The following is a 61,446-nucleotide window of genomic DNA, read 5'->3' as shown; positions in this document are numbered from 1 at the left end:
TTGTCTCTTGGTCACTTCTGCTTGTGCTCTTGGGGCTTCAGGGATTGGTTTAGATAATTGTTTGGCCTTTGTGATAACTCTCACCCCTCTTCACCTCAAATTTCCCCACCACTTGCAACTTTAGATCTCTGTCATCTGGCTGGTGAGCAGAGAGTGTTCATATGGGGCCAGAGTCTCTCTTAAATTATGACCGCCACTGGGGATTTGGGGACCTGTTTGGCCTGCCTGGAAGGAAAGCTGTCCCATCTCCATGGGGTCAAGTGATCCCACCTGCTAAGAGCCTTTGGTGTCTCTGCTGACTGGGGCCTTGCCCTCCAAGTTCCTGGTTGAAAATCTTCCAGAAAAGCACAAATCCCTGGCCTGGGGAGGGAGGTTGCGGGCTGACTTGCCATCTCATCAGTCTGAAATCTTTGGATAAACTCCATCATCTTCGGGGAGTTGAGGTGTCCCAAACCTGCCCTGGAGGCAGAGTTGTCAACACCAACAGCACTGGCTAATCTGGGGGCCCATGAGTTCACAGGTTTGGGAAACAGTGTTCCTAGCAATACGGTAATTGCTACAATACAGAAATTCTGCTGAGAGCCAATTTTATAGATGGGGAAACTGCAGAGCAGAGGGAGTTGAATCAGGAAGGGGTTAGCCCCAGGGCTCTGGAGTCCATTCTTGGTTTCCTCAGCCCTCTCTCATCCCATGGGTCTAAAGGGGAACTTAGTGTTGCCCCTCAGTAGGGACAAGCTACAGTCTCTGGCACTGGCTCCTTCCCAGAGCCCAGGGGTTAGTTGGGCTAATGTCATTCCAGATCTACCTGCCCCATACCTTCACACATCCTTTGGGTTTGTCTCTAGAGGAAGGAAAACTCTTTAACTCCTTGTCAGTGAACCAACCCCTGGTCATCCTTCACGGCCCAGCTCAAGGGTGCCCTCTCCTGATAAGCCCTCCTTGATTTCCCCGGCCCCTCTCCCCACCTATCCCAGCTGGGGACCTGTTCCTTCCACTGCTGTCCCTGGGCCTGCATTTTTCACAGCAGTAGATCCTAATGGTCCAGAGCTGTAGTTTTGGAGTCAGGTGGCTGGGAATTCAAATCTTGGTTCTTTTACCTGGAATATGACTTCAGCCAAATTCCTTCACTGAGCTAGGTAGGCTTCAGAACCTTCCTCCACAAAATGGGCTAACTATGGTAACTTCAGGTTGTTACCAAACTAAATGAAGTAAGGTACATATAAGACCTGGCACAAAGTTAGTGTTTAAATTATGGCGGCTGCTATTGTCATCAGTAGAAGCTAAAGAACTAAGATGGGCATTGAGGATCTCAGGTGCTCACTGTGAAGGTAATTGGCCCTTAATAACCTTCCTAATCCAACCCAGGTGGCAGGGAAATGCTGGGGGCATTCCCTTACACCATGCTCCCCCCACCCCACTGTGCTTTTTGTTCTGCCTTCCTGGCAGCTGAAGCTATGATTGCCCTTTAGAATGATGCCCCCTTGTGGCTGAATAGGAACCTGCTTTCGGAGGCAGTTGATGGGGAGGTCATATTTCCATTTCACATGTTCATCCAACCAGTTATTTTTTGAGAACCTACTATGTGTCAGGCACTGTGCCACCAGGTTGTCAGGGTACATGAGTGAAGAAAACAATCCCCCTGCTTCAGGGAGCTTATAATCTAGTGGAGGGACAAGGAAAATAGAATATATGATACATCGGAAGAAGTCAGAGAATAAAGCAGGACAGGATACAGTGATAGGTAGGGGCCAGGTCCTATAGGACTCTTCGGGCTTTTAGTAATGAGTTTCTAGGGGTAATGGGGAGCTCCTGAGGGCTTTAAAGATGTGGTGGGATTTAATGGATGTGGTGACCCTGTGTGAACAGATCGTCAGGGGCAAGAAGAACAGGGTGACCAAAAGGAAGTCACTGCAGTTGTTGATGTGAGAGGTGGACGATGGGCCCCGGAGATCGCCGGGGAGGGATGACAAGTGGCTGGATTTGGGATGCATTTGCAGTAGAACCTGGAGGACTTACTGAGGGACTGAACGTGGGGTGAGACATGAGGCCACTGAGAGAAAGAGACAGATGCAGGCACATGACAGAGGAGTTTGCTCAGACTGGGACCCAGGCTGGACACTAGAAGCCTACAATGTTTGCTGCTCTGCTTCCTTGGCCTGGCCTGAGACAAGAGTGGATGTAGAAGGGGGTGGTGGGAGAACATGGTCACAGCCCTCGACAAGGGAGCAAAGTCCATTTTAAAGAAAGATAACCTTTTACTTGACCCTAGGAGAAGTTCTGGCAGCAGTTCCCCCGTAAAATGTAGTTAGGATAGAGGCAGCAACAGGGAACTCACATTTCTGCACCAACTTCTTCCCCCAATGAACTCAACTTCACAGGGTTCCTGGCTGGGATTTGTTGTTGTTCAGTCATTAAGTCATGTCTGACTCTGCGACCCCATGAACTCCAGCACACCAGACTTCCCTGTCCTTCACAATCTCCCAGAGCTTGCTCAAACTCATATCCATTGAGTCAGTGATGCCATCCAACCATCTCATCCTCTGTCATCCCCTTCTCCTCTTGCCCTCAATCTTTTCCAGCATCAGGGTCTTTTCCAATGAGTCGGCACTTTGCATCAGGTGGCCGAAGTATTGGAGCTTCAGCTTCAGCCCCAGTCCTTCCAACGATGGGCACATTTTATACAGTGGGCAGGCATGGGAAGGGGCCCTGCAGCTCAGAAGGGCACTTTCTCAGTGCCACCCAAAGGCATCTCCTGAGGAAGCAACCAGATGTGTCCCACACAGTACTTACAGGGCTGTTTAGCATAGTGTGGCTCACAAAATCAAACAGGAACAACACACATGTCCCACAGTAGAGATGAATTTAATATGCACTCATTAGGGCATCATCATAACTTGCATTTTTCACTCAGTGATGAACTTTGGATATCCTTCAATTAGGACATATCCTATATGTTGCATTATGTCCTTGGCCAGACCTACTTAGGGCTTCGCAGGTGGAGCTAGTGGTAAAAAACCCACCTGCCAATGCAGGAGATGTAAGAGATGCAGGTTCAATCCCTGGGTCGGGAAGATCCCCTGGAGGAGGGCATGGTAACTCACTCCACTGTTCTTATCTAATGAGAATCCCAGAACCTGGAGGACTATGGTCCATAGGGTTGCAAAGAGTCAGACACAACTGAAGTGACTTAGCATGCACACAGACCTGTTTAACGCCCACTCAACAGCCAATTTTGGGGATGATCCAAAATGCCTCAATTGAGAACAACTGCCCTGACTTCAGAAACCCTAGAACCAATGGCTGTTGAGTATCTCCCTACGAAACATCTATCAAGTGGATGAACCTTTTCATCTGTGCCACCAGAACAAAAACTAGGGCTGAAAACATCCTTACTTGGCCTTGAACTGGACTAGTGTGATCCCTGGCTGTGTGGTTGGCAGTCCCTTTGACGTAGGGCCGGGTACCTGGCTGGTCTGCACTGTGGTGGCTGCCAACAGTTAAGTCAGCTGCCTCACTCAATTCCAGAGCTGGGTGGGAACCCAGGGCCTTTGTAGACTCTTCTAGAGGATGCAGGTTATGTTTTCATGCTCTGTTCTGGCATGTGCTATTAACGTAAGCTGAAACCCTGAAGAGGGGAGGGTTGAGTGTACGTACACAGGGCTGGAGTGTATGTGTACGGGGCATGGTGTCTGAGCAGAGGCCTTAGGGACAGACAGGCCTTAACACTTACCAGCCGTGTGGCCTGGGCTTTAGGTTTTGGCACTGTACAGTGGGATTCTTGTGCAGCACTGAAGTACTTACTATGGTTGCTGTCATTATACTTCTTCAGAGCAACCCATTAGAAAGTACAAACTCCACTGTCCTCATTTTGGTTTTTAATGGTCAAGCTGACAATAATTTCCAGTTTCTCCAGACCAGCATATGGTTTCCTTTCTCTCTGCCTGCAGCCCTGCCCCAACTGCCTCTCTGGGATCAGAAGTACCAACTCCCTTTCTCAGGATAGGTCTGGATTGGGAACCCAGGGCCTCCCCCAACTCTGAGGACCAGCATGTTAGCTCTTGGCTCACTGCAGGGGGTGAAACAGAAAAGAGAAAGTGACTGGTGATGACTGCTTCGAAACAGACTGAGCTATATTATGATTTGAAACCAGGAGATTCTGAGTCAGTGCTGATTCTGGGGTTCACTTAACAGGGGGTGAAAGGCTTCCATCCAAGACCACAGTGGCCCTCCTCTCCCAGACTCACACTTCATGTGGGGAGGGTCTTGGCCTGGCTGGGACTACTGCCTACGTTGGTGCAAGTCTGAACTCGGGCCTGCACACCAAAGCCATCTTTGTTACACCCTAACTTTAGTCAGCAAAAGCCTCCTACAAATGCAGTACAAGGAGCTTGAAGCACAGGGAACCCACCTCTTCTTCCACATGTGGTTTGCCACACATTAACAGGAGCTCGGTGATACGCTGTTTGTTTCTCTTTCAGGCCAAGACACCCTGACTCTGAACTCATCTGAGTTGGCACAAGCTGTTTCCCAGTAAAAAGATTCCCCTACCTCTGAGGGACACATCTCTCCATGAAATAAAGCAATGACACAGCAGCCCGGATGATGAGGGAGGCAAGGGGCAAAGCAGGAGTTGTAGGCAGAATCTCAACTGGCCAAGGCCTGGGGAGTGTACACCTCTCAGGGTTTGAGTGAAAGGAACGGAGGGGCTGTGTGCCTCTAAATCTGATCTCACGCTTCAGGGCCCTCTTGTTGCTGCCAGTTTTATCCAGACAAGAAATGTGTTCTGATGTAAGTGAGTGCTACAAAAGCCTTTTTCTCTTAAGTATCCCCGCTTCCTTCCCTACATAGGGGTGGCGGGGGGGAGGGGGGTCACACTTAGTGGGTGGATGTTGTGTGCCACATGCAATTTTTACACAGAGAGGATGGAAGGAAGGCTCCTCCACACACCCTAGACAAATACGATTTTATGGTAATCAAAGCCTGCCTCAGTGGGAGAAGTTCTGTACAACATGCTGGTGATATTCCTTCAATTTTCGGTTTTTTTTGGTTGTTTTTATTTTTTTCTTTAAAGTCCACTGATCATCACAAAAACCCAGGAAATGCAACTAAGGAGAAAACAAATGTCCAACTGAGATCTAAGAACCCAGAGCTACGGAGGAGACGTGGCACTGGATGCAGGGTGTGCAGGAGAGGGTGGAAGGGTGGTCCCCACAGGGCAGCTGACCATGGGAGACGCAGGAGGGAGATGAGGCTGCTGGCCGGGCAGTTATGTTAACCGCTGCACGATGACGGCATTGAGCAGGTTGGCTTCCTTCAGGGTCTGGTTCTCATCAGCCAGCTCTTTGTTCGGGAAGGTAGTCATGAGGACAAAGCTGGTGGCAGCCATGGCCGGCCGGGCGTCTACAATGAAGAGTCGGATGTCGCTGATCCTGGTGGAGTGGGGAGGTGGGTGAGTGGTGTTCTCTGCTGCCTGCTGCCCACTCCCACCCCCCCGCCCCCAGGCTAGAGGGAGGCCACCTCATTATCCCCAGGTCCCTTTCTCTGCCCCATCCTCCACAGTGGCCAAAATGCTCATTTGGAAACACATGAGCTCATGTCACTCTTTCAAAATCTTTCACAGAATTGCTCCCCTCTTCCTTGTTATAAACACCAACCTCCGGACAGTAGTCCCAAGTCCTGCCTAATCACACACCACCCTCCTTCTCCCGTTCTCCTACCTCCCCCCTTCAGTTCTTCATCACGCTGTGCGCTCTGCCCACATCTGGTCCCTCTCCTCAGGGGCTTCTCTGCCTGATCCCTCTTCTATAATCCTCATCACACTTGCTCCACACTAACCTCATGTGAAGCCTGTCAACACTCAAGGACTGGCAAGCCACTCCCTGGACCCCACGCGGGTTCTGATTTATATGGCCTACGACTGATGAAATTTAGACACTGCTATTCTAGAAAAAAAAAAAAAGAGTTGTTTTGCCAAATATCTTTACTGGCAACAGTCCTCCCCTGCTAATCCCTTCATCACTCTGTGCCTTGGCTTCCCCATCTTTAAGTTGGGGAGGCAGTTTGTTTCAGTCTGGCCTGGATGAGCTGAGATAGAACAGGCATTCTAGAATTCTCCAAGTCCACATCTCAGAGACCTTCATAGCCTAGAGGTTGTCAGAGGCCCCCTGGGGGTAGGGAGGTAGAAGAGCAGGATGAGTGGGATGCCGCATTTTGTCCCCTCCCCACTCCAACAACCGCAGCAGTTCAAATTATCTGTTCTCTTGGGCTTTAGCATGAAACTTCCTATTACCAAATAGTTTGGAACAAATCCATCTGAGGAATCTGTGACCCACACGAGAGAGAGGGAGCAGTCACTGGCTACACTTAATGGAAGAGTGGGGACCAAACCAAAGGCTTCAGACGTGCACAGCTTCCTACCCCACTGCCTCCTCTGGAGAGAGCCTGGAAAGTCTGCTGGTGTTCAGGGGGAAGAACTGCTCCCTCTCCTCACTTCTCTGTGGGAGTTTCTGGGACCCTCTTAGAATAAGCCAGGCCCCATAATGCAAGGTACCTGTGGCTGTGGTTAAACTTCTGCACCAGCCTCCCACCGTCAGCAAGCCGTATTTGGATGTTTGTGGTAGGCTGTGACTCATCAATTGAGATGGAAGAGCTGGCTTTGGCTTCATTTTCTGCCTGCTGTGCTGGCGAGCTGGTATTCAATACCTGGGGGGCAGTGCTGAAGAGAGAGGATCGCATCAGGACAAGAACAGAAACAAAGCCCCAGCAGGAGTGGAATCCTGTCAAGGACTTTTACTGAGCATTTGCTATGTCTGGTGGCAGCCATGTAAGGAGTGACAAGACAGAATCCCTGCTCTGATGGAACTTAGAGGTCCAGCAGAATTCACCTCAATCCCCAAGTTACTGCCAGCTCCCTCACTCCTGGAGTTGGGCAAATTACCCACCCCCTTCTTCCCTGGTGTCCACAACTGAACAAGAGCTTGAAAGGAAGTAAGCAGTATGCAAGACAGCCTGGGCTGGAAGACTGGGACCTGATGCTGGAGGACCCAACAGATCAGGATGAGTTTAGCCCCAGTGAGAGGCTAAGGGCAGAATGGGGAGGGGATACTCCAAGTCTGCAACTGAGGCGGGTGTGACACAGCCTGGCAGGTGACTGTTGGAATGTAAAGGACAAGTTCAGACTCTTATCCTCTGATGGAATTTTCAGGCCTGCCTGCCCTAGTGCAGCCTCACTCATGAGGGTATCTCATACTCATTGGTCAACTATCAGGAGGCAGTTCAGATTTCTGGAAAGCCAACCAAGTGCCTGGCACCACAGGGATTAATTATATAATATGAATAGGACGTGGTGCCTGCTGCAGTGTGGACAGCTCAGATCTTGGAATGAGATGGACCAGGGTTTGAATTATACCCACTAGCTATGGAGGTGTTGGGCTAGTTATTCAAGCTCTTTGAGTTTCAAGAGTAGTAACAAGGTTCTTTAACAAGGACTATTGTGAGGATTAAAGAGGTGTTCCACTCAGGGAGGCGGACAAACACAAAATGCACACAAATTCCCAATTCTCCACAACTGTGTGGAGGCGTTCTCTTTTTTTCTCTTAGCAGACGTCCTGGCCTATACCTTTGCAGAGAATAGAGGCCATTAGATGAGAATCCCCTTGCCTTCCCCCAAAGCCTCTAATTAGATCAGTTCTTCCACCTCACTTCTTCCTCTGATCTTTACCTAAAAAGGGTATTCTTAGCAAATCCAACGAAAGTGCTTTCCTAAGTGTGTTCCCTGGGACCTGAGTCCCTTGCGTTATCTACAAGAAGGTTCTGGAAATGTCACCAACATTATACCAACAGTGTCAGAGGCCACTAACATATTAAAGAAGGTCTTGAGAGGTCATAAAGAAACCGCTTGCAATGCAGGAGACCTGGGTTCGATCCCTGGTTCAGGAAGATCCCCTGGAGAAGGGAATGGCAACTCACTCCAGTATTCTTGCCTGGAGAATTCCATGGGCAGAGGAGCCTGGTGGGCTACAGTTGATGGGGTCACAAAGAGTCAAACATGACTGAAAGACTAACACTTTGAGAAGTTGTGAAGTTAAGGCAAACTTATTTGACCACCATGCTCTTTTCATGTTAACCTCCTGAAGATCATTTCCTGGAACAGTCCACGAAATGTTGCCCCAGAGCACACAGTCAGCAAGGAAGAACTAAAAACTGAAGTTACTTTCTGTGAACATCAAAAATACGGGCTTAGAGAATTATAGAGTGGAGATCAGAAGAGAAAGCTGGCCACACTTACCGGCTATGAGAAAAGCCTCTATGTACTGGCCTCACAACGTGTGGGACTCAAAAGATGAGACACACAGATAAATTACACCATCACAGGCCCGAAGAGAGGTAGCAGAAAATTAAATGTTGCACCTGTAAATGCTTAAGATCTACTCTGTTCTGTTCATTAATTTTAAAGGCATTAGGTCAACTCTTTAGTTAAGATTCTAGGTAGCCTGGCCCTCAACTGTTTATAACAATTCCAAGTATGACAGGTACTCACTGAAGCTGCTGCCTGCCAGAAAGGCCTGAACGAGAGAGAAGCTGAATCACATGACTGCTCATTTCCTTTGTAGTGGGAATAAATTGGGCACTGAGGTGCTCTGCTGCAACAATGCTGAGTCCTGAGGCCCTGTCACCAGCTTTACAAAGATGAGCACTGCAGCAAGCATGGTGACCAGCGGTGCTCATTCCAGCAGCAGTGACACCCTCACCCCATCCCAAGTGCACTCGTGGTGTTTGCTACTCGAAATCAAATGCAGGCGTCTCAAATCTTCAGATTAGTTCCCATCCAAACAAACAAATGCAAAACCTAAAACAAAAAGTTTCATGCAACTGAAAGAATTTTTTAAAATTTCCGAACTGAGAAAAATCTATTCATTCACTTTATTTTTCTAGGTAATTGGAGAAAAAACAAGGATTGACCAATCTTTGAGGGAAACTTGAGAAAAATTTCCTAAAATATTTGGCTTCCTGATCATTTTAGTTAACAAGACAATGATGGAAAGCACAATAAAATTTATTGGAAAAACTGAAAAAGCTATCCATCTGGTTTAGACTGAAAAGATAAAGTCCCATCACCCTTAGCTGTAATAAAACTATTTTTAAGCTCATTTTTCATTAAAAGCTAGAACTGAAAATCAAAGTGGAACTGGCAATGAACATTTATTTAGCTGACAAGCATCATGTCTGATTATCAAGCTCTGTTGATTCATTATCTGCACTAATAAAGTAGCCCTATCCTAAAACAGAGGCTTTCTCTGGTGACTTAGATGGAAAAGAATCTACCTGCAACGCAGGAGACATGGGTTCCACCCCTGGATCGGGAAGATCCTTTGGAGAAGGGGGTGGCTACCCACTCCAGTATTCTTGCCTGGGAAATCCTATGGACAGAGGAGCCTAGCAGGCTACAGTCTATAGGGTCACAAAGAGTCAGACATGACTGAGTGACTAACACTTCACTTTATCCTAAGTCTCAAGATATCTTAATTTTTTTAAATGTATTGTCTTGTACACACAATAGAGTTAAGACATTCCAAAAGTTTCGGTTACTATCATGAAGCCAGACAAACCCAAACTGCAAGGTGTTCTGAGGCCTTCCATAAAACTACTGGTGGGTGAAAGAAGGGTACCATGTTTTGGAGGGCAACGTGAGGATCTTTTGAGCTACTTGTTGTACTAATTCTAGCACAACATCAGGGGTATATAAAGATTTAATTAGATAACCACTGTAATGTTCATAATACTGATAAATCACGTAAATACTTAATAGCAGGGACTGGTTAACTTATGGTACATACAGAGGATAGAAAATTATGTTAGCATTAAAAACAATATTGCAGAAATTCATTTACTGATCTGGAATGATAGCCAGACTACACTGACTAGGCAAAATAGTAGGGCATAGAACATTTGTTTTTACACACACACCCTCAGATACTAACTGGATATATCTGGCTGTTAGGTTTAAGAATAGCTTTTACTCTTTATCTGTATTTTCTATTTTAAAAGATAAACACACTTTATTTTCAATAATATATGGAAAAAAAAATTAAGTGGTGCTCCACAAAGCTTACCACAACTGACAGGGAAGTCACAGATGGATCATTCTGAGAACAGCTGTCCCAGACTAACCCACAGACCCCAATGTGGGAGATGAAACAATGAGAGGAGGGTGACTTCAGTATTTTGGTCCTGGTAAACTGCAGTCTATTACCTCTAATAGAGCTATGACCCTTGCTCCTGACGGGGCATGAATGGCCAGCAGGGAGGTAGGGGATTCAAGAAGAGGGCCAGTCAGAATTGCAAAGAGCACAGCTGTCGGCAGACCACACTGATCTGGTGAGGTGAGCAAGGGCAGCATCGAGCTCAAAAGCTGCCAGAGCTAGGTCAGAAATAGGGTCATGCTGTGCAGAAGTGCGGGAAGGAGTGCCAATCAAAAGACCAGGTTCCAGTCCTGGTGGCACCGCAGGGAGCACCTACGGGTAACCCCTGAAGTCCAAGAGCCTCAGCTTTCCCTCTGTAAAATAAGGACTGAACTGTGTGTCACCACGCCGAATGCCTCTTGTGTGCACAGATCGCTCAGAATACTGACCAAGTGACCCCATGCACAGCCAAAGCTAAGTGGGTCCCTGAGAAAAGGCTGCCTGTCTGTGGGTTTGTCAAGGATCTGGTGTGAGAACTCTGCTGATCAGAGGTAAGAGGAACTATCAACCAATCAGATCCTGTTAATATGAGGGGTTTGAATGCAAGACAGAGATGGTGGCAGAGGACACAAGGCAAAACAGTCACAGGGAATGACAAAGTAAGTGTCAGGCAGGACCAGAGAAGAAAAAATAAGAGCTCCCCTAACACTGGAGCAGCAGCCTGCACAGGGCAGCAATGTCCTTGAGCTTCCCTGGATCCTGAACGTGCTGCTGCAGGCTGGCTGGATTCCTTACCCTCTCTGAATCCCCACCTCAAGTGACCTGAATATGTGTGTCTGCTTCAGCCTTAGAGCCATTGAGATGATCATCTCTGCCCTGAGCACCCTAGATGACCAAGTCAAAGCAGCGATGTGTTACCTTCACTGCTCATTGTGGGACAATGCTCTACGTGCTCCTCCCAACAGTAGTCAAGGAGATAAGGACTCTTACTAGTCCCGCTTTAAGCTGAGAAAACTAAGGCTGTACAGTCCAAGGTTATATGGCTAGAAAGCAAAGAAGAGATTTAGACTTAGGTTTGTTAATGCCAAAGCCTATGTTCTCATACTTTTCCTCCCATAAAGATAAAATCTGAAGTACTTTGTAATAAACAGTAAAGAGCTGCATCAAGTGAACTGTGCACAGGGTCTGCTGGGCCCCAAAGGAATGACCCACACAGTTCCACACCCCCCATGCTGCTCCTTACCTGCCCAGTTTCTGACCCTCGCCAGTGAAGGCTTTGAAGGCTCCCTTGGGCTTCACGAAGTCCTCATCCCGATGGTCCTCCATGTCCAAGTTCACCTGCCCGCCGTGAGCTAACCTCCGCAGCTCTGCTGGCACCTCTCTGTGGGAGAAAAGGCAGTGCTCGGGCCCACACGGAGCAGGATGAGAATGACAGTGATGGGTACAAAAGGAGGAGAAACTTCTCATCTCCAACTGATGGGCCTCCATTGGGAGCTGACTGCTCTAGTGGCTACCTGCCTGCCTCCCCCTTCTCTCATGCCTGCCTAGAGTCATATCTGGTGACTTGGCTCTGACCTAGGCCCAAAGAGGAAAAGCAGATACACAGGGTTTTGGAAGCAGATCTGTGAATCTGTTTCTCAACTGTGCTAAATCTGCTTAAAATTTTAAATTTCTTAAATAATAAACATTTGAATTGATTTCTTGTTTCCCATCTGCCATCTCACACACTGAGATGGAACCTGAAGGAGGGTTTTTCTGCTCACCCTCTGCGAATCGACTCCAGAAACTGGGCGTTGGATGGGTCTTGGTAGCTTCTGAGTTCACCATTGTCCAGGCTGAATCCAGTCTTCCAGAGCTTCAACACTACATGAACCTATGACAACAGGAGGTAAGCAGTCCATACATTGTCAGGAACCTGGCAAGCATACCAGTGTGAACCTGCAAATTAGCAAGTTTTTTACTATTTTACTGTGTCATTACTAAAACACACAGACAGACAAACATATATTCATGCACAAGGAAGGCAATCAACAACCAATGAAATAAGTGTTAACCTAAAATAAGAAGGCGATATGGCACAAATTAAGAGAATAGGCTTTGATTTAAGCAGACCAAGATCTGTCTTGATCTTGCCACTCACTAGCTAAGCGGCACTGAGCACGTGACTCAACTGATTGAAGCTGTAGCTTCCTTATCTGTAGCGTTGCCAGCGTGCTTGGCACAGAGCTTGTGCTCAACTACATTAGCATGGCAAATTTTACACGGACTATTTTGCAGTCATTAAAAATGATATCTACAAAATTTGTTAACTCCCTGTACACAGCCACAGGAAAGCGTCTAGAGGGCTAAAGAACAACATATTAGCAGCTGCTGCCTCAAGTAGAAGAATTTTTATTTCCTTCTTGCTTGACTTTGTTCTGGAAAAAACCCAAAATGATTAAAAACAAAAACATTATGGAGACTAATGTTCACAAGGTCACATGAAAACATTTATGGCACTGAAAAAGAATATATACAGCTGAGTCACTTTGCTGTTCAGAAGAAATTAACACAACACTGTAAATCAATAAAATAAAAAATGTTTATGGCATAAACTTCAAAATTGTCTCATAGCATTATTATACTTAGTAGAGGGGGCACCCCCTATGCACAGGGAAAAAAGGACTGAACAACAACAAGGAAAAAGTTTTAAAAGTATGTTTCAAGCCTCCCTGAGGGCGTCTAAAGACCAAGGTCTTTAGCCTTGTCCACATCACCAGAGAACCCTGGAACCACTATCCCTCTGCCTGAGACTCATGGAATGCTCAGAAAACTCCTTTGTGTGTCCATCCACTCTGCCCAGCCCAACTTATCCAGCTCCCCCTGCCACCATCCAGCCAGATGAGAGCTGTCTGTGATTCTCAGGTAAGCCTTTTCATTCATGGATGACACAGCAAATGTGCTGCCTCTTCCCTTTCAGAGGCTGCTGAATCATGGGATTAGCTTCTCCCCCAAAGTGATTAAACAGTCCACAAGCTTCCCTACAGAAGATGGATGCACACTCACATCTTGGCCGGAATGCCGCCTCCTTTCTCCTGCCACGTAGGCAGACTCTTCCTCCGGTGCCGCTCCAAGGCGGTAGCCACCGCCTGCAAATGGCTATAAAAGACAAGTTCACAAACACCTAAGGAGTGGGTCAACGGTGATCAGGTTATTCAGACAAAATGTTATTCCAAGATATTTAACCACGAGGTATGCCTTCTCTGAGTAGCAAGCTCAGAGCTACAGAGTTCGGGATTGGGGTGAAAACTGGAAAGCTGTGGCTGGAGAGAGTGCTGCTTGGCTAAAGGGAATGGCTGCTACTAAGATCTAGTTAACCACGACCATGCTGGAATCTCAGTGCAGGATAACACCAGATACTTTTCTGATTTTAACAAAGACAGCAGAAATTTAGATTTTATGTAAAACAGATGGCTACTGGTTTAATTAAAATAAAAAAAAAAATAAAGCGAGACATTAAATCAAGTTGATCAGGCCAAACAAAACAACTGGCAGAACCTGATCTAGACCACAGGTTTGAAAACTTTGCCCCAAATCTTTTTTTTTTTCCAAATCTTGATTCATATTAAAAGGTAAGAGAAACTGCACTGCTCTTCTGCACGACAGGAAGTGAGCAAATGAAAAACAAAAACAAATTCAATCACTATTGGGTGATGAAGGCCTCCTTCCCCCTGCTCTGGATCCTCAGTTCTATGGACACAGACATCAACCCCATATGCTCACTCTTGGTTTACTGGTCTCTCCAGGGCTCTTGGTCACTCGTTCCACAGCTACAGCTCCGTGCTCCTTGGCACCTTTAAAGAGATCGTCCACCAGCTCGTTGGGACTTTTCTTCCTGGGAGGGCCAACAATCTGCTGTCCACTTCTCTCTGAGCCCCCAGCATAAAACCTGCACAGAAAATACACATCTAACACCATATACGCTTAGAAAACATAAACAGAGCATGTGCCAGGCTTTGGGCTAGGAGCTAGGCACAATGAGGCAAAGGGTACCAATGCTCATGTTTATGGAACTTACTGTCTAGTGGGAGACACATGTAAAGAGGCAGGCAGACATACTGCAGTGTGAGCCACAAAAAAAGGTAAGGAAGGGGTCTCTGGGAATACAGAATTGGGGAGGACAGTCAAGGGTTCCCAGAAGAGTGTCTTCTGGGCTAAACCTTGAGGATGATGAGTTTATCAGGTAAAGAAACTAGAAAAGGACATTCCAGGCATGCACAACAGCACATTAGCTCTGGGATTAAATGCCAACACTTTTCCAGGTTGATCACTACGTTCACAGTGAGAAGCAGCTACCATTAGCAGCCCCGGATTAATGGTGGCAGTGGCATGGTTAGTACAAGCAATAAGGTTCCACTGTTGGCTCTGTCACTGAGTGACCTGGGCAAGCCAGTGCACTGAGCTATACCTCACTTTCCTTCTTTGAAATGGAAGGGAAGAACCACATGCCCTACCTACCTGTTCCTTAAGTCAGGACCGTGAGGTTCAAATCAGCGGATGTATGCAAAAGAACAAGCACAGAGTAATGCACACATGTAAGGTGGTTTGATACCGCACCAAGAGCTCACCCAAGCCTCACTTCGCCTTGCAATTGTTGTGACACACACCAAGAGGATGCTGAGAATGGGTACTGGAGGTGGTCAGCGAAGCTCAGATATAAGCCCCAAGATACCCACATCTGCTTTGTAATGGGCTAAGCAAAGCTTGAGATTAAGTTGGCACTTTATTTTTTTAACCTGGGTTTGAAAATCTGCAGTCATGTAGCCTTGGCTGGCTGCTTCCTTATCACTCCTATTCACAGCTAAGTCAAAAGCACATCTCAGTGGGGAGAACTGAGAACCTATAAAAATTAGCCTCGGCCTTCCATGTCTTGACATTACCCAGGGAATGAAGGCAAAACCCTAGGCCTTGGCATGAACAAGAGGACCAGTGTCATTAGGTCTGAAATGCTGAGGGACCAAAGGGGTAACTCTGGATGTGAAGTAAAAGGTAACTGCCTGGAGGATGTGACCAGACAAGAGAACTACGAAGACGTTATTTATGAGTTGGGCATTCACTTACTTGATGACACTGTCTTTCAAGGAGCATTAAAACACTGAAATTAACATTTATTCCTGAACTTTGAGTATATCTAAATAGAATGTTCTGAGGTAGGGCAAAAGTCACTACATGGATGAAAACAAAGAACAGAACACATGCAATTTCTGAGCCCACTTCCCAAAGAGTGACCACAATGAGCTAACTGCATTTCCATAATAGTTATTACACAATGTTCCTCAGGAATGTTTGACAGACCCAGGCAGATTCCATGGAGAACCAAAACCTGTAAAATGAGGCTGCAGCCAGTTCATCCTTGTTCATTCCAGGTAGATAAAGTTCTGTAAGGTCCTTATTATGGGACCTCAAAGCTCTGGCTTATGAACTAGGAACCTATGATCAAAATGCCCTAAAAATATTCATGGCCTTGACTCGGTATTTTCATTTCTAGAAAGTATTTAATATAACCTGAAATGTAGTCAAAGATTAGTACACAGAGATGTTCACAGCATTGATATCTACACTGGTAAAAAACTGGAAATGATCTAAACATCAAACATTCCATATGATGGATCATTATTATTATAGTCAATGAAAACACTTGTCAAGAATTTTAATGACATGGAGAAATATTCAAGATGTAGCATTAGTTCTACAAAAGCAAGAAACAAACTTATCTGATCTTCATCATATAAAATACAGTATCAACAAGCTACCTTTATACACAGAACCAAGACTTAGTAGAAATATGCCAAAATATTAACTGTAGTTACCAAGGGTGGGTGTTATATTTTTTTCATTATGCTTTATTGTCCACAATGGACACCAGTTTTATTATAATATTCCTAAAGGTTAAAAGCAAACCAACAAAAAAAAAACAGTATTGTGTCTGTATAAAAGGGGAATATACATTTCTAAGCCTATTTTCCTATTTATTATGTAATACATTGCTTTTTCAATTAAGGAAAAACTGGAAGGAAATACACCAAAAATATTAATACCTGGCTACCTGGGTTGTGATACTATGAATGGCTTTTTTCCTTATAGATTTATTTCCTTTCCCCTAATATTCTTCAATAAACACATATTATTTTAAAAATTAAAAACAACAACAAAAAAACAAACCCCAAATGAAAAACACAATGGTAAAAAGACAGGGGTCAATTCTAAGCTACACGGAGTGGAAAACTGTTTCTAGTATGTGTGTGACTAGCCCACAGTACTAATGGTTAATGATAACAGAGCATATTTATCCTTCTAGGCCCTTCCAGGTAATTATCATAGAATTTCCTGTGGACTATGCCCCCAACAAAGACTCACCTCTGACCCTCCTCTTCCTCCTCGTCCTCATCTTGGTCATGAATGAGGTCTCTGAAGGATGTCACCCTATTATCGCTGGAGACACAGAAAGGAGCAAATTGATCTCATGGGGAGTTAAAAACAGGTAACCCCCATCATCAACTGCTACAAGTTGGGGACACTGAGGTTAGGTTTTTTGGTGGGGCAGGAAAAGGATCTAGGTGGAAGAGGGTTATCTCTCTTATGTTTATATGCTAAACAATGTGGTATATATTCAAGGTCACCCAGGACTAAGAATAAATAGGAAGTGTATCAAGAAGCAAAGTGGAATCCAATTTAAGCTCTCCTAGGGGAAGGAGGGAACCGGATAGGGGCTGTACTACTTTAAAAACATACTACCGGATAGCGATTTTCATCATATAATTTTTAAATATTGGGGGGATGCCTTGTGTGTCAGGCACTGAACTGGATGCGGGTCTAAAAAATTATCAGGCACAGTTCTTACCCTTTAGTTGCTTACAGGTTAGTGGCACTCTGGCCTGGAAACCATCCATTAAATACTGTGCAATAGGGGCTGTGACAAAGCAAAGCACATGGGACGTGAGAGCAGTCTTTTGTTCTAGGTGGGGGTGGGGGAAGTACCAAGAAAAGCTTCCCAGAGAAATGCAGCATTTGGACCTAGTGCTGATGAACGAGGGGACCATCAGTCAACTGGAAAATGGATGGTGGTGATAGTGGGGAAAGGGGACCAGCAGGGCATTATAGGAAAGCAGCACAGGCACACACAGAAACCAGTGACAGCAACTCATTAAAGGACAAATCAAGGAGCAGAAATGAAACAAATATGTGAAATATGTGCGTGCAGAGGCCCCTGTCTGCTTCTGCTGTAGGTTAGTCAAGTACAGGGTGCAGTAGAGAAGGCCCACTAAACATGTTATGAGAAAGGTTAACTTCCTCCTTTGATGTCCTCTTACACTGCCACTTTTTTCCTAGTTTAGATTTGCCCTCAAGGAACAATCTTAGTTTTTCAAGGATCATGAGACACACAATTTACAAAAACATTTTCTGTATTTCTTATGGGGAAAAAAGTTGTTTCTCTTTAATATGAGGGGAAGGGGATAACAGCGATTTAGTGAGGCTAAGAAGGAGTTGTTTACTCCCGTTCAGTCTTGAAGAAAGATTTATTTCAGGGAGACAATAAGAGGACAGAATATACTCTGAGGCTCCACCAACTAGACATAAGAGGACAAACAGCAAATGGTGTAGCAAATACATTCCTGCCTGAGTGAGCTGAGAGCAACCTCCTGGGCATTCCTTCATGCTCTACACAACATGGTCTAAAAGGATGCAAGTCATTAAGATCTGTACTAGTGCCTTAAAGGCCTGTTGTTTAGTCACCAAGTTGTGTCCGACTCTTTTGTGACCCCATGGACTGTAGCCCGCCAGGCTTCTCTGTCCATGGGATTTCCCAGAAAAGGATACTGGAGTGGGTTGCCATTTCCTTCTCCAGAGCATCTTCCCGATTGAGGGATGGAACCCACGTCTCCTGCATTGGCAGGTGGATTCTTTACCACTGAGCCACCTGGGAAAGCTAATTCCACTCATTACTCTTCCCAATGAATTTTTCTACAGATGCTCAGCTTATCATCTATGGAGAAAAAAATTCTCTATCTCTCCATTGTTAAACACCTTCAAATACACATGTGTACATGTGTACAGGGAAAAGACCCTGATGCTGGATAAGACTGAAGGTAGAAGGAGAAGAGGGCGACAGAGGATAAGATGGTTGGATGGCATCATTGATTCAACGGACATGAACTTGGGCAAACTCTGGGAGATGGTGAGGGACAGGGGCGTGCTGCAGTCCATGGGGTCACAAAGAGTTGGGACATGACTTGGCGACTGAACACCACTACCACCAGCTTGAGCAAACCACTTGCTCTGGCTATAGGTCTCTTACACGTAACTTTGATGGCATCTAACAGACTCTGGTATCCATATACCTGGTTTCAACCTGAACTTAGCTTCCAAACCTGGGATCTTGGGCATGCTACTGAAATTCTCTAAGTCTTCATTTTCTCATGTGAAAATGGAAACAATCAGCACCAACCTCATGGGCTTGCTGTGAACAGCTGGGGTGCTGACGGATAGTGTAGCACATTTCAAGTTCTACTCTTGAGCAGCAGTTATCAAACTGTTGGGCCTTGAACTAGGAGTATCAGCATTTACCCTTGAAATTCAGACAGACGCAAATCCTTCACCCTTACCCTAGACCTCCTTAATCAGAAACCCTAACAGGAGTATCTAGTAATCTGGTTTTAGGAGTCCTCCAAGTAATTCTGATACATGCTCAAGTCTGAGGACCACTGTTCTGGAGTAATGCTCTGAGAGTTACCTTAACAGTACAGATGTCCTGGGGACATCACCAATTTAAGAATACTAGGTCTTGTATCTTCCACAAATTGGCAAACTGTCTCAGAAATTTCAACTTTTCAGTATCAGAACTCTATCTCCCAGGCACTCTGAAGTGGCACAAAGGTGCTCTGTCAGATAACATTTTCTGCAGTGACAGAAATGCTGTATCTGCACTGTCCAATATGGAAGCCACTAGTCACATGGGGCTATTGAGCATTTAAAATTCGGTAATTGAGCATGAATAGCTGAATGTTTGTTTTATTTAATTTTAATTAATTTAAACAGCTACCTGAGGCTAGAGGCTACCATATTAGACAATATAGTTTTAAAGAATCAGACAACAGTGGTCCCTAGCATTTTATGAAAGTACAGTTTTGTACAATGAAAAAAGAAGAAAAAGGAAGAAATAACAGCTTCCCTCTTACTCAACCCTGTGCTAGGTACAGGGGTGGGAGATATTGGACAGGAACGTAGTTAGCAGGAGCAGCAGTTTTGGATTTAGACGAGTTTGGGTTTGAATTCGCCGTAAGGGCAAATGTGTTTTATTCATACTAAGACTCAGCATCCAGACATGTGAAATGGTGAGCACCCTACCTACTTCCATGGTGGTTACTGAGGTGTAAGAAGATAATGTATGAAACAGTATCTGGCAGAGCCAGACAGATGGTGGGTGCTTCTGAAATACTAGCCCTTCCACCTCTAGGAACTTACAATTTACTCAGGGAGAAAAATATTCCGGTAATCGTCAGAAGAATTCAAGACAACACAGGAGAGACGTCTTTGAGTAGTATGCAGATATGGGTTGTGAATGGAGTCTGTGCTGCCTCTGGGTTTGGGGATTACATACTTCGTAGAGAAGGTGGGGAGGGAGCTAAACATGGAAGGACATAAAGGATTCGCACAGGTGGAAAGGAAGCAAGAGACTAGGCATGTCGAGTCAGATGAGAGGCTCAAACAAAAGCAGAAGAGCCAAAAATTTAGGCAGAACTGAGACACCAAACAAATCAGTTTGGTTGAAATAAAGATTTAAGTAACCTGCTCAAGGTCACAAAGCTCTCAAGTGACAGAGCTGGGATTTGAAGGTGGGCGGTCAGGCTCTAGCATGAAGGTGGGTGGTCAGGCTCCAAGCCCAGGCTCTAATAAACCACTGTCTGGATTGGACTTTGGGTCTACCAGAGAAGACAGGTATGAACATGTGACTAACATCACAAGCTAGGTTTCAATTTCTCCTCCTCTCTATTTCTGTGCCAATACCCAACTAATCTGGTGTGCCTGTGAAAGACACACTGCAGGAAATTAGCTGTCTCCATGAGCAGCTTCATAAGAGCCCTTACCCTACCAACCAGGTCCCAGGCAGTAACATCATGATGTGTCATCAACAACACCTCACAGGTTAGCATCGATGAACAACTGAAAGATGTCCTGCCTATTACCTCTTTCCTCTGGAAATGAAGGAGGCGAAGAAGTTAAGGAAACAATGACAGCTGGGGTTAGTGTTCCTTCTTGAAAGAGGGGAAATGTAATTTAAATCTCAGATGTTCTCAGAGAGAAACACAACTTATCACCTCACACCAGCAAAGAAACCCTATATATGTGTTCTGGGGCTGAACGTAAACTCAAACTAATTGAGGACATACACCAGAGTAGAAAAGGCTTCAGCAGAGAAGGGAGATGTGGTTCACACACTTTTAAAGGAAGAGGCCCTGCCTGTCTCATGAAATCCGGCAATAATTATTGCAGTCTGCAGATCACAGTAGCAATCTGCTCTAAGAACATTGGAGTCAGGATGGTGAGGATAGGGGATGTAAATGAGATTACAAAGGTTAACACTGTTTCACAAAATAAGACACCGTCTCCCTAATCAATTTGCCAAAGAGTGCGTTAACAGGTTTAGTTTTTCTAAGTCTTTTTAATAGGGTAATGGGCATCCTAAAATATTTAAATAGCCTTTTAAAAATCATCTGGCCTAAACTTTTACATCTACAGCATCCCTGAAAGGAAGCACTTCAGTTTCAACTTATTTTCAGAGATGGAGAAGCTGCTCCTCACATTTCATAAATAAAGAGAACCCCCCGAAACATTTAAAAAGTTGGTTTTGTTGTTTCCTCCAGGATTGGATCATAAAGCACACTCAGTTAAGAATCCCACATCTCCACACAAAAGGAATAAGTCTTGCAAGAAACTACCACCCACCAGTCTTTCTCCCTCAAACCCACTGGTCCACGTTCCTAGGCCTGACCCCTCTGTCAAGTCAGGAAATAGTTCACCACTGCTGGAAGCACACTAATGAGGCAATAACTGAAGCTGGCCCTTACCTGGGGGCTGTGCCTCTGGATACTGAACTGGGGGTTGCCTGCGAAATGGTCACAATGTCTTCGTCCCCTCCATCCTCATAAAAGCTTGCTAGGGCGATCTGAAACAGAGAGGCAGTAACTTGGAATACTTAAACAGGCCTTCATCTAATACATCTCCTTTGAACACAAAGGAGCAAAGACACAAAAATATGCCCAACAATTATAAAGCAGTCTGTATCTGGTAGGCCATAGGAAATAAGACCAAAAGATTAGTGGCCCAACTATTTGTTTTCATATCGCCTGAAACAAATTCCACCTACTAAAGGAAAAAGAAGGCAAAAAGGAAAGTTGGGATGGAGACATTCCTCAATGTCATTTTATGAGGAAATGGGATCTAGTAAAAGCAGTGTACATTTAATGAACACTCATTTATGTGCCATGTTGTTGTGAGTGGAACTTTATGTGTGCTAACTTATTTAATCCTTAAAGAACCCTATGGAGTTAGTGCTATCATCATCTCATTTTATAGCTGACAGAGAAGTGCTGAGAAGAAAACTGTCTGAGGTTACACAGTTGGTAAAGAGTAGAGCCAGGATTGATCCCAGGCAGTCTGCTCAGGCCCTTGCTCTCAGCTTTCAGGTGACAGCCAGGAATTTGAAACTGTGAGGTCACTACAGATGACTACTTTTACTTTTTCTCTGCGGCTATTTCCTGGTTTGTGCAATGGGGACACCCATTTCACCAACCTTTCAAAATGGATGAGAGGATCCATTAACATTTATGCACAGTCATGTCTTAGCTCTATACATACAGAAGGAATATGGACCTCTTTTAGCCATTTGTGATTGGATGTTTCTTGCATGGACTCAATGCATAGGTATTTACTAATCACTGCTTCCCTGGTGGATCAGACAATAAAAAATCTGCCTGCATTGCAGGAGACCAGGGTTCAATCCCTGGGTAGGGAAGATCCCTTGGAGAAGGGAATGGCTATCCACTCCAGTATTCTTGCCTGGAGAATCCCATGGACTGAGGAACCTGGCGGGCTATCGGCTACAGTCCATGGTGTCGCAGAGTCGGACAGGCCTGATCGACCAACACTTACTCCGCACAGTGAAGTGAGAGTGCAATGAGGTCTACAGAGATGACAAGACAAGGCTCCTGTCCTCAAGGTCACCACATTGCAGGAGACAGAGAGCTGCTGTGGGACACAACCAGCCTGTTGGAAGCAGCGTGCCTTTACAGGACACACTTTAGCAAGCCAGCCAGGATGCCCTGTGCTGCTATGGGACATGCACTGAACTGGCATCGAGGGGGTCTACGTCCAAGTCATGGGCAAGTCACATCACATACTGAGCGTGTTTCCGCACTAACAGCATGAGGAGCCTGAGACTGATGACCTGCCAACTGTAACACTGGGAGCTTCTAGGTCTTTCAGGTAGAAGCTGCACTTTGCATTTTCACCCAGCACAGGGGCTTTACACCATATATCTATACAGTTGTGATGTTTTACCTAACTTTATACTTTCGCGAAGCACGTAAATGGTGAAGTCAGCAGACTCAGTTCACATCCTAACCCCTGGGTGTGTGAGCTTGGGCCTATCACTTGCCTTCTGCGCTTCCAATTCATCAATTTCCTCAAATGAGGAAGTTTTCTTCACAGTGTGGCGAGGATAAACCCAATCATGTATGTAAACTGCTAGGGCACGTGGTGGCAGAGCTTAAGAGAGCTTGGGCTCTGGTATCAGACAGAACTGAGTTCTAATGCCATTTCTTCCACCTGGTAGCTAGTGAGGCCTTCAGCAAATTACTTAACTTCCCGAAACCTCAGCTTCAGAGTGCAATGCTTAAATAACTTAAGATACATAAAGCTCATGGTAGGCACTCAATAAATATTAAACATTGTCATCCATCGAGGACGTAGGTTGGCCAAAAACATGTATGCAATTCTTTCTACAATTAATCACTGAGTGAGTGCCTATTACCTGTCAGGCATTGTTCAAGACACAGAGGATTCAACAGTTTACCAAAATCCCTGCCTGGTGTAGTTTATCTTAATCTCTTCTCAGTCAATAAGTATTTTACGTATATCTAATACCTGCCAGTGAACCACACAAGCTCCATAAAGACTCCCATTTTACAGAGAAGTTACTCAATAAAGATGACTAGGACCCAACTTTGCGCCACAACCCAGTTTCTCCCAGCATTTAGGTACGAGGGGGCGTGTGACTGTGGCTGAGGACACGGAAATGAACAAGCACCTCGTTCCCTCCGCCGCGCGTGTCCACTCGGGAGCTGGTCAGTCCGTCCGGGGCTGCAGCCGAGACTGCGCGGCAGCCACGCCCCCAGGGTCCCCGTCTCCACGCGGGCTGCGACAGTGCCCAAAGTCTCGCCTCCCCAAGAACTAGGCAGAAGGGGAAACCGAGGCCCGGTAGACCAGGTCAGTCCGGGCCTGGGCTGGCCTGCGTCTCCCCTCGCCCAGGACGAGCTGGCACGAGTGGCAAGCAGACCCAGGACCCTGAGGCCTGGGTCGGGCCGCAGCCCGGCGGGATGACTGTGCGCTTCGCCCGCCGCGGGCTTGAGGCACCAGGTGTCTGCTCCCCATAGTACCCTGCCTGCCCGACGCGGCCCACCTCCCAGCGCTACCTGCAGGTCCCAGCCGGCCGACTCCAGGAAGAAGCGGGCCCTATCCTCCTCGGCGCCCGTCACCGCCACGAACTCCCTCAGAGCGTCCTGCCGCTCCGCCGCCATCTTCGCCCGGTGCGCCGCCCAAACTGCCCCGGGTCTCACTGCACAGCCTCAGCCCGGCCGCGGCGTTCCGCCCTCGGGTTGACCGGGTCCAGCCGAGTGGCGCCCGCCCGCAGGCCCCGCCCCATACAGTGCCTCATGCAAAACCTTCCGTGCGGGAAACGCCGCCGCTCTGCGCCCTCTGGCGGCCGCAGCCCGGACCCTCAGTCTAACAGCGGGGGAGGGAGCGCGGGGAGGATGAGAGGCGGGGAGAGTCCACCACTGAGCACCTGTGGAATGAAAGATCCCCAAAGGATTCTGTTTCACATTGTTCATTGAGTCGTTTCCTCATTTCACTAATTTATTCTTTCGTTCATTCACTTGTTCAACTGAGTGGAACCAAGGGCCTGGTGCTATTTCCTTTCAGTTCAGTAGCTCAGTCGTGTCCGACTCTTTGCGACCCCATGGACTGCAGCACGCCAGGCTTCCCTGTCCATCACCAACTCCCGGAGCCAACTCAAGCTCATGTCCATCCCATCGGTGATGCCATCCAACCGTCTCATCCTCTGTCGTGCTCTTCTCCTCCTGCCTTCAATCTTTCCCAGCATCAGGGTCTTTTCCATGAGTGGGTTCTTCACCTCAGGTGGCCAAAGGATTGGAGTTTCAGCTTCAGCATCAGTCCTTCCAGTGAGTATTCAGGACTGATTTCCTTTAGGATGGACAGGTTTGTTCTCCTTGCAGCGCAAGTACTCTCGAGAATCTTCTCGAACACCACAATTCAAAAGCATCAGTTCTTCAGCGCTCAGCTTTCTTTATAGTTCAACGCTCACATCCATACATGACCACAGGAAAAACCATAGCTTTGACTAGAAGGACCTTTGTTGGTAGAGTAATGTGTCTGCTTTTTAATAAGCTGTCTAGGTTGATCATAGCTTTTCTTCCAAGGAGCAAGCATCTTTTAATTTCATGGCTGTAGTCACCATCTGCAGTGATTTTGGAGCCCAAAAGAATAAAGTCTGTCACTGTTTCCATTGTTTCCCCATCTATTTGCCATGGAGTGATGGGACTGGATGCCATGATCTTAGTTTTCTGAATGTTGAGTCTTAAACCAACTTTTTCACTTTCCTCTTTCACTTTCTTTTTTTTTTTTTCCTCTTTCACTTTCATCAAGAGGCTCTTTAGTTCTTCACTCTCTGCCATAAGGGTGGTGTCATCTGCACATCTGAGGTTACTGATATTTCTCCTGGCCATCTTGATTCCAGCTTGTGCTTCATCCAGCCCAGCGTTTCTCATGATGTACTCTGCATAGAAGTTAAATAAGCAGGGTGACAATATACAGCTACAACGTACTCCTTTCCAGATTTGGAGCTAGTCTGTTGTTCCATGTCCAGTTCTAACTGTTGCTTCTTGACCTGCATACAGATTTCTCAGGAGGCAGGTCAGGTGGTCTGGTATTCCCATCTCTTTAAGAAATTTCCACAGCTTGTTGTGATCCACATAGTCAAAGGCTTTGGCATAGTCAATAAAGCAGAAATAGATGTTTTTCTGGAACTCTCTTGCTTTTTTTTGATGATCCAGTGGATGTTGGCAACTTGATCTCTGGTTCCTCTGCCTTTTCTAAATCTAGCTTTAACATCTGGAAGTTCACGTTTCATGTACTGTTGAAGCCTGGATTGGAGAATTTTGAGCATTACTTTTCTAGTGTGTGAGATGAGTGCAATTGTGCAATAGTTTGAACATTCTTTGGCATTGCTTTTCTTTGGGATTGGAATGAAAACTGACCTTTTCCAGTCCTGTGGCCACTGCTGAGTTTTCCAAAATGTTGGCATATTGAGTGCGGCACTTTCACAGCATCATCTTTTAGGATTTCGAATAGCTCACTGGAATTCCATTGCCTCCACTAGCTTTGTTCATAGTAATGCTTCCTAAGGCCCACTTGACTTCGCATTCCAGGATGTCTGGCTCTAGGTGAGTGATCACACCATTGTGGTTATCTGGGTCATGAAGATCTTTTTTGTATAGTTCTTCTCTGTATTCTTGCCACCTCTTGGTGTTCTTTCAGGGCTGGGCGTTAGCAGGGAGCAAAACAAAGTCCCCGCCTTCTTGTTCAGGAGAAGGGAATGGCTACCCACTCCAGTATTCTTGCCTGGAGAATTCCATGGACAGAGGAGCCTGGCAGCCTGCAGTCCATGGGGTCGCAAAGAGTCGGACACGACTGAATGAATACCACTCTTGTTGTTCACGTTGTGAGAGCCTTGAACAAGGCACTGTCTCTCCCAACCCTTCCATGGTTCCCCATCTCAATCTGTGTTAAAAAATTTAAAAAAAAGCCTGAGGGCCTAGAAGACCCCTGTGAGGTGCACCAGCTAGCTCTCCATCTCATCTCCTAGGCTTCTCAGCAGCTTCCTCTGCTCTGGGCACACTGCCTTTCTTGCCATTCCTTGAAGGTGCCAGACAGGTATTTGCAGCAGAGCCTTTATGCTCCCTTTGCCTGGAACACCCTTCCCTCGTGGCTCCCTCGCTTTCTTCGGCCTCTGCTCCAAGGGCAGCTTCTCAGATACAGTCCTGTCACAGAGGTCCTCAGGTTCTTTGCCCTCTTTCCTCTTGCCACCCTCCCTGGGATGCTCTTCTCTTCCTCCTCCCCTGGTCATTCTTTTACTTATTTATTTAGGCTGTGCTGGGTCTTCGTCACTGCGCGGGCTTTTCTCTAGTTTTGGGAGCAGGGGCTACTCTCTGGTTGCGGAGCACAGGCTTCTCATCGTGGTGGCTTTTGTTGCAGAGCGCGGGCTCTGGGGTGCACAGGCTTCAGTTCTTGGGGCACATGGGCTCATTAGTTGCGGTTCCCCGACTCTGGAGCACAGGCTCAGTAGTTGTGGTTCAGGGGCTTAGTTGATCCAAATCATGTGGGATCTTCCTGGACCAGGGATTGAACCTGTGTCTCCTGCATTGGCAGGCGGATTCTTTACCACTGAGCCATCCACTGGGCTTCCCAGGTGGCGTTAGTGGTAAAGAACCTACCTGCCAATGCAGGAGACATGAGAAACACAGGTTCGATCCCTAGGAACATCCCCTGGAGGAGGAAATGGCAACCCACTCCAGTATTCTTGCCTGGAGAATCCTATGGACAGAGGAGCCTGGTGGGCTACAGTCCATACGGTAGCAAAGAGTCGGACATGACTGAAGCAACTCAGCCGCAGGAGCCATCCACTGGTCTGCTCTTGTTCATCCTTCTAGTTTCAGCTTAGGTAGCCCCTCCTCAAGGATACCTTTCTACGTTCCTAGGCTCCATCAGACAGTTGCCAGTGAATGTCCTCTGGCGCCATGTTAAGTGTCTGTCTTCCCCTTTGTGAACAGCAGGGGCTGTGACTGTTTCCAACATAGTATGGCTTTAGAACACACGTGTGGGGTTGAAACCCAGCTGTTACTGCTTGTGTAATCTTGGGCAGATTATCTAAGTTTCAGTTTCCTGATGTGTAAAGTTGAACTCCTCCTGGTTCCTACCTCAGAGAGATATGAGGATTCAATGTGAACTGCTGAGAGCAATGTTTGATGCTTAGTGAAAGTGAAAGTCGCTCAGTCATGTCCGACTCTTTGCAACCCCATGGATTATACAGTCCATGGAATTCTCCAGGCCAGAATATGGAGTGGGTAGCCTTTCCCTTCTCCAGGGGATCTTCCCAACCCAGGGATTGAACCCAGGTCTCCTGCATTGCAGGTGGATTCTTTACCAGTTGAGCCACAAGGGAAGCCCGATGCTTAGTGAGTCCTCAGTAAATGTTAGCTCTCATTTTATCTCCTGTGACCTGCAGTCACTGGCATTAAACAACTGCTTACTGACTCTTTGTTGAACTGGTGAAGGAGTGAATAAATGAAACCTCAAGCATCTGCATATCCAGGTGAGAAATGCAGGGATGAAAATCTGAGCACAAGGATGCAGGGCACATACCAGACTCCCGAGGAGGGTTGAGCAGAATGTGGGATATAACCTAATTTCAATAAAGAAAACTTTTCATTTTCCATAAAACAGATGCCTTGTGGCTATGAGAAGTGGCAACCTTGAGACCCACAAACATACATTCTGGAGGTGTGGGGCTGGAGAGCGACTGTTCATCGTGGTTGTGGGCTTGGTCTTGAAGAGACACCAGTGAGCAGTAGCTTAAAGTGATATCTTAGTTCCCTGCCCAAGAATTGGACCTGAGTAGCCTGGATGAAAACCAGAAATCCTAGCAGCTAGACCACTAAGGGCTAGAGGCTGGAAGCAAAGTTGCCCTGGTTCTTGCCTTGTTTGAAAAATGAATTTCTAAAGGAGGCAAAAACTGTTAAAGCAGGTACAAGGTTTATTATTGGAGATGTGGCACAGTGGGAGAGCCCATAAAGAAATGGTTTTGAAGCTGTTTACCTCAGCTTGGGGCTTGAACACATGTCCTGGGACTCAAACTCAACCAAAACCCTGCCTGGGACTTGAACCCAGCTGAAACCCTGCTTGGGACTCGAACCAGCCACAACGCTGCTTGGGACTTGAACCCACGTGGCTGGCCCTCGAACCCAGCCAAAACCCTGCTTGGGACTCAAACCCAGCTATAACCCACGGTGCCTGGTTTCAGGACCTAACGAAGCTCAGGTTTTTGGTGTCTCATCGCAGAAAGAATTCCGCGCAAGACAAGTGATAGGTAAGAAGTGGGATTTATTCAGATTCAGAGAGAAGCACAGAGTGTGGGCCATCACAGAGGGCAAGTGCGGCCATGAAATGTGGTGTGGTTAGTTTTTATAGGCTGGGTGATTTCCTATGCTAATGAGTGGGAGGACTTGGGAAGGAGTGGAGATTTCCAGCATTTGGGCCATCGCCCACTCCTTCGTCTTTTAACAGTGCCTTGGAGCTGTCCTGGCACTTCTGGGTGTGTCATTGCACTTGCTGACTAAGGATCAAGGTCTGGTCTTGTCTGCCATCTTGGTCCCATTTGATTCTAATTGGTTTTATGTTGTGTCCTTGGGCTATGCCATTCTTTCAAAAGTTGTGCCCTGCCCCTTTCCCTCCTGTTACAGTTTATTTGAGACAGAAGCAAGGCAGAGATACCCACCTGGAGAAAAAGGAGCTGGTTCCCGCCTGATGAGGAGGAGGGCAGTAAAGAGGTGGTCGCATCGTTTATACAGGGCAGTTCTTCCGGTCTTTGTTTACCTGGCCAGTTACCGCCCTCCTTTTTCTACACCTGATCTGTCTTAGGTCCCTCTCTCACATGTATGCACATCTTTTTGTCAAGACGGATTCCAGCACAGAGGCCTATGGGAAAGTTGACACCAGCTATTCTGGGGTGGGGCCCTCTCCCTTTTGGACCCCTAGGAAGTCTTTCTGCATACTTGTAGTCGGGGAGGCATCCTTGATCTCAAGAATGAGAAGTATGTGCTCTGTTTATCCTTTATCTGGGTAAGACTCAGCTCATTTCTGCCCCTCCCATTACTGTCATTTTAAGTGTCCACCAGAGACCAAAGTATAGCTCTTTACCCTGTTCCTGTTGTTTATTTCTATATGGAAGTATAAACAGGAGGCTGGTTATAAATGTCTAACCTGGAGTTCATCTATTTCTTGCCTCAAGAAATATAAACAGGAGGCTAGTTGTAAATGTCTATCCTGGAGTTCATATATCTCCTGCCTCAGGCTGGGCTCTGAACAAGCTGGGTGATAAGAGCAGATCTCTTGCCCTCTCTGGGCCTCAGGGCCTACATTCAAACAATGTGGGTGGTGGAAAAGTGGGCCAGCAAGTGTTCACAGCCTTCTCAGATTCACTTTCATAACAAACATTTTGTATCACCCCTTTATGCCTTAAATGAAATTGAGAGATAATAAAATTGACTTTTATGCATTGACAAAACCAACATCATGCCCTAATTGAAGGGGGGAAAAAAAGATAGTGATTGGAATAAAATGATCTGTATTTCAATACTCAGGTACAAGAACAGTACAAGGCGAAATGAAACAGTTAGCTGTTTGCCTGTATTGTTGACTGAAAAAAAAAGCACACCCTAAGAGCTGAGAGTTATGTCTTAGGACTTCAAGACCAGGAATGCAGATTCCTAAGTAAGTTTGAACCCAGGCATCTCAGATGCTGTGCTTCTAACCACTGTACCACCGTGTATCTATTTGGCCAGTAGGACTGTGCTTCATGGCTAGTTTCTGGAGGCAGTTCCAGCAACTGACTGAAGGTGTTTAGAATCAGAATTTGATTAGAAGGGCTCATTAGGGTGTGAAGTTGAAACTATTGATACATTTTTATAACATTTATCTAAATATCCTTAACAAAACCTAGTAGGGGTGGTGCTGAAGGCCTTGCCCCCTTCCAACTTCCAGCCCCTTCCCCCACCCTCCTTCCCCTGCCCTGCCCCCATCCCCAAGTCCCACCATGACTACCACCTCCAGACTCATCCCTACCTTGAAGATCCACCACCACCAGCTCCTGACCCACCCAGCCCCACCCTTTTCTCCCCTACCCCCACTCCCAGTACTACATGTACCCCTACCGCCAAAGCCCACTTCCTCCTCAAGTTTCACCCCCAGCGCCCCCTCCAGTTTCATCTCCACTTTGGTTCCCATCCTGACTTCATCCCAGTCCCACTCTGATTCTGCCTTCGACCACCTGCCTGGCACATTATCAGCCTTCAACTACTTTTTATGAATGAATGAAAGAGGCTACAATAGTGAAAAGTTAGGTTCCCGACCTTGGTGAACTCAAATACACTGTATGAGTGCTCAGTGGCTCAGTCGTGTCCGACTCTTTGTGACCCCATGGACTGTAGCCTTGCCAGGCTCCTCTGTTCATGGGATTTTCTAGGCAAGAATACTGGAGTAGGTTGTCATGCCCTCCTCCAGGAGATCTTCCTCACCCTGGGATCGAAACTGCGTCTCTTATGTCTCCTGCATTGGCAGGTGGAGTCTTCATTACTGAGCCACTTGGGAAGCCCACTCAAATTCACTAGTGAACAACTAATAATCATCAAGGAAATAAATACACACACACACACTCACGTTTATATATAGCAGTAAGTGTTGTGAAGGAAACTTGTGCTGCAAATGGGAAATGAGAAGGAAGACAATGCTGTCGTGGATGAGCTGATCTACGGAGGCCTCTTGAAGAAACAACTAAGCGGACTTGTCTGAATTAGGGAACGTGTGTAGCCAAGGCCCAGGTGGGTGACAGGGAGTCAATTTAAACGGTGTTGGAAATGGGGGATAAGACGGGGGTGGGGACGGTGCTTTCAGGGACTAGACCACACAGGACCCTGTCTGGTGTCAACCACAAATTGGCCCTTGCCATTGGCACTTGCCCTCTGTCTCCACAAGGATTAAGTCATGCGCTGCTGCGGCTGCTGATTTTCAACCCCCACTGAGAGGAGCTGTTCAGAGTGGAGAGCAGAAATGAGGCGCTCTGTGCTCCAGGAAAAACTGGCAGAACAGGTTTTCAGACATTATTTTCGGGAGCTGATTTTGTGAGGCCAGTTCTCAAGTCTCCTCATATCTAGAAAAACACTAAAATCCTCATGGTGATGTCTGCTTCTTGTGACTAGCAGTAACCTTCGGGAGACTAACAGAAACCTTTTGCCAAAAACATGTGCTTGATTGCATTACTCCCCCTTGACCAAAATCACATATATGCTGACCTTCCCCTACCTCTTTAGAGTGGTTTCTCAGAACTATCTGAAATCCTCTCTCTCAGGTCATAGCCCTCATTTTGCCCCAAAGAAAACTTAACTCACGACTCTCATATTGTGCTTTTTTTTTTTTAAGTCAGCACAGGTGAAGAGGTTTTCAGGGGCAGAGAAGGGAACTCCACCCAGTTATTTCAGAGGCCCAGTTCCACCCTATTAATAGCTTCCTGTGGCTGCTTTAACACATTACCACAAATTTCATGGCATTAAAACAACAGAAATTTATTCTCTCCTACTTCTGGAGCTCAGAAGTCTGAAGTATCACTGGGCTGAAGTCAAGGTGTCAGGGGGCTCTGCTCCCTCCAGAGACACTGGGGAGAATCTGCTCCTTGTGTCTACCAGCTGCTTGTGGCTGCCAGCATTTTTTACACTTCCATTCTGCCTTTGTGGTCTCATTGCTTTCTCCTCCTGTTCTGTGTGGATTCTCCCTCTGTATCTCCCTCATCAAGACACTTGTGATTGCATTTAGGGCCCACCTGGATAATAAAGGGCTTCCCTGTGGCCCAGATGATAAAGAAGCTACCTGCAATGCAGGAGACCTGGGTTTAATTCCTGGGTCAGGAAGATCCCCTGGAGAAGGGAATGGCTAGCCACTTCAGTATATCTTGCCTGGAGAACTCCAAGGACAGAGGAGCCTGGCAGGCTACTAGCTGCAGTTCACTGGGTTGCAAAGAGTAGGACATGACTGGGAGACTAACACTTTCACTTTGGATAATTCAGGACAACCGCTCCATTTAGAGATGGGACACATACACACAATCACATCTGCAAAGCCCTTTTTGTCACATAAGGTAACATTCACAGGTTCCAGGGATTCAGACTTGGATATCTTTTGTAGGAAGATATTATTTAATTTATTATATCTACCTTTCTTCTGATGTCTGGTAATTCAATAATTATTCAATTCTCAGTGCAGTGTAAACCTTGACAGTTTTTCTTTTTCCTCTTTTTTTTTTGTAATGCTATTATCTGATTTAAGTTTTGATTGCTGAGGCATCCATTTCAAAGAGGCATCCCCTTCAATGTGCTTTTTTCTGAACACACTGCCAGTCACAGGGCTAAATAGTCAGGCCATCTTCCCCCACTGAGTTTCCTCTGTTTTAGAGATTTTGGTTGATTTCAATAACTGATCATTTGAGCTACTATTTCTTTTCTTCTTCCTGAGCTTTAAATTCCTGCTCTTAATTTTTATATTTACCAATAAAGAGTGAGCCCAGAAAATCATCAACCCCAATAAAACAGAACTCCAGGTATTCCCTCGCTGTTTTTCCCTGTGACCTCACAGTGTGGCCCTAGGAATTCTGTGTAACTTCCAGGTCTTGTAAAGTAATAAACCTCTAGTTCTTCAAAGTTCCCTGGTGGGTATTGCTGAAGGGCATCTTGCACTCATAATAAGAACTACAAGAGCTGATCCAGCTATAGCACTGGTTATCGGTATGCTGAAACCGGCGCAAAACACTCAGGCTAAATTAGTGTTGGCTTAGTGTTGCTCCACCCACTTTTCTGTTTGTTATAATGAAAAACACGCAGACTAATCCATTTCCTGATATAATGAAAGTGAAGTCGCTCAGTTGTGTCCGACTCTTTGCGACCCCATGGACTGTAGCCTACCAGGCTTCTCTGTCCATGGGATTTTCCAGGCAAGAATACTGGAGTGGGTTGCCATTTCCTTCTCCAGGGGATCTTCCCGACCCAGGAATCGAACCCAGGGTCTCCCACATTGTAGGCAGACGCTTTACCCTCTGAGCCACCAGGGAAGCCCCTAGGTGCCAATAAATGTTTGTGTTGAAAGAGAAAACGGAGTTCACATGTACTGAGTGTATACAGAACACACAGCTCATAGTAAGCCCTGAGTTGAATTGTTTCTTATACAATGCAGAAGTCCGCGTTATTTTCCTCCATGTTCCAAGAGTGGCAATGACTGATTAGTTACCAATGGTGCACAAGGAGGGAGTGGGGGCTTCAGGATTAGAAATCGGGCATGTCTGACTCCAGAGAATGCATGCTTTCCACTACATCAGGGCTTCTCAACTTCTACTGATACTTTGGGCCAGATAACTCTCGGCTGTGGGGTCTGCCCTGTGCTAAAAGCAGCATCCTTGACTTATACTCATTAGAGGGCAACAGTCTCCCCCAAGTTATGACAATCAAAAATGTCTCTAGACATCGCCACATATCCCCTGGGCGGCGAAGTGTCCTTTTCTTTAGAACTACTACCCTCCACTATGCTGCCCTAGTGGAGGCAAAGGTACAAAGGGGTGCATTTCACCTGGGAATGGAACTCAGGTGTGCCACACAGCAAGTAAGAAGCTCTCTCTACACCACAGGGGTAGAGATCGCTGGTCATCTACTGAGCTTTACTCTCTGGCTCTCTAGTAACAGATTTTAGCTAGGTGCACTCTTGCTAGAATAAAGACTACATTTCCAGCCTTCCTTGCAGCTAGGTGTGACCAAGTGACCACATTCCAACCAGTCAGAGGTGATATGGGCAAATTCCTAGCTGTGACCTTGAAGGGAAGTGTCGTTCTCCTCTTCCCTGGTCTTTCTGCTTGAGATATGGACCTGGTATCAACAAGATCAAGGAATCCTGGGCCTCAGGGAGTCCCCAAATTGCCTGGCCTGTTTTTGCTCAAATATTAGTAGAAGGGCCAACTTTCGTCTGATTTGAGCTACTTTCTTCTGATTTGAGCTACTTTTTTCTGATTTAAGGGTTTTGTCAAAGTTGCCAAGCCTGAATTCTAACTATTATAGCCACCTAAGCCAGCCAGGGTGAAGAAGGAAAGTAGGCAGAAAAGGAGGAAGAAAGGATATAGATGGAGGGGCACAGGGGGTCTGGCTGGGCCAGCTCAGAGTCACTCGGGGAAACCTTCTGGGAAGGACTCTCAAGTTGGATCTTGAAGGAAGAGAAAATGTGGGGTGGGGAGCAAGGGGGTGGGCCCTCCAAAAGGGGCTGCAACAGGAGCAGAGGCCGCGAGGAGAGACCTGGGCAAGACCTTAAAAGACAAGGAGGGTTTGAACAGGCTGAGAAGAGAAAGGAAGGCTGTAAGGAAAGAGCACATTGGTGAAGATGGAGGGATCAGGCTCCCTCACCCCACATCCTCTCACTCTTGGCCCCACGTTTTGTAAATAATAATTACCTAACAGCTGAGGTCACTCATAGCACTGCGCATGCATGTCAGGAGGTACTTTCTTGGCCACGGGCTACATTTGTTCTCTAAGCATATATACAGTCTACCTGAGAAAGCCCTTGGGGCTATGTTACAGCTGCTAACATTATGGCAGTGAGGCTGCATTAGGGCTTTGTCTGCTAGGTCAGCCGCAAGAGGAGAGAATAAACATGTCTACAGTTGCTACGGCTCCTCGCATCTTCTTCCAGCCTCTTAGCTCGCTCCTTGTCAACCCTGGGCTCAGCAAACAGTGAAATACAGTGAGACGAAGGCAAACGGAGGGGAGCCCAGTGCCAAAGACAGAATTCCACCAGGTGACCAGGAATCAGGATCCTGGAGTTCATCGTGAGGCTTGAAGGCAGCTGGGAGGCAGAGGAATGATCGGGGATTCCTGGGCCCTCTCTTAGAGGACCCACTCTAGGGCGGACCAGTCATCCATGACCCATGCTAAGACGAGCACACCTCTTCTGGGCCTGGAGTTCTGATGTTTTCTTGTCAAGAGCTTCTCCAGCAGATAACCAGGGCCAGCAAGAGTGCAGCCAAGGTCGCTGTTTTCAGTCCCAGGACCGCAAGTGTGAGGACAGACAGGAATCCTGAGGGACACAGAGGATAGCTCAAGAAGGGCCCCGGGTGAGTCCCCAGCAGCCCACAACTCAGTGCCCCTATGGTGAAGATGAGCCTAGCTTCTGTATAGCCTGTGGGGCCATATCCCTTCTACAGCTGAGGAGATCAAAGACCTCCCTTCCTCCTGTTTCAGGCTCAAAGAGCCTTTGCCCAATATCCCACTTGTACCCTTAATCATCTTGACAGCATCCCTGACCTCTGATAACAATAGAAAATGTCTTTCATTATTTGCTGCTCAACTCCTCTGTCCCAGGGCCAGAGCTAAGCACTTCCTAAATGCTTTATATGATCCTCAAACTAATCTTGCAAAGAAGGATAACAATCCAATTTGTAGATGAGGAAACAGACCCAGAGTGGGGGAGTGATTTGCTCAGGGCCACGTGTGTCAAAGTAGTGATAGGACCAAGTGGTCTGGCTCCCAAGGATAGCAGGAACAGGGCCAAGCATCTGGGAAGCTAACCTGGTCACCTCTATTCCAAGTTCCTCCCCCAGTTATCAAGTGCCCTGGAGGCGATATGACAGGCACAGTTCTGGGCACTTGCCCCATTGGATCTGTATATAGTCCCATGAGGTGGGCTCACCAGAGACTCAAAGAGCTAGAAAGGAGCTCAATCCAGGGAGCCTGGCTACAAAGCCATGCTCTCCACCTCTGTTATGCACAGCCCCACCGTGTGTCCTTGCTCTGAATCAGGGGGAGCTCAAGACCTTGCAGCAAGACTGCCCACTGAGCAGTTCACACTGACTTTTGGAAAGTACTTCCTTTGATTGAACTTTACTCTGGTTCTCTGGGTTCTGCTTGTGCAGTTGAGATGGAGTCATGGGAACCATCTTTGTGGCAGGAGGGCCCTAGAAGTCTGGGGCTGCTCATCTCCCATGGCCAAGCCCTCTCTGGCCCCACTTACCTGTGAGGGGGCTGGTTAATGCCACTGAAGGTAGGTATACTTACCTGATGGAAATACCGTGGCTGTACGTTCCTTGGTGAATTCTGACTCTTTGAGAGAAGTGTGATTTGCTGCAAGGAAGAGAAGTGGTCTCACACTCTCCTTTCTTTCTATCCCTCCACTTCCTGAGCCCCTGTGTTAGTAGCTGGGGAGATGAGCCTGTGAGTTTCTGCCTGGGATAGGGACTAGAAGTCAAGCCCAGTAACTATGAAGGACTAGTCAGACCTGGTTGAGCATCTCTGGAATAGGGACAATGCCTGCTCCATTTCTATATCTGCAGCACCCAGTGTGTGGCTGTCAAAGGCATGCATGCATGTTTGTTGAATCATTAAGAGTCTATACTAAGCTCTGTGGAGCCCAGAATGGGGAGAAATCAACTCTGCCTGGGAGAAGGAGATGATTTCACAGAGGAGGGACTATTTATGCTGGGCCTTGAAGGATGAGTAGAAATTCTCCGTAGAAAAGGAGAAAGCATTCCAGGCAGAGGGAATAGCCTATATAAGTGACTTTGAGGCTAAGAAGAGCTAGCTTGTTTGTGACACGGTAAAAATTTCCTGGTGGTCCACCTCCCTCTGTCCCCCAACACCTCCTAGACTACCTGTCTCACCTTTGACTCTCAACCTGGTGCCCTGTCCGGATAGATACTGCCTGTTGAGTTTACTCTGAAACTTTACACAATAGTAAGTTCCTGTATGCTCAGTGGAGATGCCATGCAGAAGAATGCTGAAATCATTCTTGGAGGCCTGGACTGCAGTCACATTGGAGTAGGAGATGCCTCTAAAGTTGTAGATGGCCTCCCGGCTCAGACCAGTCCCCCGAAACCACCTGATGGGTCCTGGGGGACCAACTCCAAGCACTGTGCAATTCAGAAAGACGGTGTCTCCAGTGGTTGCCAACACCAATTCCTGGGGTTGGATGATCCAGAGGTCTGGCCCTGTGTTCCCAGGTCCTAAAGCCAAAGAGAGGACTTTATTGTTCCCTCTCTCCCTCCACAGTCCACTCATTTCCTCCCTTTCCTTCCCCTGATTTTTTCACTCAGCTACTCCCTCCCACATTCCCTCATTGTTCAATAGCTGATTCACTCAGTAAAGAAGTTCTCAGTACCTACTGTGTGCTGATGCTAGGAGTGGGGAAAAGAAAGCTCAGCAAAACATAAATGCTGTGCCCTAGAGTTCTCAGTCTGGTGGTGGAGGTGGCTCAGAAAATTCTTCTGAAGTTGGAAACCCAGAGGACTGCAGGACCAAAAGAAGCTTGGAAGAGGTCAGAGAAGGTTTTCTGAAATGTTTGCATTAAGATAAAATGAACCCTCCACCTTCATCCCCTACCTGACACACACAGACACAGATACCCTCCAAGTCAACATTTTACAGGGGTTTCACAAACATCAATTCTTCTATTTCATCACTTGAATATCCCTTGAAATAGGAATTATGTTGCCTATTTCACAAATTAGGCACTTGAAGGATGTAGACCTGAAATGACTAAGTTAAGAACACATTCCTATAGAATGACAGGCCCAGGTCACCACTGGTAGACTTAGAGATGACATGACTGGCTACTTGGGGATTAAATGATCAGCCCCAGTTCTTGACTCTCCTCTGATAGTGTGCCATATCCAAACTCTTACCGTGGCCTCACGGTGGTTGGGTATACTTCCTTGCCTCTTATCTTTGACCTTAGCCATGTGACTTCCTTTAGCCAATGGGCTGTTTTTCATTAACAGCAGACACACAAGTAGAAGCTTGAAATGTGCTTAAGGTGTTGGGACTTTCCCTCTTATGCTTCTGCTGTCTCCATGAGAAATATATACTCTGGCCAGTCTGGGCCCTGGAATGAGACAAGCAGCCCAGCTGCCTGTAAATGTGTGAGTGAGACGTATGAATTGTTGTATGTCACTGAGGTTTTGCAGTCACAGCTTGCAAAACTGTGGGTAAAGGTGAATGATGCAGGTAAAGGGAGATAGATCAGAGCAGAAGGTTGTGACCTGCAGGGCCTGATACTCACCCTTCACAAGCACGGAGGTGCCTTCATCCAGCGTCTTGCCTGAGTACTCACTTGAGCCATCAGATCTCACACAGTGGTAGGTTCCAACATGTTTCTTGGTGACATTGTGGATATAGATGGAATAGTCGCAATTAAGTGGCTCTAGCATCTTCTGGATCATAGGCATCACCCCGGGAAAGAAGCCATGCTTGAAGTTGTAAATTTCCTGCTGATTCTGGTTGCTCACCTTGACCCACTTTATCATGTCATCAGTGCAGGAGCCGACTACTGTACATCTCAGCAGGAGTGTTTCCCCTTCTGCCACCAGCATGGGGCCCTCGGGCTGCAGCACCTGCCACTCACTCCCCTTGCTCTGCTCAGAAAGTCCTGCAACAGAGGAAGAAAGGCCTTGTGCAGGGCTAGAGGAACTTGGAGTCCTAAGAGGCAAACTTAACATAAACCAGCCATTAACTGCTCAAGAACTATTGCTTAGAACCCTCGAGGGGTGTTGTTGGAGAGGGAAGTGAAAGAGGAGATGAGGCAGCTGGCTGGAGAGAGAGAGAGAGAGCAGGGCTATAAAATGGAGAACTTGTAAGTAATAAGCTCACCATGGGGTCATCAGCTTTGTGCTCTGAGTTTCCCTTCATCTGTGCTTCCATCAGGCCTTGGGAATAACTCAGTCTCATTCCAGGTCTTAGGTTTGTATCATGGTGTTTCTTAGTTTTCAATGAAGGAGGGGAGTAGAAAGGTGGAGCAAACATTCCCTTCTAAGAGGATCTGGAGAAGGGTTGTAAAATTCAAAATTCATTTCCCTCCCATCGTCAGCGAGGTATGTGCCATTAACCACTAAGAACTGCCTCACAGTTGTGACCAAGGGACACCCCATGTTCAGTCCCTGGGATTCTGTTTGTGCTTGGCGTCCTTAGTTCCAGGAAGTTCAGCAATACTCACCCCAAACACCACTATATGAGTGGTGAGACCTTGTCCTCCCTAATTCTTGCTGGTGCTCATTTCCCTGCCCTCAGCTAGTTTCCTCACACATATGCACTAAATTGTGCCCATCACTCAGCAGAGCACTGAGAATAATGCCTGTTCCCGTCTATAAAACTGGAAAAACTCCTGATCAACAGGATAATGGGTAGCCTACACAGAAGAGAGTACTCTGCCTAGAGAGAAGTGCTCTCTCCCACGAAGCAAATCTGAAAAACAAGGTCCCCAAATAAGAAAATATAATAACATTCTAGAGTGAGGCTTATAACGCATGTATAAGTAAAGTTAAGATAACAATAGAATAATGATTGGGGTGGGGAGAATGTTAGTATACCATCATAAGTTTCTTACACTATATGTGAAATGGTATGATATCACTTAAGGTAGATGTTGATACAGAGGTATTAATATATGGTAAACCCTAAAGCAATCACCAAATTACAAAATAAAATCATAGCTAATAAGCCAATAAAAGAGAGAAAATAGCATTATAAAAGTATTATATTACCAAATGAAGACAGAAAAAGAAGCAAAAGGGAACAAAGAACAAATAGGACAGAAGAGAAGTTAATAGATTTAAACCCAATCATATAAAAAAATATTTTAAAGGCAAATGGCCTAAATATTCCCAGAAAAAGTTAGAAACTGTCACATTGGACAAAAAATTTAAGATCCAACTGCATATTGCCTACAATAAATCCATTTTAAATGTAAAGGAGCAAGAATGTTAAAAGGAGAACAATGGAAAAAGATATATGATACTAACACTAATCAAAAGAAATTTGGACTGGCTATATTAATATCCAATAAAGTAGATTTTAGAGCAAAGAATACCTTCAGGAATAAGGAAAACTATTTGACAGTGATAAAGTGGTAAAATAATCAAGAAGACATAAAACTCCCAAACATTCACGCACCTAATAACAGAATTTCAAAGTATATGAAGAAAACCCAAGAGAACTGCAGAGAGAAACAGACAAACCCACAGTTGCCATCTGAGATGTCAGTATCCTTATTTCAATAGTTGATATAGATAGAACTATATCAGGCAGATATAGTTAGAACAATGTAACTATAGAACAAACAGGCTGAAAATCAGAAAGAATACAGAAGATTTAAACACTATTAAGGACTTCCCTGGTAGTCCAGTGGTTAAGAATCCAACTTGCAAGGTAGGAGATGCAGGTTAGATCCCTGATCGGGGAACTGAGATCCCACATGCCGTGGAGCAACCAAGCCCTCACACTGCAACTACTGAGCCCGCAGACTCCAGAGCCTGGGCGCCACAACTAGACAGCCCGTGGGCCGCAGGTAGAGAGCCCATGCACAGGAAGAAAAGATCCTGCATGACACACGCAGATCCCAGGTACAGCAACTAAGACCCAGCACAGCCAAATAAATACATATTTAAAAAAACCACTATCAACTTAGTCTGATACTTACAGAAAATTGTATTCCCCAATAGAAAGATATATAGTTATTTTCAAATGCACAAGGAATATTTAAAAAGATGGAGCATGCTGTGAGTCATAAAAAAGTCTCAATAAACTTAAAAGAATTCAAGTCATTAACAGTATAAACTTTGACCACAATGGAATTAAATTAGTAGCATCAATAACAGACAGATGCCTGGAAAACTACAGATGTTTGAAAACTAAATAACATGTGAGTCAAAGACAAAATAAAAGGGAAATTAGAAAGTATCTTGATCTAAATGAAAACACAACATTAAAATTTGTAACATGCTGCTTAAGCTGGTAGATATTTATAGCATTAAATGCTTATTTAGGAAAGAAGAAACGATTTAGATGAAGGACCTTAGTTCCACCAAAAAAAGTAGAAAAAAGGAGCAAATTAAATCAAAACAAAATAAAAGAAAGGAAGCCACAAATTTATGAGTGAAAATCAATAGAGCAGAAAACCAAAATCAATAGAGAAAATCAATGAGAATAAAATCTTCTCAAAGAGCATTAAAATTGATACACCTCTAGTCCTACTGAAAAGGGAAAGGAGGAGGATGAGAGAAAGAGAGAGAGAGCCACAAAGAGAAATTAGGAATGAGACAAGTGACAGCAGTACAGATTTTACAGAGACTAAAAGGATAATCATATATTAAAAGATCAAACCAGTCAATCCTAAAGGAAATTAACTCTGAGTATTCATTGGAAGGACTGATGCTGAAGCTAAAGTTCCAATACTTTGGCCACCTGATGTGAAGAGCTGACTCACTGGAAAAGACCCTAAGCTGGGAAAGATTGAAGGCAGGAGGAAAAGGGACGACAGGGGTTGGATGGCGTCACCAACTCAATGGATACGAGTTTGAGCAAAGTCCAGGAGATAGTGAAGGACAGGGAAGCCTGGTGTGCTGCAGTCCACGGGATCGCAAAGAGTTGGACACAACAGTGATTGAACAACAGAAGGATAATAAGGCATTATTATGAACAATTTTCATGGCTATGTATATTTGACAACACAAACACATTTTTTGAAAACACAAACTATGAAAGCTACCTCAAGAAGAGATAACTTGACAGTCCTATTCTATTTAAAGCATTTCATTTGTATTAAAAACCTTCCCACAAAGAAAACTCCTAGCCCAGAACTCACTAGCGAGTTCTATCATATTTAGTTCAGTTCAGTTCAGTCACTCAGTCGTGTCCGACTCTTTGCGACCCCATGGACTGCAGCATGCCAGCCCTCCCTGTCCATCACCAACTGCCAGAGTTTACCCAAACTCATGTCCATTGAGTCGGTGATGTCAGCCAACCATTTCATCCTCTGTCGTCCCCTTCTCCTCCTACCCTCAATCTTTCCCAGCATCAGGGGCTTTTCAAATGAGTCAGCTCTTCACATCAGGTGGCCAAAGTATTGGAGTTTCAGCTTCAACATCAGTCCTTCCAGTGAACACCCAGAACTGATCTCTTTTAGGATGGACTGGTTGGATCTCCTTGCAATCCAAGGGACTCTCAAGAGTCTTCTCCAACACCACAGTTCAAAAGCATCAATTCTATCATATATTTAGATATAATACCAAAATCATGATCCATAAAAGGACAAATTGATAAACTGGAGTTCATAAAAACTAAGAACTCTTAAAAGGAGTTCAAAGATACTTGTGAAAGAAAAGACAAGCCACAGAGTAGGAGAAAATCTTTGCAAAGCATACATGTGATAAAAGGTTGTAGCCAGAATATATAAACTCAGTCATAAGAAATACAGTTTATAAAAATGGGAGTTGAACAGACCTTCATCAAAAGAGATGCACAAGAAAGATGTTTAACATCATTATACATTGGGGAAATGCAAATTATAACCACAATGAGATATTACTTTTTAGAATGACTAAAATTGAAGAGGCTGACCATACCAAATATTGGCGAGGATGTGGGGGAAATGTCATTCTCCTATATTGATGAGAAAATATAAAATGGTAAATCACTTTGGAAAACTTTAAGGCTGTGTCTTTAAAAGTTAAACAATCACTTGCCGTATGATCCAGTCATTTTATTCTTAGTATTTTCCCGAGAGAAATGAAAGCATATGTCCACACCAAACTGTGAACAACCCAAATGTCTGTCAATAAGTAAGTGGAGAAACACACTATGGTTTATCCATACAGTAGATAGAAAAGAAATGACTATTGATATGTGCAACAACATGAATGACTCTCAAATAATCGCAATGAATAAAAGAAGCCAGGCAAACAAGGGTATGTACTGCATGTTTGTTGTATAAATTTCTAGAAAGTGCAAACTAAACTGTAGTGATGGGAGGCAGAGATGGGAGACAGATAAGCAGTTGCCTGGGGAGGGGGAGGAATGGAAAGGATGCAAGGAAACTTTTATGTGTGTTAGGTTCAATTCTTCATTTTGATTATCTTGGTGATAAGTTCACAACTATGAAACATGTCCAATGCCCACAAAGTGTGTCAAATTGCACACCTTAAACACATACAGTTTGCTTTATGTCAGTTGTACCTCAATAAAGCTATTAAAATTCTATGAAGATGAAGCTTCTGTGTGTTATGAGAAGGGGAGAACTAATGGAGAAGAGGCAGTGGAGAAGGTGAGGACTCAGAAAGTCTCGTGGTTCTTATCCCAGCTGGGGCAAGTCTGGGAAAGTAAAACAGCAGAGAGGAAACTGTAGCCTGGAATAAGGCCCTGTGCCTCTCACCCCTTCTCGCTCCCCTTTTCTTGATTCTCCTTCTGTGTTATCACACAGACTTTGGGAAATGTCCGGGGTGCTTTGTCTCTGCCTTGTCTGTAGAGCTGGGCTAGTCCCTTCCCGACAGCTCCGGGATTCCATCCCATGCATTTTCTATCTGCATGCTCTGGTTTTCATGATCCCTGTCAAGGGGTTCTCTTTTGGAAGTCTGCTAGAAATCACTATTTTCCACAAATATTTTGAATATATTTTACTCTGGTTAGCTTAGATATATGATTTCCTAACCTAGTGCCTAATACCTAAAGGACACTCGAAGTATTTATGAAAATGAGTCACTAAGAATTATGACTCACACTTTACTCAAGGAAACCTCTCTTGGGGCTGACCATTCTGGGGGACCCAAGGTGTAATGAACAGAATCTAGATCTCAGTAGGGCCTGGGGCAGAGACCCAGATGGGCAGGGGACAGAACGAGCCCACTGAAAGCCACGAATCTTGTCTGGTTGATCAAAGGGTTCTGGGCTCCGAGTCTGAGTTGTACCTGAAAGCCCCCAAACTCAGGAGCTAAATCAACCTGATCCTGACTTAGAGGAGACATGGGTATGATAGTAGTAGCCAATAGTTATTAAATCTTTACATTGTGCCAGGTATTTATAGGTATTATCTCACACAAAGTCATGAGATGGGCCCTAGGATTAGTCTCATTTTCGGAGCCCCACTGACTTACAGATGTTTGATTTGTCTAGTTGCACAGGGCCTAAAGCTTAGAAGGGCCTCATGCTTGCCTTAATGCTCTACTATTGCTGTTTTAAAATTCTTAATATCTTTGGAACAAAGGATCTGCCATTTCATTTGCACGGGGCTGGGCAAATTATGTAGCCAGTCCTGGGCTGAGCTTCACTATTTTTATATTAACATTTAATAACTCACAGCACTCCTAGAGAAAGGTCCCAAAAAGCAGTTCTTTGTAGATGGGCATACAAGTGTCTGAGCCAGAACATAGCGTTGTGAGCCCAGAGCCTGCGAGTTCAGCTTCCCTGTGCTGCCCTACAAGTTCTGCTTCTCCAGCGACTTGGTCTGAGTCCTGCGGGGATCAGAGATATTCTCAGCTTCTCCCTCCCACTCCATCTGGAAGGGGTCAGGCCCCTCCTGGCACCTGTCTCTGGGGTCAGCCAGGGGTGCATCCTCTTCTGTCTCAGATCCTACTCACCAGAGAGGACAAGGAGCAGTGCCAGCAGCCAGGAGCAGGGAGGTGAGTGAGCCAGGCAGGTCAGGGTGGGCATCAGATGGGGCACAGGGCACCTCCTGTGGTCCCCTAGACTGGCCACCATTCTACTCTCTGATGGGTGTTGGAGTCTGAAGTGGGGTCCGTATTCAAGGCCTTTTCTGTTTCTCATAGCCAGGACTACTTGGGGAAGTATTTTCGCTACAGCAAAACAAAGCTGCTGGTGCAAGAGGAAGAAGGGGAATGGAGGAGTTTCCGGCTTTCACATCTGAGCAGTAGTTCCTGTATTCACTCTGTCAAAACCTTAATGACCTTTCCCAGACCCTGTCCTTGCCATTTTGGGAGGGAGATGAATACGGCTGTCATGGTGTGGCCTCAAGTCAGTCTGACTTTGGATCAAGAATTGAGTCTGCCTCTAGAGAAGAAGAAATATCGTATGACATGCCTTATATGTGGAATCTTGAAAGAAATGACACAGATGAACTTGCAAAACAGAGAGACAGATTTAGAAAAGAAACTTATGGCAGCTGGGGAGAAGGGATAGTTAGGGAGTTTGGAATGGACATGTACACACCGCTATATTTAAAACTGATAACCAGCAAGGTCTTACTATACAGTACACGGAATTCTGTTCAATGTCATGTAGCAGTCTGGATGGGAGGGTAGTTTGGGGGAGAATGGATACATGTATATGTGTGGCTGAGTCCCTTCTCTGTTCAACTGAAACTACCACAACACTGTTAACTGACTCTACCCCAATATAAAATAAAAAGTCTAAAATAAAAATTGAGAATTGGGTCTGCCTGTTCCTGGTTGTGTGACCTTTCAAAGTCACTTGTCAAAAAAAACAAAAACAAAACAAAGACACTTGTCATCTTCAAGGCTTTGTTGCCTCATCTGTAAAATGGGGACAGGATCAATCCCTTCCTAAGTGCAGGAATGATATGACATATATGCATGAGGGCCTAGCATAATATAAAGAGCAAACATATTCATGATATGTAGGAAATGGAGGAGGTAACATTTGCTTAAGAAGGACTGATTATAAATCAAGACCCCTAGTGGCCTCCTTTTGGCATTGGAGGGTGGGCACAGACTCACTTCCTAATTGAATAATTGTGGGCAACACTCTAAAGCTCCATTTTCTGGGGTCCAAATGTAACACACTCAGATGGTGCAAAAATTTGTGTTTGTGGCATCTTAATTTTCTGTAACTGATCTAAACTTTCTCAAGAACCACCCCCTCCTCCATCATGCCAGTTATTAGGAAGGAAAAATTAAGTTTGCTAACTAACCCCAGGCTTTTCCGTGTTCTGATAGCCTCTTTAGCTGTACTGTCTGGATTTAGATCGTGGCTTTACCCAGATCTGGCTGTGTGACCCTAGGACGATCATTGAACACTCCTGATCTGTAAAATTAAAATAAAAATATGGTTGCATTTATGGGGTAGAGTAAGCACTGATATGCTGCCATCATTCTCTCTTAGGTTAACTCAGTCTTTTTTAGGAAAAAAAGCTCAAGTTTTCAGTGCTTCCCTTCTTCTTTCCTACTGCAGATGGTCCTGGGTGCAGAGGAAGCTGAAGTGTCTTTCTGGATGGAATGGTGGGGCTTGGGTCTGAGCACTGTCTTGGAGTCTGAGTCTGTTTCAGAGGTGGTATGACCTGCTCTTGAGCACTTTTCACTTGGGGTCTGTTGAGGTGTGGCTGGTCCTACGTGGCCTTTAGTACCTTTCATGGCACCATCGGTAAATCCCATTACTGCCTCTACTTGTTCTCCTGTTGAGGACCCTGATATATTGAAACCTCTTTGAATAGACCACAGGCCTGGAAAATTCCACAAGACTCTCAGGACCTCCATGTCATCCTCATGAATTAGCCACTTATCTATGTGATTTCCTTTCTCAGCTATTTCTTAAGTTTTATTTAAAATTAAAATTTTTTAAAATTTTAGTAGGGAAGGCATTGTATTGTTTAGCTACTGCTGGGTAACAAACAACACCAAAACTGCTGTGGTTTAAAACAATAACCGTTTATTTAATTTATGATTCTGTGAGTTGATAATTTCATCTGGGCTCAGCTCCATACTTCTTCACATCTCAGTTAATTTTTTTTCTTCTTTTTTAAATTATGAAAGTATGATAACCCATTTACAGGAGACTTGGACAATACAGGACAAGGTTACATATAGTGCAATTATTACAATTGTAATATATTATAATTATTTTTATATAATACACTTTTTTAAGTAGATACATTAAGATTTTTAGTTGGAGTTTCAATATCAAACTCTCAAAATTAATAGAATGAATATACGGAAAGGTAGAAGGATATAGTAGACCTGAAGAGCATTATAAACCAATTTAACATAATTAAGATTTATGTAATTTTCACAAAACAGTAGGATACAAATTCTACTCAAGTTCCCATAGACTATAAACTAGAAGACACTGGAACATACCCAGGGATGTAAAACAAGGTGCAAAAATTTCGTGGTCCAAAGGTATTGAAGTCATAAAGGGTCTGTACTCTTATCACTGTGGAATTATTTTAGATATCAACATCAAAAGATACTTGAAAATAACCCACATATTTTCAAGGGCAATGTGACATTTACCGAGAGAGATTTGACTTAGCCATTAAAAGCCTCAATAAAGTTAGAAGACTGAAAAAACACAGAGAGTGATTGCAAGGAAGAAAGCATTTAAATGAGAAATTAATATCAAAGATACTTTAAAAAAATTCCATGTATTTGATAATTAAATGTATGCTTTTAAATGATGGATATATCCAAGAAGCCATAACAAGGAAAATTAGAAAATAATTTTATGTGTGAGTCGAGACACAATCTTTAGATTGTGTCTTTCTTTAGAGTCAGTTTCTGGAGCTTTCATTTTTTTCATTTGATTAGGTCATGTTTTCCTAATATGCTTTCTGGTCTTTGGTTGAAATTTGGACATTTGAACACATCATTTTTCTGTCTTCCCAAATTCATATTTGAAATCCTATGCCCTGAATGTCATAGAACTAGTAGGAGGAGCCTTCAGGAGATACTTAGCTCATGAGAGTGGAATCATGATAAATGGTAGTAAGGCCTTATAAAACAGGCCACACAGAATTCCCTAGCTGCTTCTGCCATGTGAAGATACAATGAGAGTTTTTTGATCTAGAAGAGAGCCCTCACCTGACCATGCTGGTGCGATGATCTTGGATTTCCAGCCTCCAAAGCTATGAGAAATAAATTTCTATTATTTATGAACTTCTCAGTATATGCTGTTTTGGTACAGTAGCCTGAATGAACTAAGACAACCATCTCTTTATGGACTGGCTTTGTGCAGAGGAATGCCTTCTTCAATCATCCTGGCTAGATTCTGAGGCCTTTCAAGTCTTTTCTGGGGATGTATCTTCTCTAGGCTGTGAGAGCCTCTTGATGAAGGTGAAAGAGGAAAATGAAAAAGCTGGTTTAAAACTCAACATTCAAAAAACAAAAATCATGGCTTCTGGTCCCATCACTTAATGCAAATAGATGGGGAAACAATGAAAATAGCGACAGACTTTATTTTCTTGGGTTCCAAAATCACTGCAGATGGTGACTGCAGCCACAAAATTAAAAGACACTTGCTCCTTGCAAGAAAAGCTATGGTCAACCTAGATGGCATATTAAAATGCAGAGACATTACTTTGCCAACAAAGGTCCATTTAGTCAAAGCTATCGTTTTTCCAGTAGTTATGCATGGATGTGAGAGTTGGACCATAAAGAAAGCTGAGCACCGAAGAATTGATGCTTTTGAACTGTGGTGTTGGAGAAGACTCTTGAGAGTCCCTTGGACTGCAAGGAGATCCAACCAGTCCAAGCTGAAGCTCCAGCACTTTGGCCATCTGATGCAAAAAGCTGACTCATTCGGAAAGACTCTGACGCTGGGAAAAATTGAAGGCAGGAGGTGAAGGGGATGACAGAGGACGAGATGGTTGGATGGCATCACTCAATGGACATGATGAGTTTGAGCAAGCTCCAGGAGATGGTGAACGACAGGGAAGCCTGGCGCGCTGCAGTCCATAGGGTCTCAAAGAGTCAGACATGACTGAGTGACTGAGCAACAGGCTGTGTTTATGCTTGGCTATCTCAAATTCCCCATATGGCTTGCCTGTGTCTTAGGAGTTCTCAATCTCTTATACCCCTTTGTGTCTTCCTGTGGAACTGCCTAATATCTGAAGCTCTAATGAAACCTCTTCAGTGGCCTCTGTTTTCTGCACTTCTAAACTGTGCTGCTGTTCCTGTTAGACTTCTGAGTGAGATGATACAGAAACTAATTCCACAGTCAGCCCCAAGACAAGTCACAGTGGTGAGTGAAGGGCCCACTGTGTTTCCAGGGGCGGAGCAGGCGTGTAAGGTTTCCTCCCAGCTGTGCTGCTACACCAGGTTGAAGGAGGAGGATGAGTGTGAAAAACACTGCACACTCCTACAGCTTTCGCTGGAATCCCTTCCCGTGACTGGAGAACAAAGGCTGGGGACCTTCCTAGTCTGCTAATGTCACTCCTTTAAATAATTAATTTTTTTTTTTTTTTTGCCAATTGCACTGGCAAGTAGGTTTGTGGAGCTCCTCACACTGTCACGCCATTTGCATAAGTCTATTCCTGTTGTTTTAAACCCTAAAATTGCGACGATTAGTTACAGCAAATGTATACTTAGCTCAGTATTTTAAAACTGTCTGTATGTGTACTTTTCATTTATCATGTCTAAATGGTACCTATTTGTACTTTAATAGGGAAATTGAACTCATTCACGATAATTCCCCTCTCAATCGCCCTCATGCACACCTCCACCTCCATCTAACTAGGGTCTTCTTATTAGGAAGAAGGCAAAGCCATAAACCCAAAGGATTTATGTGAGAGAACTGCCTGTGTGCCTTCTGGCAAGCCCAGCCTCTGGTCTGAATGTTCTCCTACATTAAAGGAAGAATTCAGACCTTGAGGCAGACACATGTTGCTTTTCAGTATGTTAAGCACTTGTTTCAATGGGTTGATGATTTTTCTACGTGACACCCCCTCTCCTTTGCAAATATGAGCAAGTAAAAGGCACGGGAAAGGCAAATTTGCGTGATTCACTGGGACTCATTTGTGGAGTCTGGGGAAAAAGGAGCTCTCTTCCCATGCTGGTTGCTAAGATAAGGGAATGAATGTCAACATTTTCTTTATTGGATTGGTAAGGTCTACATACAAGCAAGAAAGACAAATATAGGAGGAGATAGAGCTGAAAGAATTTCAGAGTAAGAGCCTTGGAGGCTGTGAGCCCAAATCCAGACTTTTTGTTCTTGATTCATGCCTTGAACACGTGAGGAAGCTAGAACTCTCCTCAGGTATAGGATCACGCAACTCCTTTCTTTTCTTTGAAGGTGGGGAGGGTCATTAAATTAATGTATTAAGTTCCTCCTCCTTGTAAGAAAAGGTTCTCCACTAATATAAAGCATACTGAAGAGAGCCCAGACCAACCTCACCTCTATTCCCTATTGTCTGTTCTCCTGAATCTCCTTGAGTTTCAGTTTACTCATCTGTGCAGTGAGGACAAACATTGTCATGCTCAAGTTGCTATGCAGGTAACTATAATAATATAGGGAAAGTGTTTGGGATATAGTAGATGCCCAGTAAACAGTAATGTTTTCATATCACCAATTTAATCATTCCTCGGGCTGGGTATTGCTCAGAGGTCATAATAGAATAGAAAAACAATATACAGTAAGACTCTAGAAACAGAAAAAACTGATTTGAAATTGTACTTCAGTGCTCTATGGATGCTCTTTATCAGCTGGCATCCATTAGGACAGTGCTGACTTTAGCAAACAGGCTTAAAGGAGAGGCTTTCTCTCCTATATTTGGAGGTCAAGAAGTGGAGTTGGAATCCAGAACAATACGGATATTCAATGTTGTCAACCCACATTCTTTACATTTTTGCACTTCTCTAGAGTAGATTTTTATTCCAGTTGGTTCCCCTCGTGGCCAAAAAATGTCTGCCTGGAGTATCCGGGACAAAATTATTTCTTATTCCTAGCCAACAGGAGAGAAAATTGTATTAGTTTCCCAGATTTCTCTTATGGACACAAATTGACTTAAGTCAGTCTCATCTGAGTCACCTGCCAGTAGGGGACATGAAATTACCTTAATTGGTTTAGCCTAGCTAGTGGGGGTGCGTTGAACGTTGGAATGTTAAACAAAATATCTCTCATCACTCATCAACATTTCTGACTCTCAGATTCTCCTCCCGTAAAAATCTTAAATCACAGGTTTCTGAGAGAATGACAAGATCAAGTGTACACTGTACCTTTGACAGTATCTAGCAGAATGTAGTTGTTTGATGACTAGAGGACATTATTACTGTCACAATGTCACATGACAGAAGGTAAAAGAGTCAAACTCACCAGTAACAGTCACCTTGGTGCCCCGACCTGATTGGTACTCTATGTCAGGTTTTCCCTCTTTGAATTTCACACAGAAGTACGTGCCGGCATCTTTAAGAGAGATTTCATTGATGCGAATGGAAAAGTCTTTGTTGCCAGCTTTGGCCATGTTTCCAACTTGGTTTACTCTGGGAAACAGACCCCTTTGGAAATTATAAATTAATTCACGATTTGGTCCAGTCCCCTTGAACCATAAGACGGGTCCATTTGGAAATGAATCGGGTACGCTGCAACTCAAAGTGAGTGTTTCCCCAGGTGACACAGTCTGTGATATCTCAGCTTGCTGCACCTTGAACATCTCATTTGTGACTCCTGGAAAGAAACTCAAAATCATCTCCCATTTCCTCTGCTCTGACCTAGGCAGGATTAAGAAAACTGGATCCAGATCAAGGTTGGGCCTCAATCATTATCATTTTAGTGACATGTTTGAGTACCCACACTGAGTTTAGAGAGGCCACTGCAAGTGCAGGCTGCTCTTTCCCAAAGCGCTAACAGGGGAGTCAGTTCAGAGGACTAGATGAATCACCTCCCCAATTTCATTCCTCAGCCTCTAAGTAAAAGAAGAGGAAGATGGATAGGGAGGGCTGGGTTTGTGAATGGGTAATGTTCATAGAAATAAGTCTTCCTTCTTATCTAAATGCCCAAAATTGCTCAATACACTTGGAGATGGATCCAAGTCTCCTCTGCCCACCCCCCACATCCAGAGAACTTGGCACTGGCCTTCATCTCTCCTCTGAAGGGTAATCAGTCACTAATTTTGCAGAGACATTAATGCTGAGAGGTGCAGAGAAGGAGGAAGTAAGGAAATCAGAAACCTAAAAATCAGGTGGGCATATATTCTTGAAGGCAGAATATGGGTCTTTTACTTATCTCCTCAAGAGGGAAAAGGGGGACAGTTGATTCTACTCAACAAAAAGAGAGAAGAGCCTCAAGGGATTGCATCAATTTTGAGGGTCCACCACTGACCCCTAACTCCCACTACCACCAACCTTACTACCCCACATGATATCAGGTCCTGATAATAATCTCTCCTTTCAAGTTATCAAAGCATCAAATCACAGATGGCCTAAGATGTCGGTTGGGGAGACAAGGGAACTCTTGAAGCCAGGAAAGAATGGCAGGCAAGCTCTCTATACCCATATTTTTCAAGTTGAAATCAATGTGTGAATTTTCCCTGGCCAGTTAGATGCCATGGAATGCAGCTGAACTTGAGGAAAACATTACTGAAGAAGACAAGTTTTCCCAGCAGAACAGAGGATACCCTAATCTCATTGTATTTCATGAAATTAACTCACAATGGCAAGGAGTAAGAAGCACTGGCTGTCCTCTGAGAATAAAAGGACAACAGAGCTTGGAGTGCAATGCTCAGGGCAGATTCTCAGGTTAAGGTCAAGTGCTAGGAAAGTGACTCAACCTCTCTGGGAGGTCTTTTCTAAACAAGTCTCCCAACTCTCAGTTTTCTAACTTTCTGGACATGTTCATAGAGTGTTCATAGAGTGCACACATGTCGTGCTTTTTACCTACCCAACATCTTTTCAACTGGGAATGTCCATTGTCCTATATTCAGTTTCTGGTGGCCATTAAAGAAGGGCATAGCCTGTCGACTCAGCCTGATTCAATATTGGGCATAGGATGCCAGGATCAGAAGGGCCGTCTGCAGAATCCCAGCCTACAGGGCAGATTGTGAATGAAGGGGTACAGCATCCAGTGTAGAGTAATGATTTGGTACAAGTCGAAGATTTTTAAAAACTTATCTTAAAAATCAGGAAGATGGAATTTGTCAAACTGTACTTACCACTCACAGACACATAGGTGCCTGGGCCAGCTATATATGCCATGTCAGGATGCCCTATTGTTAACTTCACACAGTAATACATGCCAGCATCCTTAGGCGACACATCACTGATGCGGATGGAATAGTCTGTCTGGTTGGCCATTGGATTTACCACTTGGGATACTCGGGGGAATCGGCGTCCATTGAAACTGTAGATTAATTTTCGTTCTAGCTTAGCATCCTTGAACCACAAGACAGGCCCTACTGGAGATGGTGCAGGAATGTTGCAGCCCAAGGTTATGACATCTCCAGCCTTGGCTAACACTGAACTCTCAGGCTGGTTCACCTGGAAATCTTCACTTGAAGTTCCTAGAAAGAAACTGTGTGTCATTTCTCATATTCCTTGTTTTGGTGCAAAATGTTCTGAGGGTCTGGTTCTAGATCAAGGTGGGGGTCTGACTGCACTGCACACTCTTAAGCAACATGTACTGGCACCAAAGTATAAAAATCACAAATTTGGTTGCCATGTGGGATGAGGAGAAGAGGACCAGTATAGAGAAAAAAAAAATGGAACTTTCTTTCTCCATCAAGATATAAGGATAGCCTGGAACATGTGTGTGCATGTTAGTCACTCAGCCGTGTCCGAGACTTTGTGACCCCCATGGACTGTAGCCCACCAAGCTCCTCTGTCCATGGGATTCTCCAGGCAAGAATGCTGGAGTGGGTTGCCATGCCCTCCTCCAGGGGATCTTCCCTACCCAAGAACCTGCATCTCTTGCAATTCCTGATTGTAAACAGATTCTTTACCGGCAGAGCCTTTAGGGAAGCCCCAGACTGGAGCATAGTGGGCACTAAATAAACATATTGTCTATGAACCCATGAATGGATTTATATTAAATAAAAAATGTGAAATAAAAGTTGAGTCAGGTTTTTCTCTATGTACCTGTCTGCTTAGAAATTTGTATGCAGATGAATAAGAAACAGTTAGAACCAGACATGGAACAATGGACTGGTTCAAAATTGGGAAGGGAGTATGACCAGGCTGTATACTGTCACCTTGCTTATTTAACATCTAGGCAGAGTGCTGTGCTGTGCATAGTCACTCAATTGTGTCTGACACTTTGCAACCCCATGGACTGCAGGCCACCAGGCTCCTCTGTCTATGGGGATTCTCCAGGCAAGAATACTGGAGTGGGTTGCCATGCCTTCCTCCAGGGGATCTTCCCAACCTAGGGATTTAACCCAGGTCTCCCGCACTGCAGGCAGATGGATTCTTTACTGACTGAGCCACCAGGGAAGCCCTCTATGCAGAGTACATCATGCAAAACGCCAAGCTGGATGAATCACAAGCCGAATCAAGATTGCAGGGAGAAATATCAACAACTTCAGATATGCTGATGATACCACTCTAATGGCGGAAATTGAAAAGGAGCTAAAGAGCCTCTTAACGAGAGTGAAAGTGACTGAACAACAACCAGAATTAGAGATAAGGCCAAAAGCTAAGGACACTGTGCTGATAACCAACATACTATATACTGAGTGCAACTTTCAAACGCAGGCATCTCCCTTTCTTCATGGGGAGGCCCAGGTGCCCAGATACACACAGAGAATTGCATTCTCCATGAAATTTATATTTTCCTTAAGGGATATAAAATTGGTTATTGCAATGTGAAAACATCTCAGTTATTATAATGTGTCATGTTTATGGATGCTCAACCCAATGCAACAAATTCTTAGTACTCAGTACTGCTCTTGTTACGTGTTCTTCAGTATTGCACAAGGAGCACTGACAATGAGTTCATGGAAGATACACAGAATATATGTAAGATAAGTTCTACAAACCAAGGGAGATTTTTCCTCTTGAATGATTTCTCAAGCCTAGCATATTTCTTTTCTATCTTTGAATAACAAATTACCACAAACTTAGTAGCTTAAGAAACACCTATTCATCGTTTTTTGGTTTATGTGAATCAGGAATTCAGGTACAGCTTAGTTTAGTTGTCATGCACAGAAAGATGATGCGAAGACACAGGGAAAACACCATCTACAATTTAAAGAATGTTTGAGGCTGCCAGAAGCTGAGAGAGGCCTGGAACAGACTCTCCCTCATAACTTATAGCAGCTTTATTCACAATTGTCAAAACATGAAAACAAGATCTTCAGTTGGTGAATGGATAAAGAAATTGTGGTAAATCCAGACAGTGGGATATTATTCAACACTGAAAAGAAATGAGCAGATAAGCCCTGAAAGGATATGGAGGAACCTTAAATGTTTATTACTAGTTTAAAGGATGAGCCCATATGCTGTAGGGGCTTCTCAGGTGGCGCTAATGGTAAAGAACCTGCCTGCCAGTGCAGGAGACATAAGAGATGTGGGTTCCATCCTTGATTTGGGAAGATCCCCTGGAGGAGGGCATGGCAACCTACTCCAGTATTCTTGCCTGGAGAATCCCATGGACAGAGGAGCCTGGTGGGCTACAGTCCATGGGGTCACAAAGAATTGGACACAACCGAAGGGACTTAGCATTCACAAGCTGCAGGATTCTAATTACATGACAGGAAACTATATTACATGCAAAACTTAAGAGACAAGAAGAATATCAGGCTTGACAGGGGTTAGGATGAAAACAGAAAAATAGGCAGAGCACAGATAATTTTAGGGTGCGGAAACTACTCTGTATAATACCATAAGGTTGGGGGATGCCTGTCATAATACATTTACCCAAATCCACGAAATGTACAACACCAAGAGTGAACCATCATGTAAACTCTAGACTTGGGCTGTTAATAATTTGTCATTGCAGGTTCATCAGTTGTAACAAAATGATCACTGTAGTGGAGGATGCTGAAAACAGAGAGGCAAGGGGCGGAAAGTAGTATTGGAAATCCTTATACCTTGTGATTAGTTTTGCTGTGAACCTAAAACTGTCTTGAAATATAAAGTCTATTATTTTAAAAGTCATTGCCATACCGTGGGTCATCTAGACTTTCTTCTACATCGTTCCATGTTTTACATTTAGGTCTATGATTCATTTTTTAATACTGCAACATTTTATTTTTTATTACTAGTGCACACTCATATGATTCATTTTCAATTAATTCTTGTGGAAAGTCACTTTGCTCTTCTCCAATAGTGTGTAGGCTATTCTGGATCTTTTGTTCCATCATATAAACTTCAGAATCAATCTGTCACTATCCATAAATTAACCTGCTGGCTTTTAATTGGGATTGCATTTAATATATAGATCAAGTTGGAGAGAACTGATACCTTGACAATATTTATCTTACTACCTATAAACATGTTATACATATTTATATATAAATAAATATACATATTCAGTTCTTCTTTGATGTTTTTGATCAATTTTGTAGCTTTCTTCACACAGCTCTTGATACAAATTAGGTTTATACCTAAGTGACAGATTTTATTTTCCTGGGCTCCAAAATCACAGCAGATGGTGACTGCAGCCATGAAATTAAAAGACGCTTGTGACTTGGAAGAAAAGCCATGACAAACCTCAACAGTATATTAAAAAGCAGAGATGTTCCTTTGCCAACAAAGGTCCATCTAGTCAAAGCTATGGTTTTTCCAGTAGTCATGTAGGATGTGAGAGTTGGACTATAAAGAAAGCTGAGCGCCAAAGAATTGATGCTTTTGAACTGTGGTGTTGAAGAAGACTCTTGAGAGTCCCTTGGACTGCAAGGAGATCCAACCAGTCAATCCTAAAGGAAATCAGTCCTGAATATTCATTGGAAGGACTGATGCTGAAGCTGAAATTCCAATACTTTGACCACCTGATGTGAAGAACTGACTCATTGGAAAAGACCCTGATGCTGGGAAAGATCGAAGGCAGGAGAAGGGGACAGAGGATGAGATGGTTGGATGACATCACTGACTCAATGGACATGAGTCTGAGCAAGCTCTCGGAGTTGGTGATGGACAGGGAAGCCTGGCATGCTGCAGTCCATGGGGTCGCAAGGAGTCAGACACAACTGAGAGACTGAACTGAACTGATTACCTTTCTTGGAGGTAATTTAAATGGCCACATGTTTGTTTCAGTATGTGCTGTGTTTAGTCACTCAGTTGTGTCCGACTCTTTGAGACCGCATGGTCTGTAGCCTGCCAGGCTCCTCTGTCCATGGAATTCTCCAGGCAAGAATACCTCAGTGGGTTGCCATGCCCTCCTCCAGGGGATCTTCCCAACTCAGGGATCAAACCCATATCTCCCGTATTGCAGGCTGTGCCACCAGGGAAGCCCTTGTTTCAGTATGCAGAAATGCAACTGATTTTGTGCGTTGATCTCGTTTCCTGTCATCTTGCTGAACTCAGTTCTGGGAGTTGATCATTTGTGGAGTTTTAGTAGATTCTTTGGGATTTTCTACGTAGAAACTCACAGTTTTATTTCTTCATTTCCAATCTATATCCTTTCCTTCTTCCTCTCTCTCTCTTTCCACTTGTTGAATAAGAGTTGTGAGAATATATATTTTTGCATTTTTCCTTATCTTGGAAAGAAAACATCGTCTTCCACCATTGAGTATAGTAATAGCTGTAGGGTTTTTGTGGATATTATCAAGTTGAGGAAATTCCTCCCTATTTCTAGTTTGAGAGTTTTCATCATTAATAGGTGCTAGATCTGTCAAGTGCTTTTTCTGCATCAGTGGACATGATCATGCAATTTATTTCTTCTTTAATTTGATGTGATGGATTATAATGATTGATTTTCTCAGTATTGAAACTAAGATCTGACTTAGTCATAATATGTGACATTATACAATGTTAAATCCTATTTGCCAATACTTTGTTGAGGAATTTTGTATAAGTTCATATATAAGTTCATATATAAGACATATATTGGGCTATAGTTTTATTTTTTATGTACAATCTTTATTTACTGTTGCTATCAAAGTAGTAATTTCCTCATAAAATGAGCCACATAAAATGTGGCTTCTTTTTCTAATTTTTTGAAGAGATTGTATAAAATTGGTGTGAATTCTCATTTAGATGTCTGTTAAAATTCTCCAGTGGGTGTGAGTGCCTCACATACTTTACTCCCTTAAGATCCAAGCCTTCCCACCTCTTCCTCACTCTCAGATAATGGTCTGCTTCCTCTTTCGTCTCATCTAAACCCCTCAAGCTATCTTCTGTGGCAACTGGGACTCAAAGCTTCTACCAACATGGACCAATGTCCTTGGGGGAAAGACTCTACAAAACTGGTTTTTTTCAGCAAATAGAGGCAGAACCACACAGTTAAGCTAAGGAGACTGCAGGGATCAGCTTCCATCACTGACCCAAAGAGACCTCTAGTGTGTGCTTCTGACCAATATTCTCTGAACACTCAGACCTCTGAGTGTCTCCTGATGGGGGCATTGTGGATTCTTTTCTTGCTTTTATAATCTCATCTTTTCTAAGATGTTTTTCTTCACTTAGTAGGTAGCATATGTGTGCTGGTGACCAATGAAAAGACAGACCCTGTGTCCCCAGTGGCTGGGGGATGAGAGCTGTCGCATTTGCTCTGTTCAGCCTGCTGATCACGGGGACGAGTCCACCACCTGACCCAAAGGTGTGAAACAGACACGGTCACCGGGAGATTTTGTGTGCTGGAGGCCATTCAAGTCTAGACCTCTAAATTCTGCCTGTTTTACGATGGACCAAGGAAATCCCTCCTCAAAGAAATTCTAGGGAAGCAGGTGGGGAGGAAATGGTAACCAAGCGAGGGAGGTCCCACTCACCTGTGAGTTTCAGCAACAGAGCCAGCAGAAGGGAGGGCAGATGTGAGTAGGATGGGAAATCAAGGACAGGCGTCATGGTGGCCCTTGGAGCCTGCTCGGTGTCAATGTGGTCCTGGAGAGGCCTGGACCTCTGTGCTCTACGGAGAGAGGGCAGTTCCTACTTTCATGATGTCAGAGGAACAGGATTGTGATGAGAGGAAAAACTGTGGGACTGGGACCCTTTTTCTTTGAAATTATGAACGGGACAGACAAGGTTGCCACAAACGGACAAGTTGCTGCTGGAAACGTTCAGGGTTTCCAGTGCCAAGGGGTGAGATGCCCAAAGCTTGTGCTCCTTCCTGCGTCTCATCCCATCTGAGAGATTTTCCCTAACCCTGAGCCCTTGCCTATCTAGCATCCTCAGAGATGCCGTCTGGGCCAGAGACGTCTGGAAGCTCGTGATGGGCAGGTGGGTTAAGGCTCCGGCATGAGTGGAATAGCTGGGCCTCCCTGAGCCGCAAAGCTATAGGAAGGAAGGTGGATCTCTGGCCTCATCTTCTTGGCTATATAGTTGAGCTTTATGAGAGACTCCTCCTCTTCACTCCAGAGGGGTCAAAGGTATAAAATGAGTCCTAGCGCAATGTCTGGTGTGGGCTCCTGGCTTTGCTGTGGATCCCTGCATATAATACAGGAAGTTGCCTCTTTTCTCCTCTTGCAGAGAAATTGTTTCTGACAATTTGACGGAAAGAAGTTAAGAGCTTTCGAGATGGTGATTGTTTGCACATTACAGAATGGGGAAGGTAGAGCTCTGAGGAACATTCTCAAAGAGGTAAAAGCAACACACATAGAAACATACCTGGGAAAGTGAGGTCTGCCTCTCCTGTCTGTGCTGGGTCTGGGGCTAGCTCTGTAGTAAGGAAGTGGAGGGGCAGAAGAAAACACGCTCAGAAATAGAGAGGAACTATCATGTTCACCTTCTTCTCTCTCACCTCTGGAATGGGCTCAACCCCAGCATAAGGGTTGTTTCCTGGGACTCTTGGCCCACTCTCAACTGGCACCCCTTTCTCCAAGCATCCATAGTCAGGCACTGACTGTTTCCTTGTGATCCCTGCGTTTGCCTCAGTGACCGACTGGATGTCAAGGCCAGGAGAGGTGTTAGAAAAGCAGAATGCAGAGCAGGGCCCAAACATCCTCTATGAGATGACAAGACTCCCCTTCCCCTTGTGACGCCACCATTCTATCCCATTGTTCTGGAGTGATGAATTCCACACCAGGAAACCCAACAATGGGCCCTGCTAAAGACTGGCCAGCCTCTTATCTCTAGCCTCCATCATCGCTTCCTTCCACCTCCAGCCATCTTCACACCTTCTATTAAGCTCTGAAGACTTCAGAGGGAGGGATTTATGGTGGCATAATGGTCAAGAGCACTGGCTTTGGAACCAGATACATTTTAGGTTCAAATCTTGATCCCATTTCTTAGTAACTGAATCATCTTGAGCCCATTATACAGACTTGTATATCCTTTGACCTGGAAATCTTCACTTTGCACCTCGAACATTCAAGGCTGAATTCATGATCTACGCTCAGACATTCCTTTCTCCTGCCCAACCCTGTTCAGTATGTGGCATATAATTTATCCATTTGGTTAAACCAAGAAGAGACCCATGCTCTTCATCCTCACTCATCCACTCATATCTATTCCCTATCAGACCCTGTTAGTTTTACCTCCTAAACATGTCTTAAATCTAGTTCTCTGTATCCACCGTCATCTTCTACATAAAGGAAAATGATTACCTCCTAATCAGGCTACTCCCGTTTCTCCTGCCCTGCCCTACAATCTTTTCCTCTTTCTTTATCCATGTCTTTCAGAACACAGATCTGATTATACACCTCTTTGGCTAAATGCTTTCGTGGACTCTCACTGCTCTCGGGATAGTAAGGCAATTTGGTACGTAGTAGTATATATAAATAATTCGATTCATCCATGACTGGTGTGGCCCCTAGAAGACAAAGGGTTTCTCTGCCTTTTTTGGTATCCAGCACAACCTCTTTGTCTCAGGTTGGTTTCCTTGGGAAACAGACTCTGAGGTGAAGATGAGCATATCATTTTCTCAAGAGGTACTTTTAGAATCAACTTCTGTGGAAGGGAGGGAGAGGAAGCAGGACCGGATAGCCCTATAGAAGAAGTTGAGCTGCAACAAAATCCTAATGAAGATATCAGCGGGGCTCCCATGGAGCTCTGATGCTAGGATGTTCCTTCAGGGTTGTCCTGAGCTTAGGGGAGAGCCTCTGGGCTTTCATATCACCATGTTGATGAGTCAATGAATGTGGCATGTGACCAGGCAAGACTTTGGGCAAGCTGGGTCTCCTCAGTTGATGCAGTCACAAGGAGAATGACAGGCAGGGGTTATCTCTGCAACCTGTTACATAAGAGCATCCTCCATGCCCTTGGGAACATCTTCCACCCGGGAGTCTTTGGACTCAGGACATGTATTAACTTCCCCACAATTAGGTCCTCAAAGCCACTTCACATCACCTGGGAAACTCAAAGTTCTCTGACCCTACTTGGCCTGACCTTGTTGTTGTTCATTCGCTAAGTTGTGTCCGACTCTTTGCAGCTCCATGGACTGCAGCACGCCAGGCTTCCCTGTCCTTCACTATCTCCCTGAGTTTGCTCAAACTCATGTCCATTGAGTGGTTGATGCCATCCAACCATCTCATCCTTTGTTGC

The 61,446-nt window shown here is 44.9% G+C and overlaps 3 protein-coding genes across 4 annotated transcripts; all 3 read right to left on the bottom strand.

Moving 5' to 3' along the window:
• Positions 1-5,035: 5,035 nt before the first annotated feature.
• Positions 5,036-24,176, bottom strand: NSFL1C (NSFL1 cofactor). 2 transcript variants are annotated; one of them, XM_043479571.1, is made up of 10 exons: positions 23,912-24,176; positions 21,287-21,384; positions 16,578-16,652; positions 14,679-14,684; positions 13,944-14,109; positions 13,227-13,319; positions 11,945-12,054; positions 11,425-11,562; positions 6,551-6,715; positions 5,036-5,429 (listed from the first exon to the last, which is right to left on the bottom strand). In XM_043479571.1, exons 1-10 carry the CDS (start codon positions 24,014-24,016, stop codon positions 5,267-5,269), a joined length of 1,119 nt encoding a protein of 372 aa, XP_043335506.1. In that variant the 5' UTR covers positions 24,017-24,176; the 3' UTR covers positions 5,036-5,266. The 2 variants fall into 2 exon arrangements, with proteins under 2 accessions (XP_043335506.1, XP_043335507.1); XM_043479572.1 differs by lacking the exon at positions 14,679-14,684 and having other exon boundaries at positions 23,912-24,082.
• An 8,344-nt stretch (positions 24,177-32,520) lies between these two features.
• Positions 32,521-45,035, bottom strand: LOC122448726 (signal-regulatory protein beta-2-like). The gene is made up of 5 exons (XM_043480274.1): positions 44,770-45,035; positions 38,427-38,792; positions 37,030-37,371; positions 36,428-36,493; positions 32,521-35,450 (listed from the first exon to the last, which is right to left on the bottom strand). The coding sequence occupies exons 1-5, from the start codon at positions 44,954-44,956 to the stop codon at positions 35,353-35,355; spliced, it is 1,059 nt and encodes a 352-aa protein (XP_043336209.1). The 5' UTR covers positions 44,957-45,035; the 3' UTR covers positions 32,521-35,352.
• Positions 45,036-50,433: 5,398 nt separating this feature from the next.
• LOC122448664 (signal-regulatory protein beta-2-like) lies at positions 50,434-59,885 on the bottom strand. Its single transcript, XM_043480155.1, has 5 exons — positions 59,572-59,885; positions 58,737-58,893; positions 53,028-53,375; positions 51,194-51,544; positions 50,434-50,822 (listed from the first exon to the last, which is right to left on the bottom strand). The coding sequence occupies exons 2-5, from the start codon at positions 58,810-58,812 to the stop codon at positions 50,737-50,739; spliced, it is 861 nt and encodes a 286-aa protein (XP_043336090.1). The 5' UTR covers positions 58,813-58,893; positions 59,572-59,885; the 3' UTR covers positions 50,434-50,736.
• Positions 59,886-61,446: the final 1,561 nt, after the last annotated feature.

Source organism: Cervus canadensis, chromosome 10, assembly GCF_019320065.1.
Source record: "Cervus canadensis isolate Bull #8, Minnesota chromosome 10, ASM1932006v1, whole genome shotgun sequence".
Taxonomy (NCBI): Eukaryota; Metazoa; Chordata; class Mammalia; order Artiodactyla; family Cervidae; genus Cervus; species Cervus canadensis.
Note: the sequence above shows the minus strand (reverse complement) of the source record. Positions and strands in the feature narration are given on the sequence as shown.

Bases quoted from the DNA above. Each gene is read 5' to 3' on its own strand.
- LOC122448664 (XM_043480155.1), bottom strand. From the start codon at position 58,812: ATGACGCCTGTCCTTGATTTCCCATCCTACTCACATCTGCCCTCCCTT. The intron at 51,545-53,027 runs GTAAGTACAGTT...GTTTCTTTCCAG, and splicing joins CACCTATGTGTCTGTGAGTG to GAGTCACAAATGAGATGTTC. The intron at 50,823-51,193 runs GTGAGTTTGACT...CCTGTTGGCTAG, and splicing joins CACCAAGGTGACTGTTACTG to GAATAAGAAATAATTTTGTC.
- NSFL1C (XM_043479571.1), bottom strand. From the start codon at position 24,016: ATGGCGGCGGAGCGGCAGGACGCTCTGAGGGAGTTCGTGGCGGTGACG. The intron at 11,563-11,944 runs GTGAGCAGAAAA...TTTCTCCCACAG, and splicing joins CTGGAGTCGATTCGCAGAGG to AGAGGTGCCAGCAGAGCTGC. The intron at 5,430-6,550 runs GTACCTTGCATT...CCACTCCACCAG, and splicing joins AAGTTTAACCACAGCCACAG to GATCAGCGACATCCGACTCT.
- LOC122448726 (XM_043480274.1), bottom strand. From the start codon at position 44,956: ATGAGAAACAGAAAAGGCCTTGAATACGGACCCCACTTCAGACTCCAA. The intron at 38,793-44,769 runs GTGAGTAGGATC...CCTCTGTTGCAG, and splicing joins ACTGCTCCTTGTCCTCTCTG to GACTTTCTGAGCAGAGCAAG. The intron at 37,372-38,426 runs GTGAGTATCAGG...CTTTGGCTTTAG, and splicing joins CACCTCCGTGCTTGTGAAGG to GACCTGGGAACACAGGGCCA.